A 68,911-nucleotide genomic window follows, 5' to 3' on the forward strand; every position below is an offset into this window, starting at 1 on the left:
GGCAAGTTCTAGGCCAGTGAGAGAGCTTGTCTCAAATTCAGAAAAGGTAGCTGGCACCTGAGCAATGCATGACACCCAAGGCTGTCCTCAGGCCTCCCCATGCATACATGCGCATGCATGCCCACACGCCCACCCTCCCAAGTTACCATTCCATATCACCACTCTTTTAAGTTTTCAATGGATTTTGTTGCATTAGTTACTGTTCCTGTTGCTATGATAAAAAAATCCCTGACAAAGCAAAAGCAACTGGATCATAGCTGAGGGCAAAGTCCTTCACGAAGGGGAAGGGGTGTCGTGTGTGTGTGTGTGTGTGTGTGTGTGTGTGTGTGTGTGTGTGTGTGTGTTGTGGAATATTAAAGATGTGTCACATTTGTTTATGCTGTGGAACATTTGTTTAATGATGCAAAGATATGTTGCATTCTTTTCTTTTTTTCTTTTTTTTTTTTTTTCGAGACAGGGTTTCTCTGTGTAGCTTTGCACCTTTCCTGGAACTCACTCTGTAGACCAGGCTGGCCTCGAAGTCACAGAGATCCACCTGCCTCTGCCTCCCGAGTGCTGGGATTAAAGGCGTGCGCCACCACCGCCCAGCTGTGTTGCATTCTTTTATGTTGCATATGTTTAGCTCTGTGAAGCTGTGTCACTGTGCCTGTCTAAAACACCTGATTGGTCTAATAAGGAGTTGAACGGCCAATGTATAGGCAGGAGAAAGGATAGGCAGGGCTGCAAGCAGAGAGAATAAATAGGAGGTATCTGGGAGAAAAGGAGAGAGAAAGAGGAGAGGAAGACTCCACGGGTCAGCCACACAGCCAGCCACGGAGAAAGAAGTAAAGTAAGGTATACAGAAATAGATAAAGATAAAAAAAGCTCAGAGACAAAAGATAGACAGGATAATTTAAGAAAAGCTGGCTAGAAACAAGCCAAGCTAAGGCTGGGCATTTATAAGTGAGAATAAACCTCTGAGTATTTATTTGGGAAATGGGTGGTAGGCCCCCCCGAAAGAGTAAAGAGCCAAAGAGCAAAAAAGAAAAAAAAAAACCCACAAATAAACCAGTGTGTGTGTGTGTGTGTGTGTGTGTGTGTGTGTGTGTGTATGAGAGAGGGGGGGGAGAGCATGGTTACAATAAGATGTTACTATGAAGCCCTCCCTGGCCTCAATGGGGGGGATCCTCATGCCCCCACTTTCCAAACATTAGGATCAGATATATCATTTATCACACCCCATGCTCTGTAGTCTTTACCTGCAAATGTGCTGTCTTCCATTGTACACTGCTAAAAAGACCTGAAATGCAAATCAAAAGCCTTTTTGTAATTCTCATCTTACCTGACCTACTGAAAAGCTCCCTTGACTTGGCTTTGGCGATATTACATTCTCTGGCTTTCCAATCCTGTCTACAAAGCAGAGTCCTTAATCCTTCTCATGCAAAGGCTTGACAGGTTATGACTGAAAAATATTTCAAGGCTACCTGCAGCCTATGGAATTAAGTCTAAGCCTTAGTTTGATTTCTAAGGCACTGTGGCCATAGCTTTCCTGGCTTTTATTCCATGTCAAATGGTCTCCTTACTCCAAACACGATGGCTTACTATCCAAGGCCACATCCTCTCACTGCTTGTCCTATCTTCCTGCTGCTCTTCCAAGCCCACTTCAAACTGCCTGCCCTCTAGCCAGTCTGGGACTCCAGCTGCTCAGGAGATAGAGGCAAAGGACCACGTGAGCCCAGAAGCTTGAGGCTAGGTTTGGCAACAGAGTGAGAATGTTGCAGAAACAAATCCCTAACTTAGAAAGAGGTGCTTCTTTCACGGAGCTGGCTAGATGTGCTCAAGTGTCTGCAGCTAAGGGATTAACACAACTGCTCTACAAACCTGACTGTGGGCTGGCTTTCACCTTGATTCTTGAGGATGTAAGGATGCACTACTAGGCACGATTGCCTATTATGTAAGTAAATACCCTCAAATGGCCAATTATAACTAAACTGGAGAAATTACAGACTCAAGGAGGGAAAACAGCTATTTCCCTCAATAGTGACTCTCACGACTGGGGCGCACCTCTTGCTCGAAGACACCTAGACAGTTCTGAGAGGTGAGACTTGTGCATGAGGTGTCTAAGCCACGGTGGCTCTTACACAAGTCATCTTTTGTATCTGAGCTGTGTCTATGTGCTGAGGATAATCCTTGGGACGATGGATGAAGCACCAGACGGAAAAGAAACACTTGCTGGGCTGACGTGCTGCCTAGTCCTGTCAGCTTGACTCAAGCTAGTTAGCTCAGAGGAGGAAACCCCAGTTGCGAAAACGTCTTCCTAAGCTCTGGCTGTCGACAAGCCTGTAGGGCATTTCCTTGATGATTGATGTGGGAGCACCTTGCCCATTGTGGGTGGAGCCATCCCTGGACAGGAGGTCCTGGGTGCTATGAGAAAGCATGCGGAGTAAGCCAGTCCACACCACTCTTCCTTGGCCTCTCATCAGTTCCAAGCTCCTGCCTTGGCATCTGACAAAGGGATGCCTCACGACATCTAAACCAAATGAACCCTTCTTCCTCAAGTTACTTTTGGTCATGGCGTTTTATTACAGCAACAGAAATCGTAAGACAGCTCAGTCAGTATGCTGTGTGCTTTTGAGTAAACCAGTGCTAAGTATAACAAGTGTCAGGCTTGTGCATCTAAGTGAATCTGATCAGGTCCCTTTGACAGCAGTCAGATGCATTATGTAGCTCACAGCTACTTGTGGTGATATAGTGTGTCCCCCAATATATGGTATACCCTAATAAAACTTATCTGGGGCCAGAGAACAGAACAGCCACTAGAGGTCAGATAGTGGTAGCACATGCCTTTAATGCTAGTATTCCGGAGGCAGAGATCCACCTGGGATCTCTGTGAGATCACGGCCACACTGGGAACAGAGCCGGATGTGGTGGCACACACCTTTAATCCCAGCACTTGAGATCTCGTCTTTGCTTGGGAAGGACACACGCCTTTAATCCCAGGAAGTGATGGCAGGAAGCAGAAAGGTATGTAAGGCGTGAGAACCAGGAACTAGAGGCTTTTAAGCAGTTCAGCTGAGATTCCAGTGAGGACTCAGGCTTTCAGTGAGGAAACAAAATTAGCTGAGGAGTTGGAGGTGAGGTTGGCTGTGGCTCGTTCTGTCTCTCTGATCTTTCAGAATTCACCCCAGTATCTGGCTCTGGGGTTTTTTATTAGTAAGACTGTTTAGCAATTCGTCTTACAGCTATTCAGTTTGTGGCATCTCCAGCTCCTGAAGATCTTTAAGGTTAAAATCTTGTCTTTTCCATCTAGCAAAGTCTACTGCTATGTAATCTGAGAGCGAGTCACTCATACAGAGTGGTCCTATTTTTTCCTTTACAGAAATGCAAGCATGCTCACGTATGCCTGTAATCCTAGCACTTGGGTGGCTGAAGCAGGATTTTTGAGTTTGATATTAGTATAGGCTGCATATCAAATGCCAGATCAGATAGACTGCAAAGGGAGACCCTGACTCAGGGAAAAACAAAGTCAAAATATCAAAACCAAACCAACCAAGTATTTAAAATGCACCCCTCCCCCCAAAAAATTCCTACTTGTGTTGCAGAGATGAAGACTAACCCTGCTTCCTAAGCAGCAAAATGTTGGCCTAAGTGCTAATGTGTCTCATCAAGCTGGTACAAAAACATCCATCCTAAGGGTCTTCCTACAGTGCAGTGTTCCTTTGCCAGCACCCATAACTGTCCTATGCATTCCAATCATCAAATACCAGCTACAAATACAGCTTACCTTCATGTAAGCTGATGTGATAATGAATTCAGTCTGGTCCGTTATTTTAAGATTTATTTATTATGTATACAGTGTTCTGTCTCCCTGTATCCCTACAGGCCAGAAGAGGGCACCAGATCTCATTACAGATGGTTGTGAGCCACCATGTGGTTGCTGGGAATTGAACTCAGGACCTTTGGAAGGGCAGTCAGTGCTCTTAACCTCTGAGCCATCTCTCCAACCCCTGGTCCATTTTATAACAAGTATAAAACTGCTTATCCCTCGCTGCACATAAAATTGCTCACCACCACGCCTACCCAACACTGCAACTCAGTTTATATAAGTAGTGTCTTGCTGGAAGGTTTCTCCCCCTCCAATTTGTTATTATAATCTGTGTGGGTGTACAAGTGTGCATGTAGAGATCAGAGTACAACTTTTGGGAGATGGTTTTCTCCCTCCACCGTGGAGGTCCTGGGGATTGAACTCAGGTTGTCAGGCTTGGCAGCAAGCGCCTTTACCAGCTGCTGAGCTACTTCCCTGGCCCATGCTACAAGTATTTGAAGCCAGAGAACTGGAAGGGAAATGAGATAGTTGTAACCTTGCTTTAATACTCCTGGGCTCCCAGATTAGGTATCAGACAACAGACAGCCATTATCAAGAAATAGTTTAGAAACCCTCAGGTCTATAACACAAGGCAAATTAGTCATTTTTCAAGTTCCAGCCTTAGGCAGCAGAAATCAAACAGGTTTTACTTATGGAGAAAAGCCAATCAATGACTGTAACTATCTTTACCAACACTGGGCAGTGGTAATAGCTGGGTCAAACCACTAAGTTTTATTACAGACCTTTAAATGGCTAAATTTAAAGAAATTATATTTTAAATTGAAAAAATGTATTTTCAATGGGAGGGTCTGAGGCTAGCCATACGGAATCAGCTTGCTCCTTCCACCTCTGGTTAGTGAGATCAACTGGGGTCACTAGGTTTGCATGGCAAACACCTTTACCTGCTGAGCTCTCTCACTAGCACAGGCCAACTGGACCCTCTCCTGTGACACTGGACATGGCACAAACATTTTAAGTCCACCACCAAACACTACCTTGCGCTGAAGAATGAAGGGTCCTGCTCCCTTCATACCTGCTGATATACCTTAAACAAAGCCAAGACCATGCTAGAGGAATACAACTGTGAGCAGGACAGACGCTGCGAGAAGACAGCCACCTGACTTACCTCTGCTGCTACTTCTTTTGAGATTTAAGAGTCAGGCTAATTCCCAGGGAACATTCTGTCAGAATTCTGTCAGGGGCCCTAGTCAACTCTATGGTAGAATGACATTTCCATTAAGATTAAGCAGGGCTGGGCTTAGTGCTAAGAGAGCATGACTTCAACGTGTAAGGCCTCAAGTTCATCCCCAGTACTGCAATAGATAACCACCAATTTCTGGATTTGATTTTGCATAAAACATAAAAAGACTTAAGGTCTAATAGAGGAGACAGGAGCAGGGAAAGGGGAATATTAGGCCGGCCAAAGCTTCCCTGCCAACCATCAACCTCATGGTGTGAAGATGGGGACCACTGGAGAAGTAACAGAATTAGGAGTGTGCGTGTACGCAACGACCGGAGGACAGTGTGGTGTGGTCAAGTCATAACAGAACCACCGTACTCCAAGCAGGATGGCTTTGTACTTTTTCTGTGGTCCTCCTCCCCCAATAGTGTCCATGGAAGAGTGGGCAGTTATCGTCATTGCTGTAGACTCCGAGAAAGGCACAAGGACCTCCCAGAGACTCTTACAGAGAGGGTTCCCAACTTAGGATGCTGTGAAAGAGGAACATTTTGTGTTTTGAATTCTCTTTCCCCAAGCTAGTGATATCAGGTCTAATATGCTGTCGAGATGCTGGGAAGCTGCAGTGAGCCACAGCCACCAGGCAGCCAGGAAAGGCAGGCACTGCATCCAGGGTGTTGTTTGCAGTTATGATGCTCCACAGGTCGGGGGTACTAAATGCATTTGGACTATTTCCAACTTGTCATGGGATGTATTCCCATTGTTGAGTCTAGAAACATCTTATGTTTGCATCCACAGTAGATACAAATATTGTCACTACAACTGAGATTTATTGATTGCTGGGAAAATGAGGTAAAAGCTTATTAGCTTCATATAAGTAAATCACAGCAAAATGGGTCCAAATACATAAACTGTCAAGTTCTTTATGTAGCTGCCTATTGATTTTAAAACTGGTAAGGCTTTGCCAGACAATTCAATGTTTAGAGACAAAAACCAAAAATCACTCAATGAAAAAACACAGCTACAGAACATTTTTTATTTTTCACTAAGACTTTCCCAGAGGACATAACTAAGCTTGTCACCATCCCTACCCCGACAAAGGGTTAGTGCACTCACTGCTGTAAAGCAGATACAAACAGTTTCCAGGACTGGAACCAACCTTAACTGGCAAAGAACACTTTTCTCTCTGAATTATCATAAAAATGTTTAAGTAAAAAAAGAAAGGAAAGGAGCAAAGGGGCAATGGTGGTTTCAGAATGAAAAGATCATTCACTATCATGTCATACATTCAATCTTGGCTCTAGTAACAAAATGGAAACAGGATTACTATCATACAAAATGTTCACTACAGCACACTGTATGCACCTGTTCCAAGCCCACCCTCAGCCCCCAATGCTTCCAACTCAACTACTTCCCAGCCTGTTGGGCCTGTCGACGAAGGAGCACGTAGATCTTCTCTTTGATCCAGTCTTTGTTATAAGGCTGGTACGTCTGTGTATCAGCTCGGTAACTGAGGAACAGAAAGAAACATGCAAAGTTACAGAGATCAGTTAAAGCCCACATTATAACTGCCCGAGTGGCTTCAATATGCACATTTTCACACATGAAGTGAAGCAAAAGTGGACGATACTGTTGTTTTAACGAACAGATCTGCATCACTTAGTATAATCTTATGATAGTAAAAGCCAAGTTTCAGAGAGAGCTCTTAAGCACTCAGTTACACACCTATTGACCAAAAACCATGTGTTCTCTCTCCCACATAGCTTATATTTTTATAGTTCCTTTAGTGCTTAAAAAACAAAAAGCTAAACACTAGTATAAGTTTTAGATCTGCTAGATTTGTTTTGACTCAACTAAGAAATCTCTAAAAGAGTATTACTTCAACAATGATCTCCTGCTAATATGTAAGGAACTCATAGTTTAAGATTTGCCTTTTAAAAGGCCTACAGATGCCAGGCGGTGGTGGTGCACACTTTTAATCCCAGCACCCAGGAGGCAGAGCCAGGCAGATCTCTGTGAGTTTGAGGCCAGCCGGTCTACAGAGCGAGATCCAAGATAGGCACCAAAACTACATAGAGAAACCCTGTCTCGAAAAACAAAAAACAACAAAACAAAAGACAGGAAAATTTCAGGACATCTGTTTCAGAAGAGAAGGGTGAGACAGGAAGACCACCACCAGCAGAACTCTATTAAAAATGAAGGTTTTCAGAGCTTACAGTACCATGAGCATCCAGCCAGTCAAGGTATCTTTATGAGACTTGAACAGAGCAGTTTTTCGGCTAGCCTAAAACTGAACTCTCTCTGGTGAGGAATCCATACTGAAGTTGTAGTCTAGGGCTGGAGAGATAGCTCAGTGAGCAGCTAAAAGCACTGGCTGCTCTCCCAGAGGACCTGGGTTTGATCCCTAGCACCCACATGGCAGCTCACAAGGATCTGTTACTCCAGTACCAGGGGACTCAATATTCTCTTCTGAGTTCCAAAGGTATTGCAGGCATATGATACACAAACACACATGCAGGCAAAACACCATACACAGAAAATAATAAAAAACAAAACCAAAAAACTGTAGTATAAAAGGCAGAAAAGCACCAGGTGTGATGACAGAGAATCCCAGCACTTGGAGGCAGAAGCAGGGGATCAATTTAAGGCCAGCCTGGTCTACAGAGAAACCCCGTCTCAAGAAACAAAACAACAACAAAGAGAATGGGGGCAGGGCTGTAAAGATGGCTCAGTGGTTAAGGGCACTTTCTGGTCTCCAGAGGACTTGGATTCAATTCCCAACACCCACACAATGGCTCATACTTATCTGTAACTTCATCTGACACCCTCTTTTGTCCTCTGAGGACACCAGAAATGCATGTAGTAAACAGACATACAAGCAGGCAAGACACTCATACACATTAACAAAAAAAAAAAAAAAATTAGACAAGCGATAGTACTTATTAAAATTAAAGATGTTATTAAGTAGAGGGTATTACTTTAAGTATCTGAATTAGCTCACTTATTCTTTTTTAATATCCCTGTAAGTATCTACTATCTTTAAAAATTAAGAGAGGAAATCAAGGCTTAAAGGAAGTAACTGTTGTAAAATATTTTAAGGTGTATTACTTTTGTTTATGTTGCATTTGTTTAACTCTGAGGCTGTGTTACTGTGCCTGTGTAAGACACCTGATGGTCTAATAAAGAACTGGCCAATAGCAAGGCAGGAGAAAAGATAGGCGGGGCTGGCAGGCAGAGAGAAAATATAGAGGGAGAAATCTGGGAGGAGCTAAGATCTAGAAGCCAGAGGAGGAAGACTCTAGAGGCCAGCCACCCAGCTACACAGCAAGCCACAGAGTAAGAGTAAGATTTACAGAAGTTAGAGAAAAGGAAAAGTCCAGAGGCAAAAGATAGACGGGATAATTTAAGATAAGAAAAGCTGGCTAGAAACTAAGCCAAGCTAAGGCCAGGCATTCATAATAATAATAAGCTTCTGTGTGTGATTTATTTGGGAGCTGGGTGGTGGGCTCCCCAGAAATGACCAAAGACCAACCAACAAGTAACTGAACAGTTAAGTGATGCTGGGCAAGATTCCCCTTTTTCTTTAGATCATAAATCTTGTCATTCACTATACACAGCACAGCTAAACATTCTTGGCATCAGAACCCTATTGACCTAGCTAAAACTCTACATGCTATGTTTTTCATGGTACTAAGGACTGATATGGGGCTTTGTGCCTAGTAAGCAAGCAGTCTACGATGAGCTATACCCCACCCCCACCCCCCGCGCCCCAGTCCACTCTTACCTTTTATTCTGAGACAGGACCTAACTAAGTTGTCTAGCTTTACACTTTCCATCCTCCTGACTCATCCTCCAGATTAGCTGAGATTACAAGCCTCAACCCCACACACAGGACCACTTTCCAATAATGAAAATAAACTCCAAAGAAGGAATGCTTTCTATAAGCAACAACCAATTTTCCCATAGTGATAGGCCAGAGGTTTATTACAAACACACAGGCCATTGCCTAACACACCTAACCAAATACAGTCAGTTCTTAGCTAATGCGGCTTTATGATAAGTAGTCTAAAAAGTGAATCATTTTCTAGGATTGTTCTCTGTTCATTATATCCTAATTAAGTACCAATCTAGTCTACTTCAAGGTGTGGACTACAGTACAATATTTACATCAGCACTACTCAATAAAATTTAGCTATAATTATAATAGGCATATTAACATCTAAAACCCCACACCAATGAAACAAAACAACAAAAACAAGTTCACACAGGCTAAGACTAAAACTAAATCTCAAGAAAAGAACTTCTTTTCTTGAATGAAAATATAAAACCAATAACTTTAAGAAAAAGACTAAGAGGATGAGAAACCCAAGAAAAAGACTATTAGGTCTAGGGTACAAACAATATGAAGCTTTTAAATTAGCCCACCTTCACCCTACAATGTCAACTGGCAGTTTCCTATGCCTTCGGCTTTATATTGCCAATTTAATTTCTGGTCTACATGTAAATGAAAAACTATTAACTATATAAACAGACAAAAAGAGGAACATATACAAATTTAAAAGATAAGGTTGCTAATACTTACACAAGACAGCTGAGATCTGCCAGATCATCGATAAAGTCAAACAACTGACTGATATCGTATGTGATGGAGGGGCTGTTGGGATTCATTCTCTTCAGATGTTCTTCATACATTTTACAAACACCTAAGGGGGGGATGACACAAGAACTTGAACTTAGATTGCATAAGCGTGTACATATTGTAAGTCGTGCTATATTGTCAGTTACCCATTTCAGAAACACTGAGCTGGAAAAGGACTGCAGGTTGATCACTTGTTTTAATTTTTGGGACTAGCAATTTAAATGTATGAGAGTATTGATAACCATTTTGTGCTTTAGTGAGAGGACTACTTCAAACCACTGGAGCTGAAAGATGTTAAAGGTTTGGAAGAGGCATCTGGGTAGAGCCTGTGTTTGGCCCTCAGCAATGACCCTGCCCAGACAGTTTTTTTTGGGGGGGTGGGTGGGGGAGGAACAGGGTCTTTCTACATAGCCCTGGCAGTCCTGGAACTCACAGAGATCTTCCTGTCTCTGCCTTCCCAGTGCTGGAGTTAAAGGCTTGTGCCACCACCTCCAGATTATACTGTGGTTCCTTTTTCACCAGGTTCCTAATCATTCTAATGCTGCAGAGCAGAAAAACCCATTTTCTATTTTACATTCAAATTTTGATGCAATGGAAAAAGTGACAATAACTGTCAATGAAGTAGGAGCTTATCTTGATATGGTGCTTAAGACCCTAGACTCTGGATTCATTAGGAATCCAGAAAGCCAGCTCATTTACCATAAAACTGAGGACCAATGACTCCACCCAGCAAACCTTACCTGGCAAAGAGTAAATACATTTCCACAGGGCTCTACATATTAACTGAAATAATGCACATGAACATCGGCACAAAGCTATGCTTGTAAATACTCTAATATAAGAAGATAAAACCAGGTGTGGTGGGCACACCCAGCACTTAGAAAGCTAAGGCAGGAGGATCAAAAGTTCAAGCTCTGCCTCAGCTACATAGTGAGTTTGAGGCCAGCTTACGATACAGCAGACTGTCTCCAAAAACCAGAAACAAAACCCCCCAATCAAAAATCACAGTATATTAACAATTATCAACAGGGTATATTACCTGTCCTTTTTTTTTTCTTTTTTCTTTTTCTTTTTCTTTTTTTTTTCGAGACAAGGCTTTGGTGCCTGTCCTAGATCTCGCTCTGTAGACCAGGCTGGCCTTGAACTCAGAGAGATCTACCTGGCTCTGCCTCCAAGTGGTGGGATTAAAGGTGTTCACCACCATTGCGGGGCCATGACAGGTTATTTTAACCAGTCAAGCATTCTATAAATGGGGGAATATACCCTTTCAGTCCATTGCTACCACCAACCACTCTAAGAACAAATGCTATCAATATTAATTACCTGTGGGCAACATGCCCTATACTGTAATACACAAGCCCTTAAGGCACCTCTATAAAGAAACTCCATAAAATTCCCAGTTGACAGGCTACACTCAGTTTTACATGTTTTTGTATGTGTTTGCACACGTGAAGGTGAAATGTCATCTTGCTTCATCTTTGAAACAGGGTCTCTTCACTAGCCTGCAGCTCACTCAGGCTAGGCTGGCCAGTCACTAGGATCCACTTGTTTCTACAGCTCAGCATTAGGATTAGTACATGCTACCAGGTTTGACTTGTTTACAGGGGTATCGGGCTCTCACACTCATGGGTGCTTACTCCTTTGCTGACTAAGCTATCCCTCCACCCCCTTCTAATTGCTACTGACATATTACACTGAAATCATATAACTGATAAAATTAAAAGGAAGTGAAGCCCAGGAAAGTAAATTCACTGCTCATCCCCATTGCCACGTTTAGTGATCACAGACCATGCTGATCTGCCACCACCAGGAAGAACTAAGAACTAACATTTACTCAGCACTCCACTACAGGCTGTAGCCAGAGCAACAAAAAACTGTTAGAACTAGTAAATGAGGTACCAAGGCTGTAACATACAAGATCAATATATGAAAACCAGCCGGATTTCTATACATTAAAAGTAAAAAACTAAAACCAAAACAAACCAAACCCAAACCAAACAAAAAAACCCAAAAAACCCTTTTAACTCCATATACAATATAATAAAGCTCTTACCAACAAATTTAACAGAAGCTGACTTGTGGAGAGGAGGGAGGGGCATACAGGCAGATGTTCAAGGATGAGAAAGTGTTGGCTATTGGCAGTGGAAGGCTTGAACTTAGGGCTTTATGCATGCTAAGCAAACGCTCTACTCCTGAGCCACACCCCAGCCTCAGTCCCCCCACCTCGGCTTTATCAGAAAGCACCCAGTGTCCAGCTCAGACTGTCAGGCTGGCTTCAAGCTTGTCCTCCTCTTGCCTCAGCCTAAGTGCTAGGATTCCCATGACTTTTGGCGCTCATCTTTTAACTCTTTAAAAATGGGAATTAAACCACCACTTCTCTTTTCAATAGTGTCATAGGTAGCCCAGGCTAGCCTTGAACTCACTATAGCTGAGGATAAACTTGAACTTCTGATCTTTCTGCCTCCACTTTCCAAGTGCTGGAATTACAAGTGCTTACCCCTCTACCTATGTATGTGGTGCCAAGGAACAAATTCAGGCTTTGTACATGCTAGACAAGTCACTCTATAAAATGAGCTACATCCCAGGCTCAAACTACAATTTCTAATCAAAGAAGAAAAATGGAGTTATAGAACATAGAAGAACCTGAAATGTATACTGCTAGGTTGCAGAAAACAGTACAAAAGTGTGTATGCAATAATTCCAACTGACACATTAGGCCTGTAGGTGTGGGGGGGGGGGCAGGCGGTGGTGACGGTGTTAGCATTCAAGGATTTAATTAACTATGGGTTGAAAACATTTGAAAATCAAATTCCACAGGTACTGAACATTTATAGAGTTTCTTATTCCCCCCCCAAAAAAATGTATAATAGTTATTTAAAACATTTACACTGTATTAGGTATTACAGATGTAAAGACTGGTTGCCATGGGTCTGGAGGATGATACAGGTATAGATTTTAGAGGAATGAAACCTTTCTTTATGGCTATATATTGACAAGTATATCATCTAATCAATTTGGCAAAATTCACAGAACTGAACCCCACAGAATGAACCCTAATGTAAACTAGGGTGAGTCACCAATGTGTCAGTCCCAGCTCACCACTGTTAACAAACCAGAGGCAGACACAGTGGTACATATCTATAATCCAAGTACTCAAGAGGCTAAGGCAGAAGACTCTTGCATTCTAGGTTAGCCTGGATAGGTATCAAAACGGTCATAAACAGACAAACAAGTTAGATTTTACTAAGATTAACAAAGGTCAGGAAATGTCACTGTCCAAAACCCAGACATGACAACACAGACCAGGAGACGTTATGCTAAAACAGCAGGCCTCTGCCTCCCAAGTGTTGGGATTAAAGGCGCCGCCACCACCTACTGGCTCCCTTTTCATCTTTTTTTTTTTTTTTTTTTTGGTTTTTCGAGACAGGGTTTCTCTGTGTAGCTTTGCGCCTTTCCTGGAGCTCACTTGGTAGCCCAGGCTGGCCTTGAACTCACAGAGATCCACCTGGCTCTGCCTCCCGAGTGCTGGGATTAAAGGCGTGCGCCACCAACGCCCGGCTCCCTTTTCATCTTTTAAGAGTAGAATTTGATGGCAGTGTCAAGGGTATTGCACTAGCTACCTTGAAGTGAAGTCACCTTTGATTATAAGCAGCTTTTGTTTTTATAGGCAATATTAATCACTGTTAGATTTGGGCCTAACCCAGTTAAGTTTTGAATAATCAACAGTTTTAGGGACTTGTTGAACAGACAAACCAAACCAACTACATAGCCTTTTGACAGAAAGTGGCAAAGATGCGGGCGGTGGTGGCACACTCCTTTAATCCCAGCACTAGGGAGGCAGAGGCAGGCGTATCTCTGTGAGTTTGAGGCCAGCCTGGTCTACAGAGAGAGATCCAGGACAGGCACCAAAACTACACGGAGAAACCCTGTCTTGAAAAACAAACAAAGAAACAAACAACAACAATAAAAAAGTGGCAAAGAACTAACAACTTCCTAGAAACAATGCAGGGCAGCACAACCTGTTAACCAGTCTGTGCTCTAATGGTTTACCTAGTGAAGAAACATCAAAAGCTAATTGCTCCTTGGGTAGGAGTGGAAATCCAGCAAATGCACAATAAACCGTATTGATCTGCTTCTGTGAACCTTGGCTTTCTCTGAGCTAACTTATTTTCTAACATTTTCATGGGCCTTTTTTTTTGTTGTTGTTGTTTGAGACAGGATTTTTCTGTGTAACAGCCCTGGCTGTTTTGGAACTCACTTTGTAGACCAGGCTAGCCTCAAATCATAGAGATCTGCCTGCCTCTGCTTCCTAAATGCTGGGATTAAAGGCTTGTGCCACCACTGCCTGGCTAGCTTTTAACATTTATTGATTTAACAGGCAGGTTATGAGATTTCAGAAGGTCTTCTCAGAGCCAGCCATAACAACTCCCCTAGTGCTACAGTTTAGTCAGAATACATAAGAGCTGTGTGTAAAACACCCATGTCAGAACAAAATATTTTAATAGTCCATGCTAAATCCAATTTTCCCTGCTTGAAATAAAATCTAGGGGGAAAACCAATTCCAGTTCTCAAATGCTATTTATCTCACAAGAGAATGGTGTGTGTATTCGGGGGACTTCCAAGAGTCTCCCCCTTGATCAGTTTACCTTTCGTGATGACTCACCTTCCATGCACTCATTCACAGACTCATAGTCAGCGTAAGTCCTGCCTTCTGGTCTCTTGGTAGGCTGTACCAACAAAATGGTGTGAGACTGAAAGAGAAAAACAATTTCAATGTATATCCTAATATGTATTTCAGAAATTCACATAACATAAGGCCTTTGCGTATGACACAAATGCTATTTATTAGAACATAATTAACTAGGTTGCTCTTCCTACAATACGGAAGCCTCTGTCCATGTTATCAGTGCTGGGCTGACAAACCCCCTAAGTCAGCCCCTTACTCTGGGTCATTTCTCCAACTCCAAATTTACGTGCCAGCAAGTACTCACAAAAGCTACCATGTACTCTCTTCTATCTCTCCTTGCCAACCATTAAAACCTGTTTTCTGTTGCCACTGGTCTCTAGTTCTATTAGCTCTCAGTAAAAACTAAGACATGAGGTGATAAAGAGAGAGGAAGAGGGGAATACCATAACCATTCTATCAACCTAAGGTCTTTTTCCAATTGGAGCACAACAGTGTAACCTCACTTTTATTCAGGAGTTACTCTCACATCAAGGTGTAAGATAAATTAGTAATATAAAATGAATACAGTTAATACCAGCCTTAAGTGGAATCCTGGTCCTCAGGAAGAGGAGGAAGAGGAGCCAATGCTCCTTCACTAAGCTGACACTCCAGATACACTTCTTACGAGCTGGGTGGTGCACACGCCTTTAATCCCAGCACTAGAGAGGCAGAGCCAGGCGGATCTCTGTGGGGTTCGAGGCCAACCTGGTCTATAGAGTGAGATCCAGGATAGGCACCAAAATTTAAACTATCAACAAATTGGAACCAAGATGTCTTAAGATCTAGGTTTTCTGGATAAAAAACAGTACTTTAAATCACGGGATTAGATGTGTTTTATAGGGGTTCATAAAGGCCAGCTACTCAAAGCACTTTCAGTATATCACTTGTTGAGAAGAAAATAGTCTTATGAGAACTATATTTATACTATTGCAGTGGCTTATCCTAAACAAGCTATTCATTCTTTGCCACATTTTTAAAATTTTAAGTCAAATTAAGAAATAATTTGAGAGCCGCGCGGTGGTGGCACACGCCTTTAATCCCAGCCCTCAGGAGGCAGAGCCAGGTGGATCTCTGTGAGTTCGAGGCCAGCTTGATCTACAGAGCGAGTTCCATCCAGGACAAGCACCAAAGCTACACAGAGAAACCCTGTCTCAAAACACACACAATTTTTTTTTTAAGAATACCATTTGAAAAGTGTATACACACAATCCTGCTCCAAGTAAATCCCGTGAACCTCTCCTTTGTTTGTTTACTAAAGAACAGGAGGGCTGGGGTACTGGAGAGATGGCTCTGTGGTTAAGAGCACAAGCTGCTCTTCCAAGGAACCAGTTTTTCAGTTTCCTGCCCCTACAGAGTTGCTCACAATCATCTGTAATTCCAATTCTAGGGTACCGGACGTCCTGTTCTGCCTGCCGCAGGCACTGAACGCAAGTGGCACAGACATGCAGGCAAAACACCAATACGCAGAAAAAGAAATCTTTTAAGACTCCCAGAAGCAAAACAACAATACACGAGAGGATTGAAGAGAGAGCTCAGTGGTTAAGAGCACGTGCTACTCTCACAAAGGACCCGAGTTTGGTTCCCAGCACCCACATCCGCATGTTCTAACTCCAGATCCTGGGGATCCCACACTCTTCTGGCTTCAGCGGGCTCCTGCACTCGACATGCATAAACACAGACACATAATCTAACGAACAAAACAAAAAACCTTTACAGACCGTATAAACCATACTTTACTACATCCCTGTCAGATTCTAGAGCCAGGACCCTGGAAGTCTCTTTTCAGGCTCCACTCTCAAGAAAAGGAAAGTAAGAACGAGACCGAAGGCAAACCGGGGCAACTGAGGATACCGCAAAAGGGAAAAATACTTTTTTTTGGAACACTGCGGGGACGGCTGAGGAGGCGCACTGCAAAGAAAACCCGACCCCCACCACCCACCACCAGCCCCACATGCGACGAACAGTAAGGTGACGAGTGTGTCAGTTTCAGAAAAGGCCATTGTTCCGACGGTCCGCCTCGGAAGAGAAAGAGCCCGTACCCCACGCCTCCCTCTTGCAGGCGGCCGCGATCCGCGGACAGGGCACCCTCTGCCCACCCACCGCACCCCTCGCCCCCACCAGCAGGCGGGCGCGCAGCCGCAGGGCGGACCCGGCCCGGGGCCTACGGCGAGGCCCCGCGTCTCGGCGTCGGGAAGGGGAAGGGGCGATCCGCGAGCTGGGGGGGGGGGAGAAGCGGGGAGCAGCTCGCTCGCTCGCGCTGGATGGGCGGGGGCCTGAGGAGTGGGGAGATGTCCGGAGCCGGGGTGGCCCCACAAGCCGGGGGCCCCGGCCACCGCGGAGGACTCACCATCGCGCCAAACGCTTTGCTGCAGCCGCCGCTAACACCGCCGCCGCCGCACACGAGCTCAGCCGCAACGCCGCCAACAGCCAATCCCGCGAGAGCGCTCGCCGGAAATCGTCGGAAGCGCGACGCGAAAAGAGCCTCTTTGGACCGTCGAGCGTCGCACGTTTCCGGTTTCTAGAGCGGATATTGACTCCGTTTCAGCCATCTTGGGTGAGGGCGCGGCGATGCGTACGATGGAGTTCTGCCGCTTCAGAAACAGTAGTTCGCTTCGGGACGCTGCCTTCTGTACTTCAGTTCGCCGACGGGTGACCGAAATGATGGCGAACACAGCAGGGACACTAGTCTTTTTTTTTCTTCTTTTTTTTTAAACCTTTCTAAAAAATGGCGGCAATATAACTACCGCGGCCGATAGGTCCGTTGTAACCCGGAAGTGCCCTGCTAAAGAGGGGGCGGTGAGACAATCCGGAAGTGGGAGGAATGAAGAGGTGCCACTTGGCGGCCATGGCAGCTGTAGTATTGGCGACTCAGGGTCAGGGCCTGGCTGAGGGAAGTACCATGGGCAGCACCCGGTGTCGGGCGGAGACAGCGTTGTACCGACTTTGCTGTTGAGTCCTCGGGGCCCGGTGCTGACTTGGGGGGCAGCTGGCTCGGCGCTAGACTTGGAAGGGAGTTTGGTGGGCTGGTCCCTGGGGGCGGATCACCTGCGGGGCCCGCCACCCTAGGGAACCAGGTGCCGGCCGAGGTGAAGACACTGAGCTTTACTTTTTACCTGCTGCTACCAGGCACACTGTCTAGGGGGAGCGGGCCGTTCTGCCCACCCTCACTCCGAAGACCGAAGAGATCTCTGTCGCACGGTGTCTCCCATCTGTTACCCTACCGGAATCCCGGTGATTGGCACCCAAGAACCTGAGATTGAGCAAAGTTTTTCTCCGGTGCTAGTATCGGCCCAAAGGAGCCTGCTTCTTAGTACGCAGGAGAGCAGCCTGATTCGTGAACACCACCGGCTGGTGGCAAGGTTGAAAAAAAAGTGGGAAACTCCCTTGTTCTCTTGGAAAAACCACACGTTTAAAGAGCCTAAGCGCCTTTTCAAACCGCTGGGATTTTGAAGCCTGGTGGTAGAGGGTGACTACAGGAGGGCAGAATGGATGATTTTCTCTCCATTAGTCTGCTGTCTTTGGCCATGTTGGTGGGATGTTACGTGGCTGGAATCATTCCTTTGGCTGTTAATTTCTCAGAGGTAAGAAATTCTCGGGTTTTTTTTTTTTTTTTTTTTTTTTGGCCAAGCGTTAGGACGGTGCTAGACATAGTGGTATTTGCAAAGAGACGCTGTTTCTCAGCTCTAAGGTCTCATTAAGGAAAAGATGTAACCGTTCACAGTAGAAACAAAGTTTACATTCAGTTCTATAAATATTTTGTTTGTTTCTTTTGTTTTTATTTTTTTTGTTTTTATTTTATGTACTTTGGTGTTTTGCTCACATGTAGGTCTGTGTGAGGGTGCCAGATCTCCTGGATCCGGAGTTATAGACAGCAGTGAGCTGCTTTGTGGGTGCTTTGGAAGAGTAGCCAGTGCTCTTAACCCCTGAGCCATCTCTCCAGCCCCTTGTTTTTGTTTGTTAAAACAGGGTTTCTCTGTGTAGCTGTTGCTGTCCTGGAACTCACAGAGATCCACTTGCCTCTGCCTCCCAAATGCTAGGATTAAAGGCGTGTGCCTCCACCTCCCAGCTCTGCTCTATAAATTTTAACTGAGAGTAGTGGATAATCCCCTGAAGAACCTGGAGTGTTCACACTCCTCTGAAAACTCTATACAAAAAAACTGGGGCTCTGTGCATTTTCCTAGAGAGAGGCACGGTACTTACATTCTGATGGTTCCCGGAGGTGTCAAGAGACCAAGGTACCAGATAAAAACAAATGGAGACGATGACTTTGTCCATGTGAGTCAAAATCAGTATAACAATTTCTTGAGAAATTATGGATTTTTTTTTTTTTTGAGGAAAGCTTAGTTGTCAGTACTACAATCAGTGTGACAAAAAACAAGACAAAACAAAACAAAAAACCACCAAACCAAACCAAACAAACAAAAAACTAAAGTCGGTTGTTATTATCATTTTCTTTCAAAGAAGCCAAGAACTGGAATGGATATTCTGAGATTATTTTCAAATCTGTTTGCTTAGCAATAACTTTTTGGTTAATATGTGTGGACACTGGTTCATTAGGTTGTCTTCCCTTGAACAGGCTAGCTGAAGGGGAGAGAGGACACGCACATCTATTCTTTAGATTGTTGCAGCAAAAAGTTCCCTAGGTGCACAGTGCTCAAAGGTTTAGGGAGAAAAACTACTCTATTCAAGAGAATTTCAGGGTTTTCCTCAAGATCAGCACTGAAATAAGCCCTTGCCTCACTTCTGTTCCTGAAAGGACTAATTTCCTCAAAGGAAGATGAGGGATAGATGAGGCGTGAGGTAGGCCTTGAGGAGAGTCAGAAGAAAAGGCATTAATGGGGAAAAACCCAGCCTGGGGTGGAGAGGGTGGTGAGGCAGGCAGCAGGCAAGATCAGCCTTCAGCCAGGGAAAGGGACGCTTCACTTGGACGGGCTCTCCCTTTTCCATTGCGTTTTCATTTGTGCCCCTTTGGGATATAATTATAACATGAAGACATTTCATTTTATTTTGTATATATGTTATGGTTATTTTGCCTACATGTTTATCTGTGTACCACATGCATGACTGGTGTCATTGGAGGCCAGAAGTCATGGGGTCCCCCTGAAACTGGAGTTAAAAAGGGTTGTGAGCCACCCTGTGGGTGCTGGGAATTGAACCCGGGTCCTCTGGAAGAACAGGCAGTGCTTTTAACTGCTGCGCCATCTCCATCTCTCCAACCCCTAACGATAACACTTTTTAAAAAAGTTATATATTACCTAACGACTCACTGAAAGGGCTGGGGTATAGCCAGATAATGTTTGCCTAGAGCATGCAAGGCCTAGGTGTGGTATCTAGTACAGTCACAGGCAAAACCCACAGCAGACTCCCTGAGCTACAACAAGGAAACAGGCTGAGTAACTTGAAAAGTTCACCAGGTATCTTGGAATGGGCTGCTCTGACTCAGAGCTGTTCTCAGCCACTGTCCATCGTGGCAAGGGTACATAGTACATGTACTACGTAGCTCATAGACAGATCCAGCCCACAGACTTACTGTTAGATTAGCATATTTAAATTTTTGTTACTGTTTTTTCTCATGTCTTCTGTCAAGATAGCAGAGGCCGCTGGACAGTGGTGGTGCACGCCTTTAATCCCAGCACTTGGGAGGCAGAGGCAGGCGGATCTCTGTGAGTTCGAGGCAAGCCTGGGCTACAGAGTGAGTTCCAGGAAAGGTGCAAAGCTACCCAGAGAAACCCTGTCTCGGAAAACCAAAAGGAAAAAGAAAAGAAAAAAAAAAGACAGCAGAGGCTTCTCCTTGACCAATGAAGCTTCTCTTTGGGTTACTTTCCTGCCTAGGCTTTCTGAACCTCCTGTTTTTCCTCCAACATAATATATTTTCTTTCTTTCTTTTAAAATATGTTTTTATTTTATATGTGTGAGTATTTTGTGTACCTGGTGCTCTTGGAGACCAGAAGAGAGCATCAGATTCCTTAGAACTAGTTTAACAGATGATTATGATCCACCATATTGGGCTGGGAATAGAACTCCGGTCTACTGGAAGAGCAGAGTGCTCTTAACCACTGAACCATCTCTCCAGACAGCCTATGTCTTCTTATACTTGTTTTAGAATTGGATTGGTGTTATTAGGATGACATTTGTGAGGCTTGGATTGGTTTGTATATTTAAATATTTTAATTGAGGTAAAATTTATTTATTTTTGTTATTTTGATACAAGGTCTCACTGTATAGCTCTGGCAGGGATCTACCTGCCTACCTATTTCTCCCAAGGATTAAAGGTGTGAACCACTAGGCCTGGCCTAACTAGGGTAAAATTCAAGTAAGCAATTTATAGTTTGGTTTTAGCTTTTTGTTTTGGTTTGTTGTGATAGGGTTTCTTTGTGTAGCAGCTCTGATTGCCCTGGAACTTATTTTGTAGAACAGGCTGATCTTGAACTTGCAGAGATCCAACTGTCTTTGCCTCCCAAAACTTGGGAGTAAAGGCATGAACCACCATGCCTGGTGAGTTTTCTTTTTCTCAAACTTAGTTTTTGAAATTTTTGTTTGTTTACTTACTTACTTACTTACTTACTTACTTACTTATTTATTTATTTATTTATTTATTTATTTATTTATACCTACACAAACCCACAGAGATAGGGTTTCTCTGTGTAGCCCTGGATGTCATAGAACTTGCTCTGTAGACCAGGCTGGCTCAGAGATCTGCCTGCCTCTGCCTCCCAAGTGCTGGGATTAAAGGTATGCACCACCACAGTCTGGCTGTTTTTTGAGGCAGGGTTTCTCTGTGTAACAGCCCTGGCTGTCCTGAAATTCACTCTGTAGACTAGGCTGGCTTTGAACTCGCAAGGATCCACCTATCTCTGCCTCCCTAAGGCTGGGATTAAAAATATACACCTCCATGCCCTCTGAAGAATTTCTCAGAACAGAAATAAAGTTAGATGACTAATGGAACCATTAATTCTTACAGCACTAGTGCTCTGAAGTTGCTGTAGCAGAGGCCACTTGTTACAGCTGACATTAGAAAGTGTACAGCATTGATTCCTCCCACTTTCTCCTCATCTGCAAACCACCCTTCTTCATGCTTGTGTGGCTTTCTTTGCCCTTAGCCCTGGAGACTGTACCTTCATGAATTTTTGATTTATGAAACAAAGAACAATTTTAATTGTCAAATTAATTATATATAACTATGGTAATGAAGATGCTAATTTTTCAGCATATGGGGAAGTGAAAAACTAGTCTTGTGATGGAGGCCATAGCTGGCCTTCCATAAATGAGGTCCTGTGTGGCATCTTGTATTTTTTTAGATTCAGTTGCCTAGGAGCAGCTTGCTTTGGCAGTTAGTAACAATGCTGTGGAAACAGACTGAGCCTATCTTACCTAGTTTACACTCAGCAGCTGCCCTGATCGATGCATGAAGTAGATAAAAATGGCCAGAGTAGGATTTTAGGTTGATTGCCTGAGGATTATTTTTGTTTTAAATTTCCATTCCAATCCAGACCAGTACATTTGCAAAATTGAAATGAAATGGAACAAAAGACTAGCAAATGCCATCCCACAGGTGTTAGTAGAGTCAGCAGACGTAAAGTTATTCCTGTACTTGTAATAACTATATTGTTATAAAAGTTTCTGAAGCCAGGCAGTGGTCCGCACGCCTTTAATCCCGGCACTCTGGAAGGCAGAACCAGGCGGATCTCTATGAGTTCGAGGCCAGCCTGGGCTACAGAGTGAGTTCTAGGACAGGCACCAAAGCTACACACAGAGAAACCCTATCTTGAAAGTTTCCGAATACTTTGAGTTTGGGGACTCTTTTGTGTGAGAGCAGTTTGAGTTTTCATCTGTTGAGACAGTGTGAGTCCATAGTAGAGAAATGAGGATAGTGCTTGTGTTACGATGATTTTAGAGCTCAGTGCAACTAACTCCCGATCTCAGAGAGACGACACACTAGGTCACTTGGTATCATCAGGACAGGCCTGGAATCCCAGCATCAGAGACTGAGGCAGGAAGATCACAGGTTTGAGGCCCAGCCTCTGCTGCATAGTGAGTTTCTAGTACTGAAAGACATTATGTTTCAAAAACCAAAACAAGAGGGAAGAGCAGCCAGGCAGTGGTGGCGCATGCCTTTAATCCCAGCACTCAGGAGGCTGAGGCAGGTGGATCTCTTTGAGTTCGAGGCCAGCCTGGTCTACAGAGTGAGTTCCAGGAAAGGTGCAAAGCTACACAGAGAAACCCTGTCTCGGGGAAAAAAAAAAAAAAAGAGGAAGAGCACACCAATTGGTTATTCAATACCATATGGTCATCCCTGTAGGAATACATACAAGAGAGGTTATACAGACTGACCAGGTTATATTCAGGAATATATATGTATATACTTATACATGTATACATGCAATAACAGTGAAAAAAGACATGAGTTTGAAGAGAGCTAGGAGGAGTATATGGAAGGATTTGCAGGGAAGGAAGAAACGTAATTACATCATAATCTCAAAAACAATAACACAAATCTAAATCAGTGTCATTGTTTGAGCCAGCAGTTCAACAGGCAGCTATCGTCTGTGCTAGTCTTACAGACTGCTGTAAGGCTGGAGTGGAGTAAGCCTAACCTAGGTCTAGAACATGGTAAGAACATTTGAAATCTGTGGGGGGGGGGGCAGGGGGTTCAGTACTGCTTATAAAGCCTTGTAAGATCTTCATCTGATTTATATTTTTTTGGAGGGGTTCAGTGAACTTTATTGATGGTATTCAAGAGAGTTGGGCTCCCTAAGCCTCTCACCTTCTTCTGGGGGTCGATGGAATGTGAGGGGATATGCTCAGTGTTGGGAGCCGAGTAAGGACAGGGACTCCTCAGCCTCTGAGGGCCTCTCATCCTCTCATGTTCTTGCTTGGGTGTGTGGTCCAGAGCTTCTCACTCCTTGGATACCATGAGGTCTACCACCCTGTTTCTGTAGCCATATTCATGGTTATACTGGGAAATGAGCTTTACAGAGTTATCATTGAGAGCAATGCCAACCCATAATCAAGGCTGGAAGAGTGAGTGTCAAGTCGCAGGAGATAACCTGGTCCTCAGTGTAGCTCAGGATGTCCTTTAGTGGGCCCTCCGATGCCTGCTTCACTACCTTCTTGATGTCATCATACTTGGAAACTTTCTCCAGGCAGCATGTCAGATCCTGGAGTGGACACATTGAGGGTAGGAACACAGAAGGCAATGCCACTCTGATTCCCGTTCAGCTCTGGGATGACCTTGCCCCCACCTTTGGCAAATGGATGCAGGGATAATGTTCTGGGTAGCCCCACAGCCGTGATGTCGTGGACTGTGGTTATGGTTCCCTCCACAATGATAAAGTTGACGTGAATGGCCTTGGCCAGCAGCCTAAGCAGTTGGTATTGCAGGAGGCACTGCTGACTGTCTTTCTTGAGTAGTTGTTATACATCTCATGGTTCACACCCATCACAAACATGGGGCCATCAGCAGCAGGGGTGGAAATGATGACACTTTAGTAGAGGCCACAACACAGTCAGCACCAGCATTACCCCATTTGTGTTGTCGGGAATCTCCCTTCCAGATGGAGATTGTCTTCCCGTTGTGACAAGTTTCCTATTCTCAGCTTTGACTGTGCCATGGAACTTGCTGTAGGTGGAGTCATACTAGAACATGTAGACCATGTAGTTGAGGTCCACGAAGGGGTCATTGATGGCGACAATATCCACTTTGCAGAGGTCAAGGCAGCCCTGGTAACCAGGTACCCAATATAGCCAAATCTGTCCATGCCAGCCTTCACCATCATGTCTTAGGGATGAGGCCGGCACTGCACAAGAAGATACAGCTGTCTCTGAACAGGGAGGAGCAGAGAGCCTGAGTTATAATTTTAAAGTTAATTTTTACTAGCATTTGTTAGTTAGACATGACAGTGGGTTTCATTATGGGCTGTTTATGCATACATATGTTTTTGTCATCTCCACCCTCGTTGCCTTTACCTGCTCCCCTTTACCCACTGACCCCCTTCTTCCTACCTAGTCCCTCCTCCACTTTCATGTCTTAATTTCTTTCTTTTTGGTGACCCAGTGACTCTCTTAGGGCTGCTTACAGGGTCCTGGGTGAGGGGTTAAGAACAGGCATGTTACTGTAGCTGTACCACTGAAGGAATTTCTCTTCCTCCCAGACTGACCATTAACTCTCTGTAGATAGACAGGGAGGGGCTGGCCCGTGGCTTCTGAGCCCTCCTCCCCCAGCTGCCATTATCTGCTTATAGGTTTTACAGGAGGTGACTCTGGAAAGGATGGTTCATGAGCCTTTATCCCTTCCATGACAGGATGTTGACAGGCCCAATTTTGTGCTGGTAATCACAGCTGCATTGTGAGCAAGAGTACAGTGGTGATGTGATGTTCTGAAAGCAGCATTCTACCTCTTTCCACATAGGAACATGTTCTTAAATTCTCTCTCTCCTCTCTTCCATGATGTTCCCTGCAATTTGGAGAGGGTGATATAAAAGTGCCATTTATGGCAGGTCACTCACCAGTTTCTTATTCTCAGAGCTTTGAGTTAAGAGTTTCACAGTTACCACTGGCTAAAAGAAGCTTTTCTGACCAAAGCTAACAGCAGCACAATCTATGGGTATAAATGTAATTGTTTAAACAGCAGTTTAACAGGCACATCACGTCCATCTAGCAAAATAATAGCAGAAGCTTTCCCCGCTAGTGTTTATGACATGCCATCATGTAGATTCACCCTCCTGTGGAGAAGATCTCAACTCAGATAAGGGTTACCCCATAACTGACTTGCCCCTGCTGCACCACTAGGCACTTCTTGCCTGGCTGGCTGGTGGTGTAGCACACAGGATTAACAACAACTGAGACTTTCAGTGATTATTCCCTCCAGCAGCCTGCCTAGCATCCTCTGGCACTGTGTGTGCTAGCTAACAGGAAGGAAGCTTCCAGCTCAGTTCCGCTTGATTTATCTGTTCCTGCAACCAAAGTATAGGCTGTCTTTAGCACCAGGGTCTTATCATCTAGTTCTGGTGGGCAACCAGCAGCCATGACAAATGCTTAATATTGTTTGAGGGTCTTCAGAGGCCTCCTTGACCAACCACTGGTAGAGAGGTAGCCCACCTACCTTACTTATGGTTCCTGTTGCTGTGATAAAACACCATGACCAAAGCAACTTGGAGAAGAAAGGGTTTATTTGGTTTACACTTCCATATCACATTCATCATCAAAGGAAGTCAGGACAGGAACTTAAGCAGGGTAGGAACCTAGAAGCAGGAGCTGATGCAGAGTCCATGGAGGGGTGCTCAGCCTGCTTTCTTATAGGGCCCAGGGCCTCCTGTCCAGAGGTAGCACCACCCACAATGGACTGGGCCCTCCCACATCAATCACTAATTAAGAAAATGCCCTACAGGGTTGCCTGCAGCCCAGTCTTACAGAGACATTTTCTCAGGTAAGTCTCCTTCCTCTCTAACTCTAGCTTGGATCAAGTTGACTTAAAACTAGCCAGCATACCACCCCTGGTACTGGAAATTTCTTTAATAACTTAACAGTTTTTTGAAGAAACTTTATCTATCCTTATAGGGTGCTTCCATTTACATTATTTATTTTTATTAGCTTGACATTAATGAGGTTTCCTAAGGCTTTTTCATACTTTTTCAGATAGTCTTAGTTTTGGTTGCTCCTCCCTCTGCACTTCCTCTCCTCCCGAGTCCCTGACCCTCTCTGACAACAACTTATTATTATTATTATTATTATTATTATTATTATTATTATTACTAGAGACAGGGTCTCATTTTGTAGCCCTGGCTGTCTGGGAACTCACTATGTAGACCAGGCTGGCCTCAAACTCACAGCGGTCCTTCTGCTTCCTGAGTGGGATTAAAGGCATGGGCCACTACTCCTAGCCTGATTTATAATCTTTACTTTTTATTTGGGAACTAACTTTTTTTTTTTTTTTTTTTTTTTTTTTGAGACAGGGTTTATCTGTGTAGCCCTGGCTGTCAGGCTAGCCTTGAACTTACAGAGATCCATCTGCTTCTGTCTCTGAGTACTGGGATTTAAGGCGTGCACCACTTCTGCACAGCTGAGAACAAACATCTAATATGAAGAGCTTCCCCTCTCATCTCCTCCACAATCATAGAAACTTTTCAGCATTTGTTTGTACTGCAGAGGTCTGTGGTGGTTGGCCTTAGCATTCACGGGTAATGTTTCCCTTGGAGAGCCAAGCTTTGTCCTGTAGCCTCCCTCTGTTGTGGCAATCTTCTTGGCATTTAACTTTTTCTTCCTTTACTTAAATATTAGTTTTAAGCTTTGTTCAGTCCTTTCAGAGTTTGAAGTTTTCTTTGTGTCTGATTATAATAAGTGATTCATTCATAATAGGTGTCTCTGGGTATTTTGACTTATCACCAAATAAAAGGCTATGTGTTTGCAGAACAAGTTTGTTCAGTCTGCATTTTCTCTGGCTGGGTCCCCTTTGAGGTAGGTGTGACCAAGTGGCATTTCTAGGACTTTTTGCATTGTGTGTTGTCTTCCTCTTTTATTGCCTTATAAGAATGTAATCTTTTGTGCCTCTTGACTTTCATTTCTGAGTTCTAAGACTTTAAATTTTACCTCAGTAAATTTATCCTTATGTGGAAAGCAGCCAGTAACATGTCTTTCCTCAGATCTTAACTACAGATTATTGTTTTGTAATGCCCTATGGCTGATAAAACTAAGTTTAAATGAGACAAAATCAGGATATAATCAGATATAATATTTTTTTGAAAATTTCATTTCTTCTAAGATGCTATATGGATATACATAATTAAAATTATTTGCATGATTAAAATAGTCCTTTCTTTCTTTCTTTCTTTCTTTCTTTCTTTCTTTCTTTCTTTCTTTCTTTCTTTCTTTCTTTCTTTCTTTCTTTCTTTTAAAGACAAGGTCCTTGTTATACATGGCTGGCCTTGAACTCACAGAGATTCACCTACATCTGCCTCCTGAATGCTGGGAACAAGGGTGTGCACCACTACTCACTGTGTACTTATTTAGTTCTTCCTGTATACCAGGCACTGTGTTATCTTCTTTAATCCCCAGGACAAAAATCCAGCGGCATTGTTCATGTGGCTTTACAAATAAGTGAACTCAGGCAGGAGAAGCCACGCACTTTGGTGAGGAGAGACCATGGCTCCTAGTGTCAGAGTGTTTGTCCACTGGAAGATACTGCCCTTCCTGATAGGAGCCATAAAGACAGCATGAGAACAGGGTTCTTTCCACTACCAAATCAGGAGCATCTTAACACCATTAACATTTTGCCTTCCCAGTTTCTCTCCTGTCATGGTCTTAGTTGGGGTAGCAAGACTTCAAACTCCCTGGTACACAGTTGTGTGTGTGCAAGGCCCAGAAGCCTATAACACCTGCCCAGTTGGAATCTGACATAGTTACCATTTTGAACTAAGATTAGTTTCCAACTTGACATCTTCACTATTTAATCAATCTTCATTATTTTGGTGCAAAAAAAGTGATGTCCTTTTACAGGGAAGAAGAGAAAAACTATTCAAAATGTTCCTGTGGGTGATAGGCTTAACCTAGGCTCTAATTGAAAAGTGTATCTGTGTGTCTATATCTGTCTTTCTGTCTGTCTTTCTCAATTGCTTCTCCACCTTATTTTTTTAGGATAGAGTCTCTCACAGAACACAGAGCTTGCCCTTTTCAGCTAGACTAGCTGGCCATCGAGGCTCCCTTCCCGCTTCCCTACCTGTCCCCAAGTGCTGGTGTTACAGACATGCACCATCACACCGGAATTTTTACATGGGTGCTAAGGAACTGAACTCAGGTCTTCATTTCACCAAACCCTGAGCTATATCCCCAACCCCATAATTGAAAAATTTAGAGATGAAGCTTTTTTAAATAATGAGATTGAACATCCTCCATGGCTCACTTTGAAATTCCAGGTAACAAAGAATAGTGCTGACTGTGGTACTTAGAATCTATGGTGGAATTTCAGAACCCTCAGCAAGGTGTGGTAATGCATGCCTGTCATCCCGGGTGAGATGGTTTGTCAAAGGCAGGTTTGAGTTCAAAGCCATTCGGTGTACATAGCGGGAACGCACTTTAAAAAAAAGAAAAAGAAACACCAGGTGTGGTAGCTCACGCCTTTAGTCTCAGCACATGGGCAGAAGCAGGTAGAGTTTTGTAAATTCAAGCTTGGCCTGGTCTACACAGTGAGTTACAGGCCAGCAGGGCTATATAGTAGGACCCTGACTTTAAGAAAACAAGGAAAGGCCAGGCAGTGGTGGTGCACGCCTTTAATCCCAGCACTCGGGAGACAGGCAGGCAGATCTCTGTGAGTTTGAGGCCAACCTGGCCTACAGAGCGAGCTTTAGGACAAGCACCAAAACTACACAGAGAAATCTTGTCTCAAAAAAAAGAAAAGAAAGAAAACAAGGAAAGAGGAGAAAGAGAAAAAGAAAAACAGAAAGCTCCTCAATTATCCTTGAATACTAGTGGTTGATTTCTAACTTCCTGAGCCAGAAGTATTGGGTTATTGGGTTAGAAATTCTTCTGTCTCAGTTATATGGGATTTGGAGTGACAAGGTCTAGATGATTATATCAGTCATGGGAAGTTTCTCCTTGCTGCCCTGATCCTAGTATTTATAATCTAGCTAATCCTGGGCTCTCCATCTAGCAGTACACTCAGCCTTATTTCTTTATGCATTTGACAGCCAAATGGAAGAAGACTAGCTAAAAGAAAAACAAAACAAAACTGTTAAACAACAAAACATGTTTTACCAACAGGCAGTGTAGCATAGTGATTAAGATAAACTCTGGGGCTGGACGTCATAGGTGCGAGTCAGTGCTCTGCCACTTCCTGGCTATGTGAGGCTCGGCACATTACCTTCCAGGCCTCTGTTTCCCCAGCTGTACAGTGGCATAATAGGACTGTTGGCAGGACTGACTGAGCTGGCACATACATGTAAAGGGATTAGAGTAGAAGGTGTGTGGCTTACTGAGTATTTGACAACTGCTAGTTATACAGCGATGGAAGAAGAGTACTGGTGATGCCTTTCCTGTCTAGAACTCGACCGTCCTGAAACCTAGTTAATCCAAAGAACCGACAAGTCTGTCACTAGTCAGACATCCTGAGAGTAAGCATTTTGTTTGTTCTTTATTGCCTCTGCAAAAATGTGTGCCCTCTAAATGTTTTCTTTTGCCAACTGGCAGGGTGTTAACTCCTTGTCAATAGAGGATACTGAAGAGAAATGTAAGAGGGAGCTATTACCCTTTTGGGTCTGGCCTGCTTGCTCAGCAGGCTCCTAGGCGGTTTCTCTGGCACTGATGTCGGCAGCATACCAGCAGCCTCCCTGTACAAATGGCCCACTCTGGCAGGGCCTGCAGCATGCCTGGAGTCTTAGCCCTCTGGGTAGGCTTCTCTGTGCCCGGCACTTACACTGCAGCTGGGCGTTCGCCTAGGCTCCTGGGGCACACACAGCTGCTTGCACTCAGCAGGCATCAGTTTCCATTGGCACCCCTCCTGGGTGATTTTTATAGGATAGTCTCCAGTGAGAAACCCATGGGCAGCTTTTCCCAGTGCCCTGGAGTGACGGTTCCCAGCAATTCCACCAGCATAGTAACTCAGAAGCTCCTGCTGTTCATTGGACCCCAGCCATGCCCTCTTCTGCACTGTTTGGACCTCAGTCTTCGTCTTCTTTTAATTTTGAGGTATTCTTATCTCTGTCCTTAGGTGGCAGCCACCACTCCTTGTATTTGCTACTTGTATATTCTTTAGAATTCTTTCTATCTAGTCAGTTCCCCATTGCTTCAGTCTCTTGTTAAAGTTATTCTTTATGTTCAAATGACTTTATTATGGTTTCTCTTTCCTGGTTGGACTCTGACTGATTCGGCTAGGTTATTGTTGGTTATTGTTCAGAAAAGCATGCAACACCAAGGCTGAGCAGTCACTCCAGTCTGGCATGAGACACAGCAGTTTAACGGGGGCGAAGCTGGAGGCTGCAACAAGTGGATCGCTTGAGCCAAGAAGTGGAGGGCCAGCTGAAGCAACACACAAGCTCCCATGTCTCAGAAAACAAAAGAGATAGGTGAGCAAGTCCAGTATCATAATGCGAGGCAGCTGACCTTTAGTGTCTGCCCTGGAGTCGCTAGGGAGTAATGAGAGAGAGCTGTGATGAACAGAAAACCACCCATTATTTGATACATAATGCCTGATACTGCCAAAGCTTTCTGTTTTCCAGAACTGGAAATCTGGATTTTTGTATGAAATCCTCCAAATGTCACTTTGAGACTTAAGATTTACACATTCTCAACTCACATTTGAGTTGTGAGAGCACCTGGAGGGTCTGCTGCTTTTCCCAGTTGTCTACAGACAAAGGACAGTGACTAGTAGAGACAGATGGACATGACGGAGAGCAGAGATTAGCATTCCAGCTAATCACAACCCCTCAAAATGCAGTGTTTAAAACCACTCAGTGAAGGAGAAACTCTCTTTGTAAAAATACACTTAGGGGCTATGGAGACAGCACGGTGTAATGGCATGTGTTCTTACAGATGTTTGCTTTCCAGCACCCACGGGGTGGTTCTCAACCATCCCTAACTCCAGTCCGGGGAGAGGGGGGGTGTTTATGCGTTCTTCTGGCCTCCATAGGCACCAGGCATGCACCTGGTGTACATACATACATGCAGGGAAAGCATTCCTATCTATAAAATTTAAAATCTTTAAAATATTTTTATTAGTTCTTGGAGAATTTCACTCAGTGTACTTTGATCACATTTACCCCTACTTCCTCCAAGATCCACCTCCTCCAGGAGAAAACATCTTAATGATCACATTCGAGACATTGCACTCTCCGATTCAAACAGAGTACAGTAATTGGTAGTAGCTCACACTGTGAATTTACATGTCAATTCTGTGTTGATTTTAGCGGTAACCCTGATGAGGAAGAAGTCTAAACCCTGTTAAGTAGGGATGAAACTGAGCTTCAGTATATAAGTTCAACGCCTGTTTATTTAGTCTCTAGTTAGCCTAGCAACTAAGAAAATGATCTCTCTCTCTCTCTCTCTCTCTCTCTCTCTCTCTCTCTCTCTCTCTCTCTCTCTCTCTCTCTCTCTCTCGATCTGTGTGTGTGTGTGTGTGAGAGAGAGAGAGAGATGCCCACAGAGACAAGAATGAGGTTGCCGGATCCCCTGGGGTTGAAGTAACAAGTGTTCATAAGCCTCTGGTGTAGGTGCTGGGATCCAAACCTTCCCACACAGAGCAGAAAGCACTCTGAACTGCTGAGCTGTCTCTCCAGCTCCCAGCAGTTTTTGTTGTTGAGACAAGATTTCACTATGTTACCCGGCTGGCCTAGAACTAACAGAGATCCACTTTCCTCTGCCTCCTAGGATCCTCCCTTGAGACAGGATCTGATGTTAGCCCAGGGTGCCCTGGAACTTGCTAAGTAGTTAAGGATGACCTTATCTCTCAAAACCTCTGCCTCCACCTTAATGGTGGAATTACAGGCGTGTGCCACCATGCTTCATTTTCTGTGGTGCTGGAGATTAAACCCAGTGCTTCATGCATACTAGGCAAGCACTGAGCTACATTCCCAGCCTGTAGTTAACATTTTAAAATGATTTATTTTATGTGTATGGGTGCTTTGTTGGCATGCATGTCTAAGTTCTGATATTCTGGAAGTGGAGTTATAGACAGCTGTGAGCTGCCATGTGGTTCTGGGAATAGAACCCGGGTCCTCTGGATTAAGAGCCAGTTCTCTTAACTGCTCAGCCATCTCTCCTGCTTCCAGCACCTTTTTTTTTTTTTTTTGGAAAGGCCTGTTTATAGTCAATTATAGATAGTTTGTTTGTGGGAAATTTAATGTGTAGAAGGAAAAGAAAACAATGTTTTCCTACAGCCTAGTAGGGTCACTAATAACATTTTATATCTGCTGTGGGATGTTCTGTATGTCCTGTGGGACATATTTCCCCAGCTTCTTTGCTAGTGGGTTTCTGCTTTTCTTTTTATGGTCAGCTGAAAGAATCTACACATGATTTGTTTTTATGTCCAGTTCTTTTAGTTTTGTGTTTGGAGACGGTTTCTTTGTGTAGCCCTGGCTGTCCTGGAATGCTCTGAAGGCCAAGCTGGCCTCGAACTCAAAGACCTCTGCTTCTGAGCATATGTCACCACCGGCTGGCATGTTTAGTTCTTTTATGTTTAGAAAGAACAACAGATTAATTAGTCTTATCTTCCAAGATTGGAGGAAGTGGCATTAATAAAGTGCATGCTTATCATTACTTCCGGGAAGGCTTCATTCATCTTTATGTTAAATGAATTAGAAAAGGCAAGTCTTGATGCCCCCGGCCACTGTTTAAGCTGCTCCTCCACACATTTCCCCCTTGTTAGAAGCTGTGTGTGTGTGCGCGCCACGTGATGTTGAAGCTAAGCACTAGCAGTGTCTCTGCAGAGTGTGCTAACGTCCTCTTGCTATGCGGTAATAATGGCAGTGTTTACAGAGGAGGACACAGAAGGATGGGAGGTCATGCTGCCGCCTCTTAGAGCCCAGTAGCTTTGGGGCACCTTGTGTCAGTAGAAGAACTTGAACAAAACCCAGATCTGAGCTACTAATCCTTAATGACAGATCAGGTAGTGGAGAGCAGCATTGTTGTTTGAACAAGAATTACTCCATATCCTCAGTATCTCCTCAGTGCTTGGGTGGGATCTGTCTTGTTCTAGCAGATTGACCTCTGCTTTTTTAGGACACTGCTGATGCTTTGAGTACTAAAGTGGGCTCGGACACAAAGATAGAGACAGGAATTTTCAGTCATCAAAAGCTTCTAAAAGTGTTGGTTTGTATTTGGTTGAACAGAATAATTTGTTGACTTTTATGAGCTGGAAAAGAAAAACTATTTAATTTTCTTGCTGTCTGCCAAGAAAATTAAACAGACTTCAAAGCTTTGCACTGATAGCTAATGGCATTGATGCAAGCTGTTGTTTTAATTAATACAGCTGGCTGATTCTTCAGCCCAATCAGCTACAACTGTGAAGTTCTAAAATGAGGTAACAAAACCCATGGCACTGCACAGTTCATGCCTCTCTCGAGAAAATAGTTCATTACTCTGACAGGCACTATTGCTTGGGGAGCTCTCGTCCCATCTTGAAATATACCTGGAGTTTGTAGTTCTTCATTTAAATAGACTCTTTTAGTGATTTAGCACAGGCAGAGGAGGGGAGCTGCTAGCACTTTGTTAACTTTGATAAACACATAATTTGAGATTGAATCCCCGGTTGTAAAGTTATATGAGAGAGTACAGCCATACAAACACCATAGAGCCATTATCTCCAGGCTTGAAATAAATCAGATTGAGTCTAAAATGATGGTGATGGTGTGCTGGCTAGTTTTATGTCAACTTGACACAAGCTAGAATCATCACAGAAGAGGGAGCCTCGATTGAGAAGTGTCTCCATAAGACTGGGCTGTGGGCAAGCCTTTAGGGCATTTTCTTAATTAATGATTGATGTGGGAGGGCCCAGCCCCTTGTGGGTGGTGCCATGTCTGGACAGGCGACCCTGGGTTTATAAGAAAGCAGGCCAGTAAGCAGCACCCCTCCATGGCCTCTGCATCAGGTCCTGCTTCCAGGTTCCTGCCCTGTTTGAGTTCCTGTCCTGACTTCCTTTGATGAACTGTGATGTGGAAGTGAAGCCAAATAAACCCTTTCCTCCTCAGGTTGCTTTGGTCATGGTGTTTCATCTCAGCAACAGAAACTCAAACTAGAACAGGTAGTTAAGGATTTTTTTTCTAATCGAAGTTGACACTGCAGCTCATGGCAGTGGTGCTTATATTGTTTGACTAGTCCTTTTCATTGGAGTATTGCCTCTGTCAGTCACCATCAGAAGGCTCATGGAGATTACCAAGCTGGTAAATTTGCTGTAGGATAGTCTTTTCTTTCTCTTACTGAAGATTGAAACAATAAATGAACAAGGTTTTCTGCTCCTTGGGGGGAAAAAAACCAGTTATGATTGAAGATATTTACTTTAATAAGACATATGGTATCTGCTTCATGTTTACTGTGATGGATCCTGTTATGGTCCTTTCTTAAGTATTTGTATAACCCTTGACTAAGACAACTTATAGAAGGAAGAGTTTGTTGGAATTTACAGTTCCAGAGGGCTGAGTCCATCACCATGGCAGGGAGGCATGGCATCAGGAAGGCATGTCTGGAGCAGCAAGCTGAGAGAGCAAACTTGGAATGACACATGGCTTTTGAAACCTCAAAGCCGCCTACCCCAGTGACATACTTTCCCCCACCTGTTGCACGAATCCTAAATGGTCTTAATAAAAACCTGGAGCCGCTTTCAGGGTGAAAGCTGAAAAATCAGAGAAGCAGAGCAAGCCGCAGCCACCACCTCTTACCTCCCCAACTCCTCAGCCTAAAAGAGAGTGAGTTCCTGTCTCCTCCTGCCTTATATTCCTTTCTCTGCCTAGCCATATCACTTCCTGTCTCAACCATCCTAGTGCTGGAATTAAAGGTGTGTGATTCCAAGGGCTGGGATTAAAGGTGTGCATCACCACTACCTGGCTCTGTCTTTCAGACTAGATTAATCTTGTGTAGCCTTGAACTCACAGAAGTCCATATGAATCTGCCTCCTGAGTGCTAGGATTAAAGGTGTGTGTCACCACTGCCTTGCCTCTATGTTTAAGCTGGTGGCTGGCTCTGTCCTCTGATTTTCAGGCAGTGTTTGTTATTTGATAGAACAAAATATCACCACACACACACACACACACACACCTGAATCTATCCCAACAGTTCACCAACTGGTGACAAAGTATTAAAACATCTAAGTCTTATTTTGGTTTTTGAGATAGGGTTTCTCTGCATAGCCCTGCCTGTCCTAGAACTCACTGTGTAAACTAGGCTAGCCTTGAACTCACGGAGATCTGTCTGCCTCTGCCACCTGAGTGCTGGGATTTAAGGTGTGCACAACCAAGCCCAGCTCTAAGAATTCTTGACATGGCTGCATGTGTAAGGAAAATGTCGGGACCGTTTTCAGCACAGCTGTCTGAAGGGCTCCATTGCATTCCTGAGGTAAAGCCAGGGAGGTGGCAGTGCTCAATTCTCTCGTGTCTTGTTTGAAACAAAAAAGTATGTGACGTTTACTGTCAGACTAAATAACCCTTTATATTGAAACACAGAAGCAGCCCGGAGTAGTGATGCTCACCTTTAATCCCAGCACTCAGGAGGCAGAGGCTGTGAGTTCCCAGCCTGGTCTACATAGTGAGTTCTGGGATAGCCAGAGCTACATAATGAGACCCTATCTTGTGTCGGGGAGGGGGATGGATGGGGGGGCAACACTGAAGCTTTGTGAAGCACTATTTCCTGTTCTTTTTACTTTGTTATGTACCTTTACCAACTGGCTTTAGACCTGATTATGGTTCTTGTTTTCTGCATAGTGGCAGGGTTTTGCTCATTTAAACAGCTGTGTGACTACTGTCTTTGTGAGATGAGTTGCACAGGATGGACTGTGTGTTATCATTGAATGTTTGGAGAGTGCAGCTCTCCCGTCCCCCTCTCATTAACTAGCTAGACAGCGTGGTCTCGGATCAATATTTCTCATCCTTGTTCTTTGATTTTCAATCTGTATGCCAAGGGAGGATGCTTCCTTACACTTTCATACAGTCTTACACTCAGACTGGTTTTGATAACTCTGGCATCTGCTTTCTAAAGCACAATCCTCCTGTCCCAGCCCCCACAGTAAGTATGGGTTATACCACCACATCTGCCTTCTCTGCACCTCCTCTTTCTCCTTTTTTTTCCTTTGTGAGAATTTCATATGAGTTACATCATGCCCCCTCCTCCCTCAAACTCCTCTTATGTCCCATGTGAACATTCTGGTGTTTGTTTTTTTGGTTTTTCGAACAGGGTTTCTTTGTGTAGCCCTGGCTGTCCTGGAACTCGCTCTGTAGCCCAAGCTGGTCTCAGACTCACAGAGATCTGCCTGCCTCTGCCTCCCAAGTGCTGGGATTAAAGGTGTGTGCCACCACTGCCCAGCCATAAACATTCTTTTCTATGGGTGTTTTGCCTGCACCTGTATATGTCTGTGACCACATGTGTGCCTGCTGCCTACAGAGACTGGAAAAGGACATCAATCAGATCATCTTGGAACTGGAGTTGCAGATGGTTGTTGATTATCCATGTGGGTGCTGGGAATCAAACCCAGGTCCTCTGCTCCTAACCAGCCCATGAGCATTCTTGTACAGGTTTTTTCAGTTCTCTTTGGTAACTCCCGAAAAAGGGTACGCATGTTTTTAACTAACAAAAATCAGCTATTTATAAAAACAAACAAATGGACTGGGGATATGGCTCATCTGGTAGCGTGCCTACCTAGAATACATGAAGCCCTCAGCTTGGTCCCCAGCATAAAGCCAGATCCACTGTGTGGATCTCACGCCTGTAATCTCAGTACTCAGGAGATAGAGGCAAGAGGAACATAAATTCAAGATCATGGTTTTTTTTTTTTTTTATCTAAATCTTAATTGTTCAGTTTCACCAGTGAAGACTCAGGAGCCAGCTGCTGGGGTGAAAACCTGCTAGTTGAGAGCCAGAGAAAGCTGACCTTCCTCCTACGCTGTCTCAAACAAAAACTCAAACTAAATGTCCTTCCCTTCTCCTTCCTGTGCATCTCTCTATCCATGCTCCTGACTCCCTCTTACTCTGTCTTTTTTTTTTCCTGTCAACTGGTTGCTTGCTCTGCCTCTTATATGATTGACTTTATTTAATCCTATTTACAATATTCTAGCAGAAAGCTCTTAGATTAAAGATGTGTGCTAGGGCTAAGCCACACCACAACCAGAAACAGATTTTTCCAGTAAAGAACACAATCTTGGGGTTCATGGTGTGATCAAATATCCTGCAACAAGGTCATCTTTAACTACATTATCAAGTTTGAGGTCAGCCTAGGCTACACAAAACCCTGACTCTCAAGAAACAAAGAAGTCATGATCTTGTTGCGTTTCCCAGGTTGTCTCAAACTTCTGGGCCCAAGCAGTCTTCCTCCATCAGCCTCCTCAGAAGCCAGTGTGCCTGACTTCTCATCTTTTAACTGGTACTTTTCATGCTTACTGGCCGTTGTGGCTGTTGGTTTCATGAATAGAAAATGTTCCCCATTTATCAGTCAGTCTTTCTAAAACAGCAGTTCTCACCTGTGAGTTGTGACCCCTTGGGGAGGGTTGAATGACCTTTCACAGGGGATGCCTAAGACCATTGGAAAAGACAGATATTTCCATTACAATTCCTAGCAGGAGCAAAGTTATACTTTGAAACAGCAACAAAAATAATCTTATGGTTGGGGTCCCCACACCATGAGGAACTGTACTAAAGGGTGGCAGCGTCAGGAAGGTGGAGACGCTCTAACGGTTTCTTCTGCTGTCTTTCCAGGACCGACTGAAGCTGGTGACGGTGCTGGGTGCTGGGCTGCTCTGTGGAACTGCACTGGCGGTTATCGTGCCTGAAGGGGTGCACGCACTGTATGAGGAGGTTCTGGAGGGTGAGCGCCCAACGCCTTGCTTGAGAAATGTTGGTAGAGGAATAGTGGATTTCTTCTGGGCACAGTTCATGTTTGTCCCAAATAGGGTGTGTAAGAGATCTCTTTAGACACCTTAGACATGGAACCCATCCTTAGCAGTCTTCTGAATGCCATAATTCATGAAGACTACTTAATAATCATTTGCAACAATGAGTGATTTGAGCCTTTTTTTAAGTATAAGTTCTTATTTTGTGTGTGTGATGCATGCACATGAATGTGTTTGTGTGCATGTGAGGTACATGTTAATATTTGTACACATGAGTATGGAAGCTAGAGGTTGATGTCAGGCCTCTTCCTCTTTTCTCTCTCTACCTTTTCTTTCTTTTTTTTTCCCTTTTTGGTTTTTTGTTTTGGTTTGGTTTGGTTTGGTTTTTTGAGACAGAGTTTCTCTGTGTAGCTTTGGAGTCTTTCCTAGAATTCACTCTGTAGCCCAGGCTGGCCTTGAACTCACAGAGATCCGCCTGGCTCTGCCTCCCAAGTGCTGGGATTAAAGGCTTGCGCCACCACTGCCCAGCTTACCTTTTCTTTTTAATATTGTGTTTAATTATAATTTGATATGGGGGCGGGTAAACACATCCTATGGTGCGTGTGTGGAAGTTGAAGGACAGTTTGTGGGGGTCAGTTCCCCTCTTCTACCATGTGGGTCCTTGGGATTGAATCAGGCTTGCTTACAATCATCTTTGCCCACTCAGCCATCTCATCATATCCTCAACCTTGGTTTTTGAGACAAGGTCTCTGACTAAACCTGGAGCTCACTAATTGGACTAGACTGGGTGGTAAAGAGCTGCAGGGGTCCTCCTGTGCCTGCCCCTCAGTGCTAGAAAAACAGGTACACACCACCATGCCTGGCTTCTTACATAGGTACTGGATATTTGAGCTCAGAGAGTTGGGACATGTTCCCTGGTTGTCCATATTCTGGTAGAGTTTATTGGTGGGTTCACCGTCTGGGCTTGGTGTCTTCATGCTGGAAGGTGTTGATATTAGTAACTTTTCTCACTGCTGTGACCACATTCCTGAGGAGAACCAGCCTGATGGGAGAGAGGTGTTTTGGCTCACAGTGTGAGGGATCGTGTCCATCATGGCAGGAAAAGCTGGCTGCAGGAGTGACTCGCAGCTGTGGTGGCAGGAGTGTGCAGTGGCTGGTACACTGCATTGGCTGTTAGGAAGTGGGGAGAGGTAGGGGAGAGACTGGCTCAGGCGGGGCTGTGTGACCCTTTAACCAGCAAGCCCTTCTTCCATCCAGTGAGGAGTAGAGGGACAAACTGTCTTCCAGCCATCACATCCCGCCCCGGCCCTCATAGGTTCACGGTCATCTCATAAAATACATTCAATACTTGACTTCCAAAGTCCCCAGACTCTTGCAGTTCCAAAACTGTTGAAAAGACCAGAGTTTCCTCTGAGACTCAAGGCAGTCCCTTCACTGTGAGCCCCTGCAAAGTAAGAAACAAGTTACTTCTCTCCTAGTATACAGGGTTGGAAGATATGTGGAGCAGTGGTTCTCAACGTGGGAGTTGAACGACCCTTTCACAGGGGTTGCATATCAGATCTCCTCCTCCTCCTCCTCCTCCTCCTCCTCCTCCTCCTCCTCCTCCTCCTCCTCCTCAGATGTTTACATTATGATTCATAGCAGTAGCAAAACTACAGTTATGAAGTAGCAATGAAATTAATTTTATGGATGGGGTCAGCACATGAGGAGGAACTAACTGTATCGGAGGGTTACAGCATTAGGAAGGTGTTTTAGTTAGGGTTTCAGGTGCCGTGCTGCAGCTTTCAGCAGAAGATGGCTTGTGTTGTGTCCCCAGTACCTGTGACACCATGTTGCAACTTAGGCTTTCAGAGCTTCCTGTACAGCCCACTCAGGGAATCGGGTCTTGTCTCACATTGCTTGGGCTTAGAGGATTTCTGGAACCTTGGTACAAATCTTGATCAAATAAAATAAATATTAAAAAATTAGAGCCAGTTATGGTTGTATGTATGTGTAACCCTTGTGTTAGAGGGTAGTGTATAGGTAACTGATCCTGGGAGCTTGCCAGCCAGTCATTGTAGCCAAAACGGCAAGCTCCAAGCTCAGTGAGAGACCCTGACTCCAAACATAAGATGGTGGGCCATCAGGGTGACTCAGTAAATAAGGGCACTTGCTGTCAAGCCTGATGGTCTCGTGAGTTTGATCCCCAGAACTCACGTGGTGGAGGGAGAGAACTGACTCCCTCAAGTTATCCTCTGACCTCCACACGTGCATTGTGGCACACATGCATTAATGCCCCTTCCCATACAAATAAATGCAGAAAATACAGTGGAAAGCCATAGAGGAAGATGTCTGCCTCTGGCTTCCACATGCATACACACAGTTGAGCACATGCGTATATAACCCATGCACATACATGCAAAGATTTTTGGCCTTTTGTTATAGGAGTAACCAGTCATTTTTGGTTGGCTTTAAGACCTACTGCGGGAGATGAAACCTATACTTGACACTACTAGAGTGCCCAAGAACCTGAGACTGACTAGATAGGTCATGAACCTGGGGAAAACTACTACTACTATTCTGCTAAAGGATCGTAGCAGGAAAATGACTTGTAGAGCTAAGACATGCCTCAGTGTAGTCTAGCTGCATGGCTTGCAATCTCCATTATACTGACATTTAAGGGTTCTTTGGTCTGCTTGTTTTTTCCCCTTTTCCTTTATATTTTCTCAAAACACAGAAAAACAGCAGATTTGTTCCTGGAATAAACCTGTTTCTCTTTTACAACAACCAGGAGAATAAAATTACACATTATAATTAAAAAATAAAATAAATGGACTTGTAATGATATGTTGCTATACTGGTGGTGGAGAGCATGGCCGAGCCTCATCAGGGAAGCTTGTTGCAGTAAGTAGAAATTACAGAGAGATTCACAGCTGGACAGTGTGCAGGAGCGAGAGGCTGTGGATCACTCAGTCCTCAAAGGGATGTCTTCTTCATCCAAGTCGTCCCTCGGGATCTTTGCAGAAGAGGAGGCAGACAGACTGTGGGAGCCAGAGGTGATAGACGGCTCCAGGGAAGCCCCATCTTCCAGACACAGCAGGACTGATGCACATGTGAACTCATGTGTGAACTCACAGAGGTCTGACACAAGGCCTGCACAGTGGCAGACTAGACAGACCCCACTGCTGGAAATGGGAGGTGGACACAGAGTCCCACCTCTGCCCCAGCCAGGAAGTTACTTGTGACTGAAACCTGCCAGGACAGGACAATTCATTCTCTCCAGTGGAAACTTAGTGTATCAACCACTCTCCAGGGCGGGTCCCATCCCCAGGAGTAGCTGACTGACAGAACATAGACACTAGGTTTTGTGTGTGTGCTTTTTGTTTCATTTGGGTATTTTTTTATCTTGTTGATTTTCTTTTCTTTTAGTCTGTTTCGATTGTTGGGTTTTTTTGTTTTTGTTTATCTTTGTTTTGTTTAGAGAGAGAGAATATAAAGTTGGGTGAGTAGGGAAGAGGGGAGGGAGGACCTGGGAGGAGTTGCAAGAGGGAAAGAATGTAATCAAAATATATTATATAAATTTTTTTAAAAAATAAAAAACATTTGGTCTTTAAGTATTTATGTTTGAAATGTCAAACACGTGACTATAAGCTAGAAATATCCTTTGGTTGTTTGTGTCTTAACTACCTTGATGATCTAGAAGACTATGCCTCTTCAATGGCGTGTGTGTGTGTGTGTGTGTGTGTGTGTGTGTGTGTGTGAGTGTGATCACTAATATTTTATAAGAACTAAATGTTTTCAATCCTGTTTGCTTTTTATTTGCAAATTTTGTATCAGCCTCGGTGTAAAAGTGTGTTGTGTGACTTGGACTGCAGTTGCTTTCATTGCCAAGTCCTGCCCTCACCTGATTTCAGAGTGAAGCCCCGTGTGCTTTCTGGGGAGACTGGAGAGAACTTCTTAGATGAAAAAGGAAGATTTAAGTTTGGGGCCCTTGGAAATGTGACTGCATTCTTGCACGGCGATTTGCTTCCCTGTCCAGGATTTTGAGTTGGTAGGCAGTCCGAAGGAAGGTCTGCATGCCCAAAGCAGAAGGCACTGGGGAATGTTTTTTTTACAGCCTTTTAACTTCACGAGTTTATGGTTGCCTCAGTTTCAGTATAGGAATTAGGTGTCTTTGCAGGAAATTAAGTAGCACTTAAAACACAAATGGAAGCTGTTACATTTTGTGGTTTGTTTGCTCCAGGAAAACACCACCAAGCCAGTGAAACCAAGCAGAATGTGATTGCGTCAGACAAAGCAGCAGAAATGTCAGTTGTCCGGGAACATGAGCACAGCCACGACCACACACAGCTGCACGCCTACATAGGTGTGTCCCTTGTCCTGGGCTTCGTGTTCATGTTGCTAGTGGACCAGATTGGCAGCTCCCATGTGCATTCCACTGACGGTGAGTAGCTCTCTGGGCTGTGCAGGCACTTTTCAGTGTGGAAATTTACAAACTGAATGGTTCGGTCTACACCAATGGCCTTACTTAATGCCAAACTTAATGTTTTCCTCAGGTGTTGTGGGCATTTTATTCAGTTGGGGGAGCTAGTGAGTCGTGGCACGGCACAGCTGTTTATTGATATACCAACCCTGCTGGACTGAACGCAGTCTATTTGGGTGAGAGTCTAGGGTAGAAGTCCTTAATCTGTTTTGTGCCGGGAACCCTTAGGCAGTCTAAAGCCTGTGGCCCCCGTACTGGAATGTTGGTCTTTATAAACTTAGAACTACAGAGAATTCAAGGCTATCCTCATCTGCATATCGCCAGGAGATAGCACACACAGTGATACACTATCTAAAAGCTAGCCATTCAACAAACAAAGACCCCAAACCAAGCAAGCAAGCAAAAAACTTGATAGTAAGTAAATTCTGATCTGCTTATTAGATATAGGGAGGAAAGAAGTAAACAAGGAAGTCCAACAGTGCTTTGACCAAGATCAGGGTTGCCAACATTCTGCTTTCGGTGTAGCTCAGAGAGCTATCAGACCGACTTCTTTGCAGCTAACTATAAACTATAAACCTTGCAGAAAACTATAAACTATAAACTGGATGAAATGTTAAAACTACCATCTGAAGACAGCAGAGAGTCAGTCACTAAGAGCAAGTAACATTCTGCCGAGCATAACGTCTGGAACAGAAATACCTATTTTTACAGGTGTTGGTAATCAGTGTCCTTGGGGGCAACTAGAATTGTGATGAAAACTCAGTCTTCCCAAGTGTTATTAGTGTCTGTAATCCTCGCTCTTGGGAAGTGAGGTCAGGAGGATCAAGGCCTGCTTCCATTACATAGCAAATTTGAAGCCAGCCTGGTCTACTTGAAACTTTGTTTCAGAAAGCCCCCAGTGTTTCTGGAACAGACCTCAGGACAAACAGAGCCCTAAAAAGAAGGGAGAATTCTAGTGTTGTGGGGTATCCACCAGAGAAGACTTCTCAGACATGGGGTTAAGCCAACAGGAAGTCTTTATCAGCCAGAGGGTGACTACACTGGGTGTTCTGGACCCCAGGGTAGTCCAAGCCTTTTTCAGGGTGAGCTTTTAAGCACAAAAACATGTCCTAGGTTGGCACACCTCGGTTAGCAAAAACGGTTAGCTAGAATCAGAACTGCAGAAGCCAAAAAGCAAGGTTAGAACATTTAGAGACTTTCCCAGAACTATGGACTTGGATGGATTAGGATTTTGTTCTTGTTTTGGTAGGTGTTGCTGCCTGTGTGCTGGGTTCCGAGGGCATTTCTCTCTATGGTGTCAGTTGTGTCAAGGTCTGGGTGCCTGTTACACTAGACTCAGCCCCAAGTTCTGTGAGTAAGCTGTTCAGGTGTCTGGCTGCCTCCCTAGCCGTGCTTGTTTGGGCAGACTCCAGGCAATTAAGTGAAACAATTAAACTGAGCTGTCCAAAAAAAGAGTTACAGTTTGAACCAAACTAAGTTACTTAAAGCAAAACAAGTTCTGTAGAAAAATATAACAGAATCCAGAGCATTCATGAGGTGGTACCACTAACAGTGTCTGGGTTATGATGCAGCACAGAAGCACCTGTGGTCAGCAGAGGTGCAGCCTCTGAAAGGGAGGGTTATTCTGTAAAAAGCAAAGGATACAAGGAGGTGATTGTATTCTCCAAAACGGTCAGTCTGGGCTGAGTACAGTATGTGATGCTACAATTGCTCTGATGGACATTTTCAGAAAACTGACATGATCTGAATATGCAACAGAAATCAGAAAAATAGTGTTAAATTTGCTGAAGTTGATATCCTTTTTGATTATATATTTTCCCTAAGGCAATACATATTGAAGTCTAGAGATAAGCAGTTAGGATGTGTACAACTTATTCTTAAGTGGTCAAAATTGGTATATAGAAAGTATAAGTGGTGAAGCGAGTGATTCAGAATGTTTAGATGGTTAGTCAGGCAGAGACAGAGGCATGTGAGTATTTTCTGTGAGCTATTGGTGCAGCTTTTCTCGAGGTTAAAAACTATTTTCAAATAAAAGTTTTAATCATGGAATGGATGATTGAACAAAGCAGACTACTTGGACATGGATTGTAGCTCTGCTACTGAGGATGTAGCTCTGTGGTTGTACATGGCATGGCTTAGCATGAAAGCTTTAATCCCAGACATTAAGGAGAAAAAGATATGGTACTCAGCAGATTGAATAGGCAAGTATGGTGGCATACGATGTGATCAGGGCTCTCAGGAGGCGCAGGCTGGAGATGGGAGTTTGTAAGGACCAGCCCTGGCTACACAGTGGCACATGACACACTGTCAAGACTAAACTGAGATCAGCAGAGGCTTTCCATCCACTGTGAAGTCCCATGAGTCCTGGGCTAGCCTCAGACTCTTTATACAGCCATTGATGACCTTTAATCACTGATCTTCCTGCCTCTACCTCCCAAGTGCTGATGTGCCACTATGTCCATACTGTACCTTTAAAAAAAAAAAAATCTCCCCATCCCTGTCAGGGGGGCAGAAGCTGGCTGATCTCTGTGGGTTCAGGGCCAGACTGACCTACATAGTGAGTTCCAGGAAGGTCAGGACTACATAATAAGACAAACAAAGAAAACCCAACACTTTTATTTTGTTTTGTTTTTGCCAGGGCTGGAGAACTAGATCCCTAGTGCCCAGGTAAAAGCCAGACCTACTGCACACATCTGTACCCTCAGTGCTGGGGCAGGGGTCAGGGGAGCCCTAAGGAGCTCACTGCTTGGCCAGCCAGCCTAGGTGAATCAATGAACAGTTCAGTGAAAGACTCTGCCACAGTGAAACAAAGCCAAGTATAGAAGGATTGAGGAAAGATGCCATCAACTCCCGTGGGGTACTTAACATGGACTCACGTTAGCCAGTCATGAGTCTATCCTGTAATATTTGGGAACTAAAGAGTTAAAACTTTAGCCGGGTGGTGGTGGTGCAGGAGGCAGGTGATTTCTGCGATTGAGGACAGCCAGGGCTACACAGAGAAACCCTGTCTTAAAAAACTCTTTAAAAAAAAAGAGTTAAAACTTTTAAAATATGGCCTGAGAGCTATAAATTCATTGACAGAGTGCTTGCCTGGTACATACAAGATCTGTCCATGATCCTCAACACTGAGAAATCAGAATTTTTAAAAAATACTTTGTTCTTATTTTATGTGTGTGGGCATTTTGTCTGCTGGAATGTCTGTGCAGCACATTCATGTAGTGCCCACAGAGGCAGGAAGAGGGTGTCAGATCCTCTGGAACTGGAGTACAGACAGTTGTCAGCTGCTGTGTTGATGCTCAGAACTGAACCCAGGTCCTCTGGAAGAGCAGCCAGTGCTCTTAACTGCTGAGCCATCTCTATAACCTCCTGCACTCCCCAAAATAAGAAAAGAACTTTAAATAAATTATATAGGACCGATAGTGCCCTGTGATCCTGCACCCAGAATTAAGTTAGCATGTATTCATTCTGCCTCCTGTTTTTCCCCCAAGATCACTGTTTTTGCTGGCTTCAGATGTGTGTATCTTTGATTTTTCAGTTTTTGTTTTTTTGGAGACCTCTTTATGTAACCCAGGCTGGCCTCAAACACACAACCCTTCTGCCTTCGTTTCCCAAGTGCTAGGATTACAGGAATGTACCACCATACACAGCTCTGGTCTTGTGTATTACTAAATGTCAGTAAAAGTTAATTCACTTATCAACATAGTGCTCAATTGTGATCTCTTCCTGTAGATTTATAACAACTATTGTTTTCTTGCTTGATTTAAAAAAGTAAAAGAATTATGTGTTTGTGTGTGTGTGTGTGTTTGTGTGTATGCTCACGCACATAAGGGTCCCCACATAGGCCAGAGGTGTCACATCCCGCTGGAGCTGGTCACAGGTGGTGATGAGTAGCCAGATGGGATTGCTGCAAGTAGAGCTCCGTTGGTCCTCTGCAAGAGCAGTAGGTGCTCTTAACTGCTGAGCCATCTCTGGCCCCAGAATACTGTTGGGAACCCCTAATGTTTTAAATAATATTTTTACTAATTCTTTGATAATTTCGAAAAATGTATTTTGATTATAGCTAGGACCTTTTCTCGATGGATATGGTCTAGGATTCAATTTAGAACAATGTCTAGGTTTTGGGTCAATAATCTGGGAAGGTAAATACTTGCCCAGAACTAGAGGTGAGGAGATTTAGGGAAAGGAGGGTGAGAATGATGTTAGAAAGTGCTAGAGAAACTGTGCTAATTGGTCTGGATATTAAGAAATACTGTGGAACCAACTGATACATAGCTTAAGAACCTCCTCAAGCCAGTTGTGGTAGTGCGGACCTGTAACCAGAGGCTGAGCCAGGGAAGTCTGCATGGTCTTCAGAGTGAGTTCAAGGCCAGTCTGGCACTTAGTGGAACTCTTATCTCAAAATTTAAAAAAAAAAAAAAAAAAAAAAACAGTCAAAAGGGGACTGGGGATTATAGCTCAGTGGAAGAGTGTTCAAATTCGTGGACAGGGCCCTACCTGGGTTCAGTCCTCAGCACTGAAGGGAAAATCTGCCTACCTGTGGTGGCGGCTGACCTGAGCTGGCCGACAGCACAGACGACGGGTAGTGTCTTACAGATGCCTTGTGTGACTGGCTGAGGTGAGTCGGGAGAGTAAGAAAAGCAGTAGGCAACTGTAGTGAATAACCTGGGTTTAAATTGGCGAAAACACGTTAGTTAGGGTGGTAGCTGCAGAATGGAGATGGGATGAGAACAGAGTTGCAGGGGGTCGGATGAGCCTGCAAAGAAGTAACCAGAGGCCGTAGAGCACTTTCTGCAGACTGTGAGCAAGTTCAGGCAGTTGGGGGTAATACACTGCAGGAATTCATCCAGGAAGCCTGAGTCAAGAGTTCCCTCACAGCCACCTTCTTAGTACAAGAAGAACATCGAAGTATTTGAAGTAGAAAGAAAAAACAGTCTACATCCAAGTTTGGAACCTGAGCTTTCAAAATACTCATCCAGCTAGATGTGGTCTTTTACATCCTTAATCCCAGTGCTCAGGAAGTTGAGGCAGAGGGACTTTGAGTTCAAGGCCAACCAGGGCCACACAGTGAGACTCCCGCTCTAAAGTAACAATGATAAAAACAAGTGGACCGTCTCCAGACAGATGTTTCTATTGCTTTATGTCATACTACTTAGTGATCCTTTCTCATTCTCATGTAGATCCAGAAACAGCAAGGCCTAGCAGTTCCAAAATCACCACCACGCTGGGGCTGGTCGTCCATGCTGCAGGTAAGTCAGGATTGCAATAAGCTGCTCCACACTAAATGCTCTTCGGGGAGGTTGCTGAACAAAGCCCTCTAGCTTGAGCACAGCCCTGTTATGTCTGCGTTGAGTTTATCAGCTAAGAACAATTTCTATATTTTTAATACCTAAACACAAAGTATAAGATGGGCATGGGGAAAAAAAAAAAAAAAGATCTGCCGGGCGGTGGTGGCGCACACCTTTAATCCCAGCACTTGGGAGGCAGAGGCAGGCGGATCTCTGTGAGTTCGAGGCCAGCCTGGGCTACCAAGTGAGTTCCAGGAAAGGTGCAAAGCTACACAGAGAAGAAAAGATGGGCATGGGGGCACACACCTGTAATCCAAGCACCTAGGAAGTGGAGGCAGTAGGATCCAGAGTTCAAGACCAACTTGAGCTACTTAGTGAGTTCAGAGTTAGCACGAGCTCTATATCCAGACCCTGTCCAAAAGAGTCTGGGCTGTAGCTCAGCGGTAAAGCATCTGTCTAGTGTGAAAGGCTTGTGTTCAATCCTCAGCACCACTACACAGAGGATATTTCATGTCACTGGAAAATTCTGCTATTTAAAGTACTAATGCTGTTCTGGAAGACAGCTGTAGACCTGCTTCTAGGTCACCTGTGGCTTGTTTGTACAGTAGTGACAGTTGAGTGGTGACAAGAGGCCAAGTGACCTGCAAAGCTCAAATACTTCCGGCCTGGGCTTTAAGAAGTTTGCTGATCTTTGCCCTCACATCTGTCTGGGCACTTGTGCAGGCAGAGGTGGGAAGCAGAGGGCTGGGCATCGCTGATGGGACTTGCTTTAGCACCATAACCCCAACCTAGACCTGATGATAGGATTCTCTCGGAGCCAAATAAAGGCATGTGAAAAGTAGCTCACTCCTGGCCTGCTGTTTTCTGCCAAGTCCACCATGTCCTCTCCAGAGGTGGTGAGGCCTGGGAGAATGGAACCGATAATTGTGGCACACTAAAGTCATGTGCAATAGCCAACTTTCTTCAGAGCCCCAGACAATTTTACTCTGAGCTTTAAGAAAGGTCACGTGGGGCTGGAGAGATGGCTCGGTGGTTTAGAGCTTACACTGCTCTTCCAGAGGACTGAGTTCAGTTCCCAGCAACCACATCAACCAGCTTGCAACTGCCTCTAACTCCAGCTCCAAGGTACTGTTGGCCGGTACACACTTACACATGCACGTAATTTTAAAAATAATAAAAATATGTCTTTAAAAAAAGAAAGGTCACATGAATAAAGTTCACCTGTGTTCAAGCTATATATAATCATAAGGACAAGCCATACATGGCAAACACATATCCATAGAGACATATAAAGAATAAACATTTAATTGAATAGCAACAGCAAGCAATCATGCGTAATCTGAAGTAAACACACTCCTATCCACTACACCTGGGAAGAACACAAAAACTTTATATTCCAAGAACAATTCTGTGTTTTGAACAAACCGAGGTCACAAGACTCTTGTCTTATTTTCTTGAAGTGTTCTCACAAGCACTCAGAATTCTCCTCACAGGACTCCAGTCCTGAACCATGTTCTGACATACCCATTCAGTCCCTGTCCTGGCTAGTTTTGTATCGGCTTGACACAGCTAGAGTTATCTGAATAGAAGGAGCCTCAATTGAGAAAAATGCCTCCATAAAATCAAGATGTAGGGCATTTTCTTAATTAGTGATTGAGGGATGGCCCAGCCCATTATGGATGATGCAATTCTTTGGCTGGTGGTCCTGGCTTCTATAAGAAAGCAGACCGAGCAAGCCAGTAAGCAGCACACCTCCATCCCCATGGCCTCTGCATCAGCTCCTGCCTCCAGGTTCCTGTTTGAACTCCTGTGCTGACTGACTTTGATGATGAGCAGTGATAGGGAAATGTCAGCTGAATAAACCCTTCCTTCTGCAAGTAAGTTGCTTTGGTCATGGTGTTTCTTCACAGCAATAGAAACCCAAACTAAGATAATCCCCACCATGTGTGAATCATCTGAGTTGAGGCCTCAAGCCTTAAAGACAGAGAGATGCCTCCTTGGAAATTCTTTAGCATTACTGTTATTACAGTTTGACTCATCAATGGATACTTGTGTTTCATACTTTTTTAGCAATAAAAACAGCTAACATGTGGACTACTCGGGGCCTGATGCTAAGCTCTTTGCATATGTTCTTTCATTTTTAGCCCTCACGAAGCCTTAAAATGCATGTTTTATTGACCCCATCTTAAAGATGAAGTTCAGAGAGGTTGAGTAACTTCCCCAGAACCCAGTCCAGCTCTGGCTGGCTTTGAAGCCCATGCACTCAGCCCTGCACTGCCGTCCTTCATGGCGTCTTCTGTTTCCTTCCTGTCTCCAAATCTAGCGGATGGTGTAGCTTTGGGAGCCGCAGCTTCTACTTCACAGACTAGTGTCCAGCTCATTGTGTTTGTAGCAATAATGCTACACAAGGTAAGCCACGATTGGATAGTGAACATATTTATAATTAAAATTTGTCTTGGTCCTTGAAGATTTCTGAAATGTGATTTTTTTTTTTTTTTTTTTTAAATTTTAGCTTTGTGAAGTTGGTTTTCTCCTTTTACCTTTGCCTGGGTCCTGGGGTTTGAACTCGGGTCTCAAGGCTTTCATTGCAAGTACCTTGACCCATTGAGGCATCTTGATAGCCCTTTTTTTTAGTTTCTTAATTACTTTCCATTTAAGAGAATTAAATATGTCTGTTCATAGCTAATTTTTTTACTACTATTTTCTTAAACTCTTATTTGAAAGGGCTTTTTTTTTTTATCACATACACAAATAGCTAAATTCTTACTGATGTCCATTTTCTTTTTTTTTTTTTTTTTTTTTTTTTTGGTTTTTTGAGACAGGGTTTCTCTGTGTAGCTTTGCGCCTTTCCTGGAACTCACTTGGTAGCCCAGGCTGGCCTCGAACTCACAAAGATCCGCCTGCCTCTGCCTCCCGAATGCTGGGATTAAAGGCGTGCGCCACCACCGCCCGGCAGATGTCCATTTTCTTAAAGATTTATTTTATTTTGTATTTTGTGTATATGAGTGCTCTGTCTGCATGCACTCCTGCATCTAGAAGAGGGAACAGGATCCCATTATCATTGGCTATGAGCCACTATGTGGGTGCTGGGAATTGAACTCAGGACCTTTGGAAGGACAGCCAGTGCTCTTCACCAGTGAGCCGTCTCTCCAGCCCTCCATTTCTGTTTTGTGTAGAATTTTGTTCACATAGCTGATGAGGTGACTCAGTGGGTAAAGTGCTTGCTACGTAAGTTTGACAACTCAAGGTCCCCAAGGTTGTCCTCTGCTCACCACGCACACTGTGCTACACACACACACACACACACACACACACACACACACACACTAATATAAATAAGAATTTAAAAACTCAAAATAATTTTTGTGATTTTTGTGTACAATACTACCAAGAAATCTATATACAGCTACACATAGGATTTTCTTTGTGAGAACACTGATTCCTAAAAGGCAAGACTTGCTCTTGATGGCATGCCTAGGTTTCTGTTGTGAGAGCTCATATTCAGATAACACCACACGCGTTTCTTGATGTGGAAGCAAGCCCTGTTTGTCAAGTGATGATAAGGGTCACCTTGTCATTTACAGGCTCCAGCAGCATTTGGACTGGTTTCCTTCCTGATGCATGCTGGCCTGGAGCGGAATCGAATTAGAAAGCACTTGCTGGTATTTGCATTGGCAGCACCAGCCATGTCCATGCTGACCTACTTGGGATTAAGTAAGGTAAGTGTGAGCATCTCTTACTGGAGGTCATGTATCTAGTTCCCCTCATAGGCGGTCAGCCTGCACCCTCAGCATGCGGCTGAGAGCAATGAATGTGACCCAACACAAAACCATAGGCTTACTGAAACACGATGTAATTTTTTTGTTTTGAATATCATCTAATTTTGTTTATTGGTAACTCAATTGTATGGTTGCCTAACATGAATGTTGTAGATGACAGCATTATGTCACGGTATCAAGACTCAACAAACCTGGGTATCTTGGGTTGAATTTTTTTATGTACAGGATTTCCTCAGACTAAGACAAAAATTGAGAGTAAAAATCTGTAGAAGATAATAAATGTCTTAATTCCAAGTTAGTCCTTTTTATGAATTTAATATTTTATTCATATGAATTGAAAACTTTGATATCAATTCTAAGAATATTTGCATAAATATATAGTAGAATTTCAGTATTTAAAATAGTATCATTTAACTGGCCATGCTTATTTATTTTGTTTGGCAGATAAATAGTAAATCAGAATCATCCAACATTTAATGGTGAGGCAGGCACAGGAAGCATACAAGAAAGCCATTCAGTGGCTGTGGGGCGTTTACCCACCACCCCCACAGCTTCCCAGAGTTTTCTTGAGTGCGAGCAGCAGGAAATATTAGATAGAAGGATTTATAGCGGAGAATCTTGCGGAGATAAACAGATAGAAAATAAAGGATAGCCTCGAGAGGGCCTGGAACCTATTCCAACGGGCCCGGACTGTCTCTGGTCCAGGGTTTTTATAGAGACGCCAAGGGGTGGAGCAAAAGACCTCCTCCCCCAGCACAGCCAAGTGCAGACCATCTCAGACACCTGCACTCAGGCCCGTGGTCCTGATCATCCTCTATTTGGACCTGCTGGGTAAAGCCACGAGGAACCCCAGAACGGGCTCCCACAAGTGGCCTACAGTAGAGCTGGAACAAAGGTGGCTGTAGGCAGCTGGGATTCCAGATCCTTTAGTTCTTTATCCCTGAGCAGAGCTTCAGACTTGAAAGGTCCGTTTTCAGCGGAGAGCCCACATACTCCACTTCCAAGCCTAAGAGTTCTGTCCATAGCAACAGTCCATCCTATTGTACCTAAATGTCAGTGAGTAGAATCTATGAGGAAAACTTGGAACCAAACTATCAGGGCTGATTGGAAAGAGCCCCCCCCCCATGTCCCCTCCGAAGGTCACCGAGTCATGATTATATGAAACAATAAATGTGTTAGAAGGAATGTTGACTCACTCTTCTGGGTTTTCGTCGGTGGGCTGGGTGGCGGAAGTGGGAGTGAGCCCAGGGCCTCACACGTGCTAAGCAGGCACTCTCCCCCTGAACTGTAACCCCAGACATTGTTTCCTTTCTTCCTCCTCTTCTGTTCTTTTCTCATTTAAAAACAGTCAGAAGGAAGAAAAGGAAAGATTTGAGAGAGTCTATATGGAAAATGAATGGTTAATGAGTAGTTAGATTCTGTTCACCAGGCCTTTGATTGTTGGTCCTGAGTCTAACAATGAGCTCTTTCCCATTTACCGGGAGAGCCCTAAAGCAATGGGTAGTTCTGTATCCCCCACGAACAGCTTTTTTTTGATACTGAGAATTAAGCCAGGGCCTCTCACATGCTGGGCAAACACTCTGCACTGAGCCACCTCCCCGGCCCTGATGGTTCCTTTTCAAATAGGAGGCCAGCCCGCCACTGACTGCTGTGCTTCAGAACTTTCCACGGGAAGCTCCTGATACTCCGGATACAGCGTGGCATTAGATGCTATGTCTGGGGCAATTTTCCAAAGCTTTAACCTATTGCCTTAGCTCACAGGTCTACTCATTTTAATAGAAAAGACTGTGACTGGTTGTATAAAGATTAGCAAATGGTGACCCACATCTGTAATCCCAGCACTTGGGAGGCTGAGGCAGGAGAGTACAGAGACAGGGTCTCTCTGTGTAGCACTGACTGGAATTCACAGTATAGACAAGGCTTGCCTCAAACTCAGAGATCCACCTGCCTCTGTTGCATTTCGATTAGTCTGTATCTCAAGCACCTGGCCTAGTACACGGAGGATACTTGTTAAATATTAGAACAATGAATTATGCCTAAAGTTCTGAGATTCCATCTCAGAGGTATGAATGAAACCTCCTAACCAGCACTTGAAAGTTGCTTTGAAAAGCAACTGTAGTTAATATGGCTTTCATTTCAAAATGGTAAGAGTAAATTTAAATGTTCTCCCTGTAAAAACATAAACATTTGAAGTAATAGATGTTAATTAGCTTGATTTTATTATTTCTTTATTTTCTCAAATCATAGTATCTGTATAATAAAAATTGTGAATTTCAAATAAATTTTAAAGCTGTGATTGTATGTTGTCACTGGTGTTCTTAGGCCTTTATTTGAGACCTCCCCATAAATGACAGAGTTTCCATTCTCAAGATGCCTCCATGTACCAAGCAGCACCAGGTATAAATATTCTGGTTTAGTTGGGACATCCTCCTGTCTCCGACTCTGATGTGACTTTTTTCCTTGTTGTCTCTTCTAATTCACAGAGCAGTAAAGAAGCCCTTTCAGAGGTCAATGCCACTGGAGTGGCCATGCTATTCTCTGCGGGGACATTTCTTTATGTTGCCACCGTCCATGTCCTCCCTGAGGTGGGTGGAATGGGACACAGCCACAAAGCTGACAGCACTGGAGGGAGAGGCCTCAGCCGCCTGGAGGTGGCAGCCCTGGTTCTGGGTTGCCTCATCCCACTCATCCTGTCAATAGGACACCAGCATTAACCGTCAGGTTCTGGCCTCAGGCCATGGCCATTGCCATCCAGGAAGAAGAGGGAGCGTGTGACGCTCCTCACTCCTCAGTGTTTTGTCTCGCCTTGTCCATCTCCACCGTGTTCCTAGAGCCCGAGGGAGATGAGAGTCCATCGTGGAGAAGTGGAACAGCGTGTAGCAGGAACATTGTCATCAGACAGGGACTTTGTGTTGTCTTTAAGGGACTTTGACATACCGAGTTCTGATGTTTCTCTTTACCCTATTCTCAGGGAAGATGGAATTTAGTTTTAAGGAAAAGTGGAGAACTTCATACCATGAAATAGCGATTATGAAAATACAGTATTCTGTAACTAAGCTCAAGTTTCCCCTTCATTTAGAGGCTCTACCACTTCCCCATTGGTTTTTCACGTGGTTCTCACCGTGTAAGACTGGTGCTTCAGCACCTGTGCCCCATGCCTTGAGAGAAGCGGGCAGCACTCACCCTCTTGGATACTAAGGTTAGAGTAAGGGAAAGAGGCCAGGAGACACAGCTGACCTGACCTGAAGGAGACATCCATCGAGAGGGGAGGTCTACAGGCTTGATCAGCTCCTTTGCACGTGCCTCCCTGAATAGAGCCTGCCCTTCCTCCCATAGAGCCTTTGGAAGCGGGGTCTGGTGTCTTGTAGCTTGTTTCTGAAGTATCCTTTACAGGGTACCCGTCTGCAGCACATTCTTCCAGAGGAGCCAGGGTCTGTTCAGACACAGGCTTTCCTTCAACAGCAGTGGGATCGCAGTGAAGAAATGAAGGGATGTTAAATTTTCTGGGAATTTGGATAGTAACTGACATCTTTGTAGTACCCTTTTATAAAGTAACACTATTACAAAGTGTGGTGTTCTTTTCCGCTAAGTCGGTGGTTCTCAACCTTCCTAACGTTGCAACCCTTTAATACAGTTCCTCGTGTTGTGGTGACCCCCAACCATAAATTATTTTCATTGCTACTTTATAACTGTAATTTTGCTACTGCTGTGAATCATAATGTAAATATCTGATATGCAACCCCTGTGGGGGTCACAACCCACAGGTTGAGAACTGATGCTCTGAGTATTGCTTTTAGCAGCCAGCAGCCCCTGGCTAGGCCCTTGCCCAGAGTGGAGAGTTTCTGTCCACTCTCGGCTCCCGTGCAGGAGCAGCAGGAGTGTCAGAAGGGCGTGTCTGCCACTGCCTCAAGCTGCTCCCTGCAATCATGTCTGCGTCCTGCCCTCCCATGCTGTGCTCTTCTCCTGCCCCTCCATGTCCTGCTCACTGCTCCTGGTGACGTCAGGCCTGTGTGAACGTCCATCGGGACAGCCACTCCTGAACCACGGTGACAAGAGAGCACTGTCCCTAGTCTTCATTTCCTTCAAATACGTTACCTTTGTGTCAAATCCAGCCTCATCAAGCCTTGATTTGTCACTTCCTCCTGTGAGCCGACACATCACGAACACTCTGAAAATTTCAGCAGTTGAGACAAAGTATTCAACAAACGAAGGTGATTTTTCCATGTTTGCCAAAATCTGCCTAAACCCTGTGTTGTCAGATAGGTGTATAATACTGTATTAATTTACATTTTCTGTACCGTTTCAAGACACTTTACCTAAAGAGAGAGCCAAGACTAGTTTCTTCAGTGCGGTGGGTGCCGTCATTTATATTTTTCTCTGACACCCATGCCAGCCAGCATGCCTGTGGTTTCCTCTGTTTCTCGACTGAATTGTCACTGGGTCACAGCTGTGGAACTGAACTTGCCAGCCCTCTGCTGGCTGCAGTGAAGAAAGGAGCCGAATGGGCAGGCGCAGTGTCGGATGGAGGCTGGTAGCCATTGCCTCCCTGGGAAACTGAAGGCATGCGGTGTGCGAGTCGGGGTCTCTCTCCTGGTTAGGCGCCAACAGCCGACTCGGGGAAGGTTTGCTCTCGTCTAGTCCTTCCAAAGTACGGTTGTCGTGGTTCTTTCTGGAAACTCACTGTGTCGAGTAGATAGCCAGTTCTGTGTTGGACTTGGCTTGAGTAAAAGTAACTCTGTCACCTTACTCCGTGCAGGGGTCAGGGTTTGTCGCACTGGCCAGAGCCTCTCTCACCCGGCAGTGCCTTGCCGTCTCGCTTAAAAGCTTGGCTAGAATATCTTGCTGGAGAGGGCCTTGGACCCTGGCCGGGACGGAACCATCAAACTCCTAAATTTGCCTCCCCCACCCCAGGCCTCAGTAGTAAAGAGCTTTCCAAAGCTGGGGCCTTCCCCAGGCCCCGAGCTGCTGCCTGGGAACGCTCATCCCTCCCTGGCCAGCAGGCTCACTAGCCATATGAATCTTAATAGGGCTCCAATGCATTTAGGCAGCAGGAACCGTGCAGCAGGGCAGAAGCCTCTGTCTAGGGAGACAGAGGTCACTCACGTGGCAGGCATTGGAGAGGCCACCTTGATGTTCGCTTTCCAGCGTGTTTCAGTTCTGTTTTCCTCCTCCTCCTCAAAACTTCCTCCGGAGGTGTGGATGCCTTAATAATCCGATAACACATTTGAACACATTGGTGATACTTCAGCTGCTGCCATGATTACCAGTGGAATTACGGGCTACCAAAGAAGTAACTGATAAAAAGCTCGGGCCATCCTTCCTCATAACCAAAGCAGTCTTAATTACAATTGGAGCCCCTTTCTCTGGGAGATGTAGATGGACTTCAGATTCCAAGCACTGCTCTTTTTTTTTTTTTTTTTCCCCAAGACAGGGTTTCTCTGTGTAACAGCCTTGGCTGTCCCAGAACTCACTCTGTAGCTCAGGCTGGCCTGGAACTCACAGAGATCCACCTGGCTCTGCCTCCTGAGTGCTGGGACTAAAGGTGTGCGCCATCACCGCCCAGCCCAAGCCCGCTCTTAAAAGGCAAATTGAAGTTGAAAACGCTGATCCACTCCCCTCACTGGTCCCCGGTGTTGTCAGTCTCGATCAACAGAGCGGCGCTGTTCCCATTTGGCTCTGCCTTCCTGTGTGCGCTGTCCAGCAGCTGTCCTCCAGGCAGCCGGTCTGGAGTGCCAGTGGTGGGGACAGCACTGAGGCCGTGTCTTCTTCTCCTCATTCCACCTTATTCCCCAGACTTCTCAATTAAAGACAGCCGAGTTGGCCTCTTCTGGGGGTTTGGATCAGTAGAGAAAAGAAAAGGAGGGACTGTTCAGAGGTGTCATTTCTTGTCGAAAGGGGAACATAGATTTTTTTTTAACCAGTCTGTCACTGGCTGGCTCTCTCTTTCAAGGGTTAGAACTAGGAGGGACACACCAGCAACAGAGTGTGTTAAGCCCTGAAACTCATGGTAGTGACGTTCTCAACATGGGGACTGTATGCCAACAGCACAAACCTCTAAAATGCTCCTGCCTTCGGGCCAGAGCCGGAGACTGTCGCAGCACAGGCGACACCCTCGGCAGTCACTCGACAGGAGTCCTTGCGGTAGCAGACTTGTGCTCAGTACAGAGTGGGCCTCACCCCTGAGGAGCTCTGCTGGAGGTACTCCACAACACAGCCTGGTGGGAAGGGACTGGCAGACGTGTGGTACTTCAGATGTGCTCAGCCCAGCACAGCTCTAAACACAGACTGGCTTCGCTCTCTGTCGGGTGGTGTCTTCCTGTAAGCTGGGAGTCGGGTGGGGTGGTAACATCACAGGTCTCCTGGTTTGGTGGCCTGAACGGTGATTTCAAATGTCCCTTTGTACACAACGGTTATTTCTGGATCCTTTGTACACATAAACTCATTCCATGGATGGCTGCCTTATAATTTTGTCTCTTTCCACTTTAATTGTGAATGGTTTAAAAATTGCTGTTTTCTGATTTGTTTATGATATTAAATTTTTATCAGTGCATATCTTATGTGGATGGCTCTTTATTTATACACTGGCAGTATTTGTGTTTGGCAACCAGACCTGATGCAGATTTGAACGTCAAAAAGGTGGGCAGTCGGCATGGCGTAACTGGTCAAGGCGCCTGCTGCCAAGCCTAATGACCTGAGTTCAGTCCCCGAGACCCCCGTGGTGGAAGGTGAGAACCAACTCCTGTGTGTTGACCTATGATCTCCACACGTGTACTGTGGCGTGTGTGCCTCACCCCCACACAAACAAAAGGAAAATATAATTGAAACATTTTGAGGTAACGGTAGGTCGTAAGGGACAGAAGAAAGATACCTTAGACGGGAAAGAGGGAGGGGCAGTGAGGGACCCAGTGTGCCATTGCTCCAAGAGAGATCCAGTGATAACCACCTCCTCCCGTGTTGCTCATTAGCAGATAGTAATTTATAAAAGGAGCTTTTCCAAAAGAGAAGCAGGCAAATGGATCATCATCCACTCCTTTCAGAGGTCAGGGGTGTCATGTGAGCATGTAAGTGCTGTGATCAGTGGTCTCGAAAGAGGTACTTACATAGAAGTGCTGACTTTTGAACTAGGCATGTGGGGGGGGGGGGCAGAAGAGTGGGGGGAAGACAGACAAGCCTCAGTGTGGAGGGCCGAGAATGGCTTTCATGAGCTTCCCTCCTACCCTGGGTTGCTTCGAACTTGGGCTGCCAGGCTTGCGTGACAAGCCACAGGCACTTTTACTCACTGAGCCGTCTCCCTGGCCCGTGGAGTTTTTGTTTTCTTTCATTGAACACGTATATTTACTGTGTTAATGACGTGCTCATGCCTGTTGACTTAGCACTCCAGAGGCAGAAGCAGGTAGGCTGCCATGAGGTCAAGGTGGGCTAAGGAATGCAACAGAGATGGTAGTTGGTGCCTGTAGTCCTAGCACTCAGGAGGTGGAGGCAGGAGGGTCAGAAGTTCAAGGCTATTCACTGCATAGTTCAAGGCCAGCCTGGTTTGCGTGAGACCCCAACCCAAAAAATACGTATATTAGTGATATTAATTGGACAAAATAATGGACTTCGTTATGATGTTTGCATACATATATGGAATGCGGCCTCTGCCTCTCAAGTGCTGGGACTAAAGGTGCGCACCACCACACCTGTCTCAGATAACTTCTAACTGTAATGCAGATTGCTTCATATGGCCGCTGAGTGATGGGGTAAGTGCTGTTGCACACACAGTGGAGTGTGGATGAGGTAAGTGCTGTTGCACACACAGTGGAGTGTGGATGAGGTAAGTGCTGTTGCACACACAGTGGAGTGTTGATGAGGTAAGTGCCGTTGCACATGCAATGTTGTTGTACACCATTAGAGCTCCATATGTATCTCAGGTGAGGTGCTTCAGAGTTCTGGAAAACATCTCTTCATTAAGAAAACCAACTGAGCCGGGCGGTGGTGGCGCACGCCTTTAATCCCAGCACTTGGGAGGCAGAGCCAGGCGGATCTCTGAGTTTGAGGCCTGGGCTACCAAGTGAGTTCCAGGAAAGGTGCAGAGAGAGAGGGAGGGAGGGAGGGAGGGAGGGAGGTCTTTTGGGCCTTTTAACATTCTCTGCTGTTGCAGCCTTCGCCCTACAACAAGATTGGGTGCATTTAGGGGATTCGCCTGAACACTGGCCGTAGGCAGATTTACTCAATACTTTAAGAGCCAGAAATCAACTTTCTGTGGGACTTGCACAGACATCCCAAGCTAATATGGAGCTGGGTGTTGGAAGGTCCTCTTCCCACTTACGGCAGGGTCTCACTGTAGTGTAGCCCAGGCTGGCCCCGAATTCATGATCCACCTGCTTCAGCCTCCCAACTGCTGGGACTGCAGGTGTGCACCACCCACCCTGCTAGAGGACCCCCTTTTGGTGAATGAATTTGAGAGGGTTTCAAAGTATCTTACCTTCAACCTTTCTATTGAATAAAGATGGCGCTGACACTGGTCCTAATCAGTGCTATCTGGCCTGCTGAATTTTGCACTCAGTTCTACATGAGGGGCCAACTCGCTGGCTCTCCCTCAAGGATGTTTTGGGAATGTGTGAGACTATAGCAAGAAATGGCTTCCGAGTTTACTAGCCAAACTCAGCACATCTGCCAAGACCCAAATACAGTATCCTTCCTCTTCGAAGCTAAATTAATACATGTATTTTAATCCACACAGCACCCTCAAGGGGCAGCAGCATAAGCATCTCTGAGAAGTCTGCTGTCCCTGTCATGCCCCTGGGTTCCAAAACCCCGTATGAGTGCTGGGAAGTGGCAGGCCAGCAGGGCAACAAGGTGTTCCAGCTACCCCAAAAACACCAGCTACCCTGGAGACCTTGGGTGTGAGCACTTGTGGGTAGTTAGGGCAACAGGCCACCTGATGATGAGACCAATCTAATCTTAGAGGGAGTCCTGGCAGGGAAATCCCTTATTGGGCTTTAGCAGAGGGGCTTCAGGTGGACTTACCCCGGGCAGGCAAGCCTTCCTCGGGGCCTGTGGGGACCCTGATCACCCAGAAGGACCAGTCTTCCATGCCCGTATAATGCTCTCATTTGCTTCCCCTACCTTCGACTTACAGGCTTTGCTCTGACCCACAGTGCATGTACCACTTTACCTCCTGCGCTGGTTAACTGTCAACCCGACATGACCTGCAGTCACCTGGGAGGAAGCCTCAGTGAGGAACTATCTAGAGCAGGTTGGCCTACTGTAGACATGCCGGTGGAAGACGGCCCTGACTGTTAGTTGATGGTGGATAGTGCCATCCCATGGGCGAGGCTCCGGCCTGTGTGAACAGAGAGTGCCAGCTGAGCACCAAGCAAGCAAGTGATGCGCTCTCTGCTCTTGGTCGTGGATGTAACGTGATTGGCTGCTTGAGTTCCTGCCTTGACTTACCCAAAATGGATTGTGATTTGGAATTATAAGCCAAATAAACCGTTTCCTCCCTTTCCTGTTGCTTTTTGTCAAGGCATTTTATCACAGAAACAGAAAAGAGATGAGCAGACATCTCTCCAAGGTTTCTCTGGAGGCAGCCAAGCCTTGCACAGCAACCCCACCTGGTCTTACACAGTCCAGTCACAGAAGGAATGGAGCACAATGAAAAGGAGTTTACCAGGGGAGTGACATGGGGAAGGGCATTGCAAATGAAGAGTCATTTGACCTGAGTCTAAGCAGGACTGAGAAGGAAGAAGAGCAACATTCTCGACCAAGGGAAGGTCGAGCAGAGCAAAGACGCAGATGTGCGTGACAGCTAGAACATCGGAATTCGTGTGACTAGAGAGCTGGGGAAAGGAGCAGGCTGAGTCCTGGTGTGTGTGCGCGCGTGCGTGCGTGCGTGCGTGCGTGCGTGCGTGCGTGCGTGCGCGTGTGTGTGTGTGTGTGTGTGTGTGTGTGTGTGTGTGTGTGTGTGTGTGTATGTAGGGTATTACAGCCGAAGGTCAGAAGTTGGGGCCTAGAGTCAAAACAGTGGTGACCAGCAGAGGGTATGACGCCAACAGACTCATGTGGTCAGCTTTGGGGGACAGTCAGTAAGCCTGGATTCTGGAGGATCCTTCCATGTGTTCAAGTACAAAAAAATAAAATAAAATAAAGTCAAGTTGGGAGGGAGCAGAGAGTGGCAAAGGCTGAGAACACAAAGCCCTCAGAAGCCCAGTGATTATCCTTGGTTCTCACAGCTAATGTCTCAGTCTGTCATCGAAAGGTGGCTTCCACATCCATTCTCAGGCACTCCACAGATTCCACTTTAGAGGAGAGGAAGCCAAGGGCCTGAGACATTGGTCTCCATTTGGTTGGTCAACAAAAGCAGAAAACCACTGAGCAAAGAGCATCAGGGCAGCACACACTTGCTGAGTGCCTGCTACATAGCCCGTCCCTGTCCCGAAGAAGCTGGCGTCCAGACGAGCAGCAGTCGCAGGAGAGAAAACCCACACTGAGCAGGCAGTGGGCTAGAATTCAAGAATGGGCAAAGATCCGCTGTAACCAAGGTTACCTGAACCTGGCCACAGCCTTTATGTGGGATCCAGGTGGAGAGCCTGGGTCCTGGAATTAGGGTTAGACAGACATTTGATGCTGCTCCAAAGCTTGATGAAGCCCAGGGCTGGCTACCTCTACTTCCTGCTCCTACAGGGTTACTTGGGGCTGAGGTAGCTCAGAGAAGCCAGAGTTGTGGCGTTCCTGGGTCCTTCACTTGGCACACGCCTGGAGACAGTGGAAATGGCATGGTCTGTGTGCCTGTGGGTGGGGGTCAAGGACAGAGTGGGTAGGTGATACTGGGAAGAGCGGCTTTTGAACATGAAGCTGGGAGCTTTGGCAGCGCAGTCGGGGTGTAACTCCAGGGGAACCCTCATTTCCATTTCCCTGCGGGGAATGTTTATTGCCTTTTCCTAAGTGTGTACGTTAGCCTGTATCTAAGAGCAGAGAGCTGCATCCCCATTAGGTTGGATTCACACAGCTCCTTCCTGGAGGCTGTTCATGTAGAACAGAGTGTTAATACTCCAGTTCCAGAGGACCTGACACCCTCTTCTGGCCTCCTCAGGGCTCCTGCATACACATGAGGCACACAAAACTCACTCAATGAAACGTGTACATATGAAATAAAATCAATCTTTAAAGAATGGTCTCCTACCACTTCCTAAATATAACACCAGTAGCACAGACACTGAGAGCAACAATTAATAAATGGGACCTCTTGAAACTGAGAAGCTTTTGTAGGGCAAAAGACATGGTCAATAAGACAAAAAGACAGCCTACAGAATGGGATGTCTTAAAATCCCATTATATACCAGGGACCCAGAGACCTTTGCAGTGCCACTTAAGGTCCTGGAGGGTTTTATTATGCTAGACTCTTGTTTAATGTATGCTTGGGACTCTCTGCACTTCTCAGAGATGGCAGGATTGATTGATTGTGTCCAGAGGCCAATATATTTTCCTAGAATTAAGTCTTTCTCTAATTCTTAGAAGATATAAATCTCAAGGCCTGCATATCTTTACCTTCACCAACCCCACATCTGACAGAGGGCTGATCTCCAGAATATATAAAGAACTCAAGTGCTGAGATGAAGCCATACATACACAGCCAAGAAGAATGGACAGCTGAATTCAAAAACAGTCAACAATTTCCAGAATTTAAAATCCTGAATCACCGGGCGGTGGTGGCACACGCCTTTAATCCCAGCACTCAGGAGGCAGAGGCAGGCGGATCTTTGTGAGTTCGAGGCCAGCCTGGGCTACCAAGTGAGTTCCAGGAAAGGCGCAAAGCTACACAGAGAAACCCTGTCTCAAAAAACCAAAAAAAAAAAAAAAAAAAATTCCTGAATCATGACATGACACTAGTGGAATTCAGGTGTTTCTGGTACATGGACTGCTCTCACCCAATGTGAGGTTGAACTGTTGACCTTGTGTACATCCTACTTCACAATGAGTCTGTCAGATACACTAAGCCTATAGGCTGAAGATGATGCCCCAACACTGTGGAGAAACCTCAGGTGACTGTCCAGGCAGCTGGCTGTTTCTGTCAACTTACAAATTTTTGGAAGTTGCTTGCATGCACTTCCTGTTTTTATTTTTGTTAGCTTATATTATTTCCTTCTTGGGTCTCTGAGGGAGTTGAAGATTAGTTAGTTATAGTTGAAGGTTAGTTAGTTAGTTATAGTTGAAGATTAATTAGAATAGAAAGTGAATTAGATACATTTTGGACTTACCAAAATAGGATAGGTAAGGGAATTATTTTCTCTGATTTGTCAAATACAAATGGACGAGACATCATTTAGGTATTTGTTACTTGTATATATTGTATATAGTTATTGTACTTTTGTATATAGTTTTTCTTTTGTTAGTTATAACCTTTTGCCTTTTTTCTTTTTATTAAAATAGAAAAGGGGAAATATGGTGGTATTTTATTTGTACTGAAATGTGATTTTCATTGTATGTTAATAAATAAAGTTCCCCGGGGGGGTCAGAGCTATTAGAGCCATAGCAAGAGCGAAGCGGCGGGCGGCGGCGGCGGCGGCAGCAGCAGCAGCAGCAGCAGCAGCAGCAGCGCACGCCTTTAATCCCAGCACTTGGTAGAAGAGCTAGGTAGATTTCTGTGTGTTCAGGGATACAGCCAGCAATGGAGACATACACCTTTAAAACCTGGAGGATGGTACTTACAGGCAGTGACAAGGCAGTCATGTGGTTGGGTTTACAACCAATAAGAAGGCAGAACAGAAAGACTATTTAAAGACAGACAAACAGGAAGTAGCTCTTTTTCGGGGAAGCTAGAAGCACTGCAGGAGGTAAGGTTTTAGCTCTGAGCTCTGACCTCTCGGCTTTCTCTTTTACATTGGCTCTGTGTTTCTTATTTTAATAAAATGGTTGGTTATATCAACACTCAAGAAACTAGACATCAAAATACTGAACAATCCAATTAAGAAATGGGCTAAAGAACTAAACAGAGAATTCTCAAAAGAAGAATCTCAAATGGCTGAAAGACATTTAAGGAAATGCTCAACATCCTTAGTTATCAGAGAAATGCAAATCAAAACGACTCTGAGATACCACCTTACACCTGTCAGAATGGCTATGAGCCGGGCAGCGGCAGCGCACACTTTTAATCCCAGCACTCAGGAGGCAGAGACAGGCATATCTCTGTGAATTTGAGGCCAGCCTAGGCTACCAAGTGAGTTCCAGGAAAGGCGCAAAGCTACACAGAGAAACCCTGTCTCGAAAAACCAACCAACCAACCAACCAAACAAACAAAACACTAATGACAGTCTATGTTGGAGAGGATGTGGAGCAAAGGGAACACTCCTCCGCTGTTGGTGGGAGTGCAAACTTGTACAACCACTGTGGAAATCAGTATGGTGGTTTCTCAGAAAATTGGGAATCGATCTACCTCAAGACCCAGCCATACCACTCTTAGGCATATACCCAAGGAATGCTGATTCATACCATAAAGATACATGCTCAACTATGCTCATAGCAGCACTATTTGTAATAGCCAGAACCTGGAAACAACCTAGATGCCCATCAACTGAAGAATGGATTAAGAAAATATGGTACATATACACAATGGAGTACTACTCAGCAGAGAAAAACAATGAAAGCATGAAATTTTCAGGCAAATGGATGGAACTAGAAAATATCATCCTGAGTGAGGTAACCCAGACCCAGAAGGACAAACATGATATTTACTCACTCTTAAGTGGATACTAGATATAAAGCAAAGAGCAATCAGACTACAACCCACAGATCCAGGGAGGCTACCTACGGGGGGACCCTAGGATGATTGTGGCTTATAATAAGTTTTGGGTTTACTCAATCACTGGGCAAGCCTCAGTGAAACATTTCACTATTAGGATACGAATTTGTACTGTATCAAGCTGATGATAGAAAATAAATTAAATAAAATAATCAAACAAAAAGCATGGTCTCCTGAAGAACCCTGAACCGTAGATAAGTTGTCAACTGAGAAAGACACTCAGCACTTCAGCATTTCCTGAGCTCCCACTTCAGTTCACAAGCTGTGTGCTGCGGTGGGAAGGTGCAGACTGAGACCAAACCGAGCTGTCGGATGGACTGACTGCCCCGACTCCACATACACACACAGATTGAGAGCAAACCAAGATGTCTGACGGACTGCTTGCCCCAACTCCACATGCATACACAGATCAAGAACAAACCGAGCTGTCAGATGGACTGCTTGCCCCAACTCCACATGCATACACAGATCCATCATGGTTCAGGAAGAGCCTAGCTGTGCAACCTTGAGTACACAAGTTTTTTTCTGAGACAATCTGAGCTCCAACTGTGATCCTCCTGCCTCAGCTTCCTGAATACTAGGATTACAGAAATGTTTCTCCTGAGTGGTAGATAACTTAGAAAAAACAACTGAACAGTGCACCTCAAGGTCTTCAAAAACAAGAACAAACACAATGTCAACCCAGAAGATAGAAAGTAATAAAGCAGAGACTAGAGAGATACAAAAAAATGAACCAGTTCTTTTAAAATAATTTCAAGATGATATGCATGAGTGTTTTACCTGAATGTATGTATGTGTACCACATGTGTGCCTGGTGCCCACAGAGGTCAAAAGAGGGTACCGGATCCCCTGGAACTGGAGTTAAGGGTGATTGTGAGCCACCGTGTGGTACTGGGAATTGAACCTGTGTCCTCTACAAGAGAGCAACGAACGCTCTTAACTACTGAGCCATCTCCCCTGCCCCTAGAGTTAGTTCTTTGAAAAGTCAAACAAGATTGACAACTTATGGCCAAACTCATCATAAGAAAAAGGAGGCCAATATTAGGAAAGTTAGAGCAAGGAATGGCGGCGCACACCTTTAATCCCAGCACTCTAAAGGCAGAGACAGGATGATTTCTGTAAGTTCAAGGCCATCCTGTTCTACATAGTGACTTCCAGGTCAATTGTCTCAGAGAGAGAGAGATGAAATGGATGGGGTCATGGGCATGGTACTGTTCCAACAGATACTAATGGCACCCAGGATCCTTTGGGAATATTTTGAAAACCTGTGTTCCAAAAAGATGGAAAATCTAGAAGAAATGGGTAAATTCCTGGGGACATATGACTCACCAAACTTAAGAGTTAGATAAACTCTTTTAATCTTGATTTGTCTCATGGGGCATGAAGAATAAAATGTCCCCTAAGCCTCTTGGCACAGTTAGCTAAATTAGGTAAGCTGCATACAGCACATTAAAAACAGCAGCTCCACACCTAACCAGCGGGCGGGGGGGGGGGGGCATTTAGCCTGAGTTTCTACCCTAGTCTCGTTTGCTTACTAAGACTGGGCAATCCTGGCCAAGCATGGGAGTACATGCCTGTAATTACAGCACTCCAGAAGTGGAGGCAGGAGGATGACAAATTTGAGAGCAACTGGGCTACACAGCAAGATCCTGTCTCAAGAAAACAAGAAAGGAAGTTAGAAAGAAGGAAAGAAAAAGGAAGGAAGGAAGAAGAGAATGCTTAGGTCTCCCTGACCTACTTGGTCCTCGGCCCTGCCTTGTTTGTTTCCCCCAGAACTCTCAGCGTGCATTAAGACTCCCATCAACTGGACCGAGAACACAATGAAAACAGAAAAGCTTTGCCCATACCTGACCTGGTGTCATGTGGGCTGTTTGAAAAGAAGAAGAAGATACTGAAGTATCTCACTGCTTGCCTCTTACAGTTTTTCTACCCAACATTCACTGCTAGTTGAAGGCTGTCTAGATGTCCTGCAATGTCCATTTCTTCCATCACAGAACATTTTCCAGGAGCCCCTGGGCTCCCTCAGCTCTTCCCCTTGAAAAATGTCTCAATAGTGGTTCTACCCATGCTGTGGCTCACAAGCTCATCACTGGCCTTAACTCCAAGGCCAGAGCTGCCACCGACCTGATTCAGGAGAGCAAGAATGAATTTGCCAAAAGGCCGTCAAGTCAGGAGGACCACAGAGCCAGGCCTGAGGGGAAGTTTCCAGGACAGTAGTTCAAGCCCTGCTCATGCCACAGAGCATCAGTTGCCTCTGTCCTGTGCTGCCAGGAGCCCGACTCCAGGAAGGTAGCCCTGAAGCCACAGTAACCGCTGGAAGCAAGTCAGGTGCCTTAGCCACCTGCTTCCCTGGAAAAGCACATGGCGATGTGTGCTGCTTTCTTGTGCTTATTCCCTGCAACTCAAGGTCCTACTGTGCTCCAGGGAACACAACACCAAAAGCTCTTGGTGCAAGTTTTATTTGGTTGGTTTTTTGTTTGCTTGTTTGTATCTAAGAAGAGCGTGAGTCCTAAAGTAAGAAAAGTGTCCAGGCATCGGGATTATAAACTTGAGCACCTGCAAGGGACCGGAGGTGTAATTCAATGCTAGAGCAAATGCCTAGCATTCACCAGGCCGCAGGTTTGAGCCTCAGTAAGACAAAAAATAGTCTGATAGGCTATATAGAGAAGAAAGGCTGGGCAGGTGAGACAACACAAGATGATGATGGTGAGGTCTTTGAGGGATGTCCTTTAGGGCATTCCGGTCAAATATTTTAAGTGGTTAAGAGAATGGTGAAGGGCCGTGCGATGGTGGTGCAAGCCTTTAATCCCAGCACTCGGGAGGCAGAGGCAGACGGATCTCTGTGAGTTCGAGGCCAGCCTGGGCTACCAAGTGAGCTCCAGGAAAGGCGCAAAGCTACGCAGAGAAACCCTGTCTCGAAAAAGAGAGAGAGAGAAGAGAGAATGGTGAAAAGTGAGGAAAGCTTGTGGGTTGCCTGGAGAAGGGTACTAGGACTGGAAAGGTCTGTACCTTGCTTTGGGTGATGGTTACCCGGTGTGTGCATTCATCCAGTGAGCCCTTGAGATTCGGCATACTAACTCTACCGCAATGTTGCTTGCTCAGGGCAAATTAATCAAGTCTGAGCAAGCTGATTTGGCTCTCGGACTAGCCATCTATTTGCAAGCTCTGATGCAATTTCACTTCGTCTTACACCGAGGAATCGGAGATCCTGAGGGAGGAAAGTGGTTTCACTAAGGAAGGGCACAGGTGAATGATGACCGCCTCTGAGGGCCGGTGGGTTCTCAACCTGGAAAAGACTAGAAGGAGGAGGGGAAGGGGAGCGGCTCTGGTATGCAAACAAACCCTATTTCTTCACCTTTGGAGTACTTTTCCACCTGCAGAGAAGGAGGCCAAAGGCAGTCCCCAGGCCTGGCCAGAAAGGGACAGGGGCCAACAAATGCCACGCTGAGAGCGGAAGTGGGCAGCGCGCGTAGCCCCAGGGAGCACAGGAGGCGCACAGATAAATCACGAACACAAACGGCATTGACAGTTTGAGATTGACACTGAATGCCAAATGCCGACACAGACTGACTGCCAAGTACTAGGAAAAGAAATCCGAGCTGGTCCAGGCAGACGCGGCAGCGCAAAGTGAAACCTACCTGCGAGGACAGAGAAGGGCCCTGAACCTTGTTGGAATCTTTTTTTTTTTTCTCTGTGTAGCTTTGCG

The 68,911-nt window shown here is 45.0% G+C and overlaps 2 protein-coding genes across 3 annotated transcripts; one reads left to right on the forward strand and one right to left on the reverse strand.

Moving 5' to 3' along the window:
- Window positions 1-6,043: 6,043 nt before the first annotated feature.
- On the reverse strand, window positions 6,044-16,847 carry Erh (ERH mRNA splicing and mitosis factor). The gene is made up of 4 exons (XM_006973097.4): window positions 16,734-16,847; window positions 14,324-14,411; window positions 9,604-9,724; window positions 6,044-6,531 (listed from the first exon to the last, which is right to left on the reverse strand). Exons 1-4 carry the CDS (start codon window positions 16,734-16,736, stop codon window positions 6,429-6,431), a joined length of 315 nt encoding a protein of 104 aa, XP_006973159.1. The 5' UTR covers window positions 16,737-16,847; the 3' UTR covers window positions 6,044-6,428.
- On the forward strand, window positions 16,826-57,975 carry Slc39a9 (solute carrier family 39 member 9). Of its 2 annotated transcripts, none has more exons than XM_006973096.4 (7): window positions 16,826-17,967; window positions 37,766-37,874; window positions 42,122-42,322; window positions 47,539-47,607; window positions 49,970-50,055; window positions 51,231-51,365; window positions 53,909-57,975. In XM_006973096.4, exons 1-7 carry the CDS (start codon window positions 17,872-17,874, stop codon window positions 54,137-54,139), a joined length of 927 nt encoding a protein of 308 aa, XP_006973158.1. In that variant the 5' UTR covers window positions 16,826-17,871; the 3' UTR covers window positions 54,140-57,975. The 2 variants fall into 2 exon arrangements, with proteins under 2 accessions (XP_006973158.1, XP_076407070.1); XM_076550955.1 differs by having other exon boundaries at window positions 16,939-17,967; window positions 51,231-51,360; window positions 53,914-55,752.
- The last annotated feature ends 10,936 nt before the right edge of the window (window positions 57,976-68,911 follow it).

This window comes from Peromyscus maniculatus, chromosome 14 (assembly GCF_049852395.1).
Source record: "Peromyscus maniculatus bairdii isolate BWxNUB_F1_BW_parent chromosome 14, HU_Pman_BW_mat_3.1, whole genome shotgun sequence".
NCBI lineage: Eukaryota > Metazoa > Chordata > Mammalia > Rodentia > Cricetidae > Peromyscus > Peromyscus maniculatus.

What these genes read in the sequence shown, in the direction of transcription:
- Slc39a9 (XM_006973096.4), top strand. Translation starts at nt 17,872, where the DNA reads ATGGATGATTTTCTCTCCATTAGTCTGCTGTCTTTGGCCATGTTGGTG. An exon ending in GCTGGTCGTCCATGCTGCAG is followed by an intron (nt 47,608 to 49,969) that starts GTAAGTCAGGAT and finishes CTCCAAATCTAG; the next exon opens with CGGATGGTGTAGCTTTGGGA. An exon ending in CCTACTTGGGATTAAGTAAG is followed by an intron (nt 51,366 to 53,908) that starts GTAAGTGTGAGC and finishes TCTAATTCACAG; the next exon opens with AGCAGTAAAGAAGCCCTTTC.
- Erh (XM_006973097.4), bottom strand. An exon ending in TGTGAATGAGTGCATGGAAG is followed by an intron (nt 9,725 to 14,323) that starts GTGAGTCATCAC and finishes TCCCCCCCTTAG; the next exon opens with GTGTTTGTAAAATGTATGAA. An exon ending in GCAGATCTCAGCTGTCTTGT is followed by an intron (nt 6,532 to 9,603) that starts GTAAGTATTAGC and finishes TCTGTTCCTCAG; the next exon opens with TTACCGAGCTGATACACAGA.